Here is a 71,243-nt window from a genome sequence, read left to right as displayed (position 1 = left end):
CACATCACACGTGATCGAAAATAGAGTCAGGACAACCTTAGACTTCAGTTAACCAAATGATCAGGCAGGCTTTCGTAAATGCTATACGACAATAGACCATATTCACACCATCAATCAGGTGATAGAGAAATTCGCAGAATATAACCAACCACTACATAAAGCCTTCATAGATTACGAGAAAGCATTTGACTCAGTAGCAACCTCAGCATTCACGCAGGCATTACAGAATCGGGTTGTAGATGTGTCTTTAGTAAAAATACTGGAAGATGTCTATAGCAACTGCACAGCTACCACAGCCTCCATGAAGTCAGCAATAAAATTCCAATAAGGAAGGCGGTCAGGCAGGAAGACATGATCTCGCCAATGCTATTCACCGCCTCTTTACAGGAGGCATTCAGAGGCCTGGATTGGGAACAGTTGGGGATAAGAGTTAACTGGAGAATACCTTAGTAATCTGCGATTTGCTGATGACATTGCCTTCCTAAGTCACTAAGCAGATTAACTGTAAAACATGATCAATGAGTTAGACAGGCAGAATAGAACGGTGGGTCTACAAATTAACATGCAGAACACCAAAGCAGTATTCAACAGTCTCGCAAGGGAGCAGCAATTTGCAATTGGTAGCGAGGTGCTGGAAGTGGTAAAGGAATACGTCTGCTTAGGGCATGCAGTGACCGCAGATCCGGATCACGAGAGGGAAATAACTAGAACGATAAGAATGGGGTGGAGCGCATATGGCAGGTTCTTTCAGATCATGAATAGCAGGTTACCAATATCCCTCTTGAGAAAAGCATACAACAGCTGTATCTTGCCGGTACTCACCTACGGGGCAGAAACGTGGAGGCTAACGAAAAGCGGTCGACTTAAAATGAGGACAATACAGCAAGGTATGGAAAGGAAAATGATAGGTGTAACTTTAAGGAAGCGGGCAGAGTGGGTCAGAGAACAAATATGGGTTAATGACATCCTAGTCAAAATCAAGAGGAAGAAATGGGCTTGGGCAGGGCATGTAATGCGAAAGCAAGGTAACCGCTGGTCTTTAAGGGTAACGGAGTGGACTCCAAGAGAAAGTAAGCGTAGCAGGGGGCAGCAGAAGGTTAGGTGGGCGGATGAGATTAGGAAGTTTGCAGGCAAAGGGTGGATGACGCTGGCAAAAGACAGGGTTAATTAAATAATTATGGCACAGACCCTTTTCCTGCAGTGTACGTAGTCAGGCTGATGATGAAGATGATGAATTGTTGCATGATTGTGTTCTTTGAGCAACTCACGACTGAGGATACACATGCACGTGTTTTATGTGAAATAAAGCAGCTGTGAGCGATGCTCTGTCCCGTTGTCCTCCATTTTGGGATGAGTAGTTGCTTTGGTCCTTTAAATAGTTACAATGAACAGCTACCAACCCACTCTATAAGAAGCTCTTTTGAGATGTAAGGAGAACCACGTTTCTCTGCTCTTACATTTAGGAGCATGGAATCTACAAGCCCACACTACAAGAATTTTAAGAAATCGGCTGTACTTTGACTCATAATATTCAGCGTATCGGAACCCTGTCGGTGTGTCAGCCGGGAATGATGCCCTTATCTTGGGCACAGCACAGGCTGGCAAGATGAGGCGATGTTTTTTTCCCAGCTGATGCCAGAGCCACCGAACAAACTGCCGGTACGCTGTGTACCGGTAACTTCTGGGAATAAACAACAAAAACACTCAGTGAATCATGCATTGTGATGACAATACACACGTGCATGCATGTTAGATGACACCCAAGGATGAATAAAGTCGCATAGTTGTTAAAACTCAATATGCCACGATACTTATTCATACCCAATGCAGTGCACCGGAAATTAACCTGTTCGCAGTGCGTGTAGCATGAAACGTTTCCGCATAAAAATATAATTGCACTGCGATACATTGTAAAATCGGGGATGAACGCCGTGGAAACGGGAACAGAACCGCACTTGTGGATATCGTGGCTCATAGTTTCCCGCTGTGCGCGCATTTCGAAGTAAGCAACGCGGAGCACGGCGATGTTGAGGCACACAAGGCTGAATTGCGGGTGCTCCGTGATGCAGCCCTCCGGCTGACGACGCGGTCTGTCTCACGGCAGCACACACTCGAGTTCCTCAAAGCTCGACAGAACTTGGCACTGCCCACAACTGCACCTGAAACAACCGCTAAGTTATGGTGCGAAAGGAAAAAAAATGCTGACTGGATGCGCTTATCTGCCGTAGCAATGCAAATTTCACTCGTGAGCCTAGCGTTCAGCTGGTGAACGAATAAGTGGGTTTATTATCGCAGCTCCTCGAGACGGTAGGTGACATAGCTGCTGCCAGCTTTTAAACGTTACTTTCGTGCGCCTTGTAGTCATATGCTTCGGAGAAGGACGCGGAAAACGCCCATGACTAGCTAATGTTGCACGAGCCTCGATATTAGCAAGCGCACCGCTCGGAGTGTTCACTTAATAAACATACCAAGACGCTGGGCAGCACTTCGATCTACGAGAACTATTATTGCAGAATTCACATATGTCCGCAAGTACCAGTCTCAACTCATCAGTCGTGACGGTGGCTCGGCGATGACTACTCGCGCACTTGCTGCCGACAATGCCGGCTCTTCGGCGCTTGGAAATTCTATAGATATCCGGCCACTCCAGCCGCTTCGTCTCTCAAAAGCATCGCACGCTCTGTGGGGCTGAGGTAGCTGAAATGAAGGCCGGAGTTGCTTGCGAGAACTTCGTTGTCGGGTTTGGGAACGGGATCCATCGTAACGCTGGCAGGACGCCGGTGAAAACGTGAACGAAGCGACTGTAGCGACCCCCTATAGATGCCTTCAACGTGCGGCCGGCGGTAGCTTTCATTTCGGCTGGTGCTAGACCGCACCGCTAGCTGCCAGAAATCACGGAGTCTCCGTTTACGTCCTCTTTCACGTCACTTTGTCCTATATAGTCATCAGAGAGTCCCGAGTTTGATTCAGAGCGGCGGGAAAAACTTTTTCAACTTCGAATCCAAATCTCTTATAAATAAATGCATATTTCCCTGTGGGACAAGCGGCAACAAAGCCATGAGATGCCGAAGTATCAGATTTTGCTAACAAAAAAAAATTGATAGAGCTCTGCTCACTGTCTCTTTAAGTAGAAAGCTGGTTAACTAATTTCTGATACTTAACTTTTTAAATATCACAGTCAGGCAACTAATTGCAAATAGAGATTTGCAGGCGGTCGTTATAATAGCCATGCCAGTTTTTATAATTTCGAAACGAAATTATCCTCGGTGTTGTGGCTCGACAAAATTTGGCTACATCATGCCAAAATACATGCGCTTTCAAAAGCATGCAGACAAAGCAACCTTTCCAGTGCACGCAACTCGACAAAAAAGCCTCCTTTTGTCGACCGACAGCCCCAAGGGTAATTCTAAAAACTGATCTGGCTATTACTAACGACCGGCTACAAATCTCCAACTGCAACTAGATGCCTAACTTTAATAGCTAAAAAGTTAATTACTAAAAAGTTGTTAACGAGTTTACTTAAGACGATTCACCGGTTTTCTGGTGCCCGCCAGCACTAGTAATACTACGGTGAAAAAGTCATATATTTCCCTGAAAAAAAGCTGTTTTTGAGAATTACTTAACATCTTCCCTGAAACACCCCGCAATTAAATTAACTGTCTCCTGTGCCAGCAACGGTCACTTCACTAGAGCAAATTTTCAAATTTCATCAGTCTACGTGACTGTTCACGTTCCCTTAGGACTACTACATTGCCAAAACATACCACAGGTGATCTTCCCTTCGCATTACACGCCCGGCCCGTGGTCATTTGTTGCTCTTTACCTCAGCTAGGATATCACTATTTTGCGCTTCTTCCCAGGTCGCCTGGTATCGCATGATATGGCAATTGTAAGGCATGCGGAGTTTTAAAGCCTCAAATCTGTACGCGGGCTGTGATGAATGCTGCGGCGGAAGACTTCGGAATAGTTCCGGCCATCTGTGGCTCTTTAACGTGCTCTGACATTGCGCAGTGCACGGGCATGTTTGCAAGTCGCCTCCATGGCGCGGGGGAGTCCGATTTCGCGACCTTCACGTCAGGAGCCGAACGCCAAAGTCGCTGGGCCAGCGCGGCATGCCTCGACGATACAGACCACAGGAAAGGCGGAGCCGGAGACGAAAAAATAAATAGGATCCTGTACAGCGAAAGAAAACAAGTACGCTGAGTAAAAAATTAATAAAGCAAAAACAAAGGAAACGAAATGCCTGTAAGCAAGAGCAAAACAGAATAAACAAGAACGAAAAACAAACCGCGATACGACAGTCAATGTGGGAGAATAAAGCGTAGCTGTGAGCTAATGTCTCTCTGGGCATCTTAAAAAGTTTAGGAGTGCCCGGAGTCACTCGATATTTGCGGGATAAAGCGCTTCGTGTGCAAAAACTAAAAAAAAAAGCATTCACTTCGACACCTAATTACATTGTTCGTTGGCAATGCATCAAGAGCTGTTGATGCCTTTAACGGAAGTGAAGGCATTACCCTCCAGCCAATGGGCGAGATGTATGACCGACGACACATTTTTATTCCCGATGATGACTTTAAGGTCTTAGGCTGCCGCATTAAAAAGGAGAGAAATGAAACCACAGAGGGAGCAGTTTGGAAAACTTTTGACTTCTACTGGCTTTTAGCTTTGCAGATTCCACTGCTCTCAAAGTTCAAGCCATTATATGCTGGCTAAGTGGCACATTTGGCGCGGGTTCGCATCTGTGTTCACGGAACTTCTCAGCAAAGAGGGTGAGAAGACGAACACTTAACCGAGCGCCAGATTAATATTGCGTTGGGTAGATGGCGTGAGCCAGGGCCAAGGGGCTCGCATTGACTCCAAAGGTACCCAAAGCTGGCAGTTGACGAGATGTCCGCGATGAACGATGAGCGCGGTTCAGAACGACAATTAGGTCAACAGACCGGGTTTTGAGAGGGTAAGTACACTCAACCTCCCAAGAACCCTGTCGGTTGACGACTTTCATTCATTTACGGCAACAGCATTGTATGCGAGGGCTGCACTTTTTCTTCGAGACATGCACGGCCTTTACAAACATTTTTCCACTGAAATTTTCCGACTAAAGTGGAATCCAGATTTTGAAATTTTGAACAGAATTAGCACGGGCCTGATGTAACATTTAGGAACTTAACAGAATAATGGCGCAGATCAAGTGACAGGACAGCAGGAGAGTACAAACACACACAAGCGCCATAGGAACATAGCATTCTGAAAGTTTTGATGACTGCTAGGCTGGTAGGCAACTTTATTGGCGGACATCACGTGACTAGTGATTCTGAATACGAATCCTGGCGATGACGTGCGTGCACAGTGACGGAATGACGGCTTGGCCGACGGTTCGAAACGGCGCTGAACGCCTCCGCCGTCGGAGCGAGGCAGCTCTCGCCTCGCTGCTTTTCCGCTCGCTTCGCTGCCGTGGGCACTGCGGAAATCAGTGTGGCCCCTTGACTCGAAGAGAGACCGAGGCTGGCTTTGTATCGATGGAGTACCAGCTCCTGATCGCAAAAACACCAATCTTTCTGAAGACAAATCCCTTACTTCAGTAACATTTGTTGCTGGGCTAGTTGGATATGCATGTTACACTTCAAGAAATGTGGCGCCTGTATCGTTGTCCTGTGTCATCTCGTGTGTTTTGTAGGGCCTTATTTCTTAAAGGAAGCTCTTATAAGGTACAAGAACTAAATTACAGGTATTGCCCCCACAGGCCAATCTCGCGAGTGTAAGCGTGATGACGCAAAAGGAAAAAATACACACAGATCTCTGAGGCTGACAAGCATGCATAAAGGTTACGCGTTTGATCGATATTGAAGTATATAAGCTTTGTTTCGAAACCACCAGTGCACTTTTATCACACGAGGAAGACGGAAAAAAACACAACCTGAATGTTGAAAGTAAATGAAAACCTGCAATAGGGCCGCGCAACAGGGGGCCAGCTGAGTTTCGGTATGTTTTGGCATGCTTCGTGGCTATGCGTTCTGCGTGGCCGCATGGTTTCGTTATGCGCCTCGATTTACAAGGGCGGAGCAGCAGAGGACCTCCAAGTGCCTCTCTAAGTGCTTCTCGGCAGAAGTTCGTGCAATGGCACGCAATTGCGACGAGGAAAAAGAGCTGTGTATAGCCAATGTTCAACGCGCCTCCACGTTAACAAACTCACCGCTCGGCGTGTTCGCTTCGTCAACGTACCAAGACTCTGGGCTTTACAACCAGCCCTACGAGGGCTATTATTACAGAATTTAAATATGCCCGCACGAACAAGTCGCTACACATCAGTCGTGACTGCGGCAACAACGCTGCTGACTCCTCGGCGCTAGGACTTTCTTGCCAGACCTGCCGCCTCAGCCCTCGAAAGCATCGCGCGCTGTGTGGGGTTGAGTCCGCTGAATGCAGGCCGAAGTTCTCTGCGAGAAGCTCTTTGTCAGAATCGGGAGCGGGATCTATCATTACGTTGGTGCACACGTAAACGAAGCGACGACGGCTGATAGAGGCCTTCAACGTCCGGCCGGCAGTAGTTTTATTTTCGGCTGCTACCAGGAGGGACCGCGGTGCTCATAACCAGCAATCACGGAGTCCTCCTTTCCGTTCCCGCCGCTTTACGTCAGTCTTGTTCTATTTCGTCCCCAGATAGTCCCGAGTTTGGAAGTTTGAATTGTAGTGGCGGGAAAAAGTTTTTCAACTTCCAATTCAAATCTCTTAGCAATAAATGCAACTTTCGCTGCCGGACAAGCGGCAACAAAGCCACGAAATGCCGAACTATCGGATTTTACTAACAAAAAAAAAAATTGTTAGCGTTGTCCTCAGTGTCACTTTCAATGCCAATTTATAATACTGTTGGTCTACTGGAAACAATGTTAGGTCATTTATAGTAAGCGGCGACTAGCCGCAAGGCACATTCTGTTGCGGCTTTGATGCTAAGCACGCTAGGCCTAGCGACACCGAGCGAGGGGCGCGCTACCAGTATGCTGTCGCCCCGCACACCTCCGTGTGCCGCGTGGCCGCAGGGAAGCGTATCGCTAGCGTGGATGCACTGCACCCTGGCTTTTGCGCAAAAGGCGAACGTCGTAAAGACGTTTTTATCCATACTGGTGCTAACGCCTAGCAACAGAACACGAGTTCAGCAGCCCCGAGGCATTGCTGCATAGTGGCGAAGCCACCGTGGGGTAGCGGTTCTATAGGCGGAGCGGAGAACGACGCATCGTAGGCATGGGCGTACAACATGTCGGAAGCAGCTCTTGCAGTGCGATAGCTGCCTGCAGAACGTGACGCTTGTGGAAGATAGACACACGTGAAAAGAAACTGCACTTTGCCGATTTTACTTTTTTTTTAATTCTCGGCTGTGAAGGTGGGTGGAGCGGCCTTTACCTGAGTGTGTAGGGTATGTGCTGTGCTGTCAACGCACTGAAGGCATTCGTATTAGGGCTTGGCACTGCGCGTGTGGCTTTTAATGTTCGATTGCACTGGCCCCTCATCTTCACCTAACGCCAAGGAAGCCACACTGGTCTGCTGTTTTTGTTGTCGCACATTTTGCAGGAACGCTTGTGCCGCAGTGGAAGAAGTTCAGCTCGGTAGCATACAGTGACAAACACGGTGACGTGGGAAAGAGGGAAGGAAACCCGCAGAACAGGTACTGATGAAGTGAAGCAAAGCAAAGAAGTGGAAACAAGCGAACGGCAGCGAGCTCGTACGTTTTACAGCTTCTTATCGTCGGTAAATTTTTTTTCCCCCAAAACGAGTAACCTCGTTTAAGTTGGCCTTGGCACTTGCCGTTATGTGCTCTGGTGAACTCAGCACAAATATGATGTTCGATACGAGTGTCGGTCAAACATTTGCTGTAACTATAGTTGTCAAGTTCTCACTCTCTGAAGTTAGCGGTGTTCTTCAGCTGATGCTGACAACAATTTATAATGATGCGCTGCCCGGCATGCAACGCGGCGAGGCCCGTCCTGCTCGTTTCTCCGAAGAGGCTGGGGGTGCCACATCGTTCTTTGCAAGGCATTTTCTTACGGGGAAACCTGAAAATTTGGAGGGAGGCTTCCTAGCTTCTTTAAAAATTACGGAGGGCAATAAAGACTGCTTACTTGCGTTGAATACGAAAGCACTGTCTCATCGTGAACTCTGTTGCGAGGTTCATTAAAAACACCTTCCTTTCTAATGACACACTTACTTAACAGCATACAGTGCAAAGAAACCCATACACTAGGTACCACTTTATTCACCAAAAAAAGCAACGCGTTTTTGAGGATTATGGACTGCGTGCTCACCTCGCAATCTGAAGGTCCTTGGTTCAGTTCCCCGCACCTTCGGAAGACATTTGATTTTTTTCTTTTTTGCTGTAGACGTCATTATCTTTCGGTCCACTGCTGACGTCATGTGGGAGTATGGTGACGTCACTGAGGAATTTTGTGCCGTGGACGGCGACGGACGCAGGCTTTTGTGCTAATGGGAAGTGTAATGCTTTCGCATTAAAACAGCGTCATGACACTAGACTAGGCCCCATTTGGGGCTGTGGCGAGTTGATACTTCTCCTGGGTGATCTTTGTTCTTTCTGTCGTGTTTCTGTTTCTGACCTGTTCCTTCTGTCTTCCGTCTGGCTGCGCTGTTCCAGCCAATATGCACCTATATCAACTCCCAAAGTTTCATGCATCCTATCATGGAGCTGTGCCTCGAGTTTCCCTATACTGAATATGATTTTTTCTTTTCTGCATTTGTTTTCATTGTCCAGCTAAACAATACGCGTTGCTTACGCGAGACCGGCCTGCCCAAGTTGATACCGAGCCAGTACTGCAACCAACTTAAGAGGTTGGGGTTGCTAAGGTATTGCAGCTGCAGGCAGAAAAATGCCTTCAGTCCCGTCGGTACCTTAGCAACCTCAATCTCATAAGTAGGTTGCGATGCTGGTTTGGCACCATCTTGGGCAAGCCGGTCTTGCGTAACTAACGCGTATTGTTCAGTTGAACAACGAAAAAGAATGCAGAAAATAGAAAAACATACTCCGTATAGGGGAACTCAAAGGGCCACTTCGAAATCAGGATATTAGAGCACACGACGTGTCCACGGCGGCCGAAATAAAAAGAGCTTCTATATATTCTTCACCCTCCTTATAGGGACGAAGATGTGACAGAACAGTGAGAGCTGCATTTTTATACCTGTCATATCTGCCACTGCTATTGGACGCCTCGCGACGTGTGACGTGTTACTAATGGCTGCAAGGTTGGCACGGTTTGTGAGAAGCCGTAAAGCGCGCACAGATTGGCTGACGAAGCAGGAGTGGTCTCTGAAACGGCTTGCATAAGATGTGAATCCAAGAGTGGTGCTGAGCACTCTCAAATGGTGGTGTTGAAACTAAGGGCGTTGTGACATCCGCTAGTGCAATGCCGCTTAAGGAACAATCGGCAATGCATTTAAGAATGAATAAGTAAGGCACTAGAGATTGGTTGTGTTCATGATGCTCTGAAACGTTTCGCGTCCCGGCAAAGCCAGAATGCCAAGGCTCTGAATTCAACATGGCCGCTGGGTGAGATGAAAGCGATTTTTTAAAGCGACAGTGTTTAGACTGTCGTCTTGCAAAAACTTTCCAGTTTCTCCGTAGCACAATTCCCTGATTGGTCTAGAGGGTTTTGACGTGGGCTAGAACGTACGGGTACCTTCAATTAGGTTATCATATGGGTTTATACTAACCAGACCCGCCCTTACACTTTAATTCACCCACGAATACCAACTAATCAGCATTAATTACCCACTAATCCACACTTATCGCACCGCTAATCTACTGTAACCTGCCTACGAATGCCAATTGATTCATTTTAAGCAACCCAATAACCAACACTAATTCACCTTCATCCATTTTAACCTTCATCCAAAATATAGGGGTGGGCCCACTTCCCTATAAGAATGTGATTAAGAAACTCGGAAGTTTTTTGCCTGCTGTCGTCCGTAAATTTTTGCCAGTTCCCTCTTTCGAAGTCAATGGAAGAAGAGTATTTTGCCCGGAATACTGAGGCCGATATCCACCATCCGCTGTGCACTTTCCCGGCGCTGAAGCCGGCGAGGATCCGTCACCGGCGGCAGCTGGTCTCTCGCCCAACAATCCTTCGTTATGCGTATATCGCTTTGACATCATCGCTCACTCCTCGGCTTCTTTGGATTGGCCAACGTTTCTTCAATAATTTAACCATCCGTTTCTTTCGACCATCATTATTAACCCTTTTTATTCCCTGAGGCAATAAACATCGCTTTAAAAAAGAAAGAGTAATTTGCTTTGCATTCCTGGCTTAACGTGTCGCCGATATTTCGAAGCAGACAAACGTCGTGTTTGGTTACCTTGTTTACAAGCTTAGAGCACGGGTGTTTTAAACGACAGCTCGGTTAAAATTAGATCTCTTAGCTCTGCAAAGCCGGTGTTGTCTTCTGGTTGCTTTTATCTCATGCTTCGTTGATAGTTTGTTGGCGTAATTTTATTGTGCTTGTTTGATAAGTTTTACAACATATTTTTGGGGCATATTTTACCATCTACAAGGTTTGCCATCTACGAGGCGACACACACACACACACACACACACACACACACACACACACACACACACACACACACACACACACACACACACACACACACACACACACACACACACACACACACACACACACACACACACACACACACACACACACACACACACACACACACACACACACACGCACACGCACACGCACACGCACACACACGCGCGCGCGCGCACACACACACACACACACACACACACACACACACACACACACACACACACACACACACACACACACACACACACACACACACACACGCACACGCACACGCACACGCACACGCACACACACATGCACACGCACGAGAGAGAGAGAGAGAGAGAGAACATGTGGCCAGAGGTACACGAGGATCTGAGTATACCAATTAGCACTTCATTATATCAGAGATATCATCGAAAAAAATAGAAATACAATGCCACAACGGGGCACGACACCGGTCGCCGCACAATGCTCACCGCACTCCTGATGGTTCAGGTGCTGTCGCACTGGCCACCTGCTTGTACGTGGTGCCGCCTTGATCTCCCGCCCTCCGATGATCACACCGCAGCCGCCCGGAATTTTGGACCAAATGCCGCCCATTCCACGCTCGAGACACCATTCTCGACGATAATCGCCATCCTCATCTGGCAACCATCCCTACCGGTTACGTCATCAACCACGGGACTCAACGCTACCCTACTTAACCAGCAAAACCACCCGGTCCACTCGGAGTACGACACCGGTCGCCGCACAATGCTCACCGCACTCCTGATGGTTCAGGTTAGCTATCTTAACCATTGCAAACAATACCGCAGTAGCAACCGTTTTTTGGTGACGGTGTCGTGCCCCTACGACTCTAAGTGGCGCGATGTTTTTCGCATGCTCACTGATATTCTAGCTTTCAACTAGCTGTCACAAATCATGCTGTTACTATCTGGTGACGTCGAACTCAACCCTGGCCCTGGCACGCCTAAAGGACCATCACCTATTGAGGCCCGCATTCACCGACTAGAAGAAAGTTTTGCAGCACTCCGCTTAGAAATAGCTAACCTCGGTGTGACTCAAGTCTCGCACGAAAAACAAATAGCCGCTTTAAGCAACCGTCTAGCGAATCTTGAATCACCAGAACACTCACCGAATACCGACAAAACGCCTAAAGAGACAGACCACATACAACGCGAGATCGCAGTCTTAAAAGCTGCTTACATCGACACCAAAAACCGTATGCGCCGCAACAACTTGCTTTTCTTGGGCCTTGACGACACAAACACCGAATCATGGACCGAATCAGAAAACAAAATTGTTCAACTTTGCGCACATCACCTTGACGTTCAACTAGACCGGAGTAGCATCGAACGTGCCCACCGTGCATCGAACGTGCCCACTCCGACGGCAAAAAGCGCCCCATTATCGTAAAGTTTACACAGTTCAAAACAAAAGAGAACATTCTTTCCCATGGGCGGAAACTTAAAGGGACGAACTACGCCATAAGAGAAGACTGAATTTCCTACGCGCCAAGCACGTTCAAAGCTGCTTGAGTTCGTTAGACAAAAAAAAAAATGTGCCTTTAAGCTTGCATTTGACAAGCTTTACGTAGGCAGCAAATGCTAATTTTATAACGCTGACACTGATAGCGTTCTGGAAAGCCCAAACTCAGCAGCTACCGTCCGCAAAAACGCAAGACTACCCTCCGCAAACACCCAACTAAGCGATACATGACGCGCCAACCAAGTACTTTCACCCGTCATTACACAGCGTCCGTCACTATACCTCGACCTGAATATTGCGTTCACGAATATCCGGAGCGTTATCCCTAAACGAGACAGACTTGGAGGTTGCATTACTGATATTGAAGCGGAAGTTGTGCTACTCACTGAAACCTGGCTGAGCGACAATATTAGAGACAGTGAAATATTTTCCCCCAACCTTAACTACACAATATACCGGCATGACAGGAAAAACAAGAAAGGCGGAGGCGTTCTCATAGCCATCAAGAACACCTTGTCTTTGTCTCACATCTTTAGTGACGACACCCTTGAACTCACGTGGACATCCGTGAATGACAGGGCAAAAAAAGTCGTTTTTGGTATTTGCTATCGGGCACCTGATAGTGATTCATCCTTCTGTGCCGTGCTTTGAACGACATCAAAGATAAATTTCCAAATTCTCCCATCTATTTATTCGGCGACTTTAACTTCCCTAACATTAGCTGGCCCTTACTCTCAGTGCTTAATGGATCACCTTCCAACGAATCAAAACGCTTCCTTGATCTAACACTTGACTACAACTTACACCAAGTCATTACATGCCCCACAAGAGGAAGTAACATTCTTGACCGAATTCTGACCACCTCCCCCGATGACGTTAAAGGCATAACCATATTACCAGCCATTAGCGATCACAACCTATTCACATCCGCCTATCATTGCCCATCACAAAGCGGTCCCCAACGAGAAAGATAATAACCGACTACAAAAGGGCTAATTTCGATGCCATCAACCTCGCATTATCAGAGTTTTATAACTCTTTTGTTAAATCCTATTCTGCTCGCTCGGTCAATACCAACTGGGAACTTTTTAAAACTACAATTCTCACATTGAAAAATGCACACATTCCGTCCTTCCTTGTAAAATCCGATTATAACAACGAATGGTTCAATAGAGACCTGAAAAGGCTTCTTAATAGGAAAAAGCGTCTTTATCGTAAGGCTAACTTGCATAACCTGTCTGAAACTTGGGAGCGATACCATCAATGCGCTAAAGAATACAATGAAAAATTAGCCTCCGCCAAATTCGTTTTTTTTCTTCCGACTTACATTCTATCCTCCAAACAAACCCTAATAAATTCTGGCGGATTCTCTCCCCCAAACTGCGATCCTGTAGAATTGAGCTTCTTGACGCTGACCGTGAGCCCATAGACAGTAATATGTGCGCGGCAATTCTCAATAATTGCTTCTGTTCAGTGTTCTCCTCAGCAACTAGAAGCCCCAATTTTTTTGCCAGCCATCGCCGCAATACCCATGCCACAAGTCACAGTCACACCGGCAGGAATAGCGAACTTAATCAGTTCTCTCAAAACTTTATCATCAGCTGGCTGCGATAACATAAACAGTAAACTCCTGAAAAATACTAGTTCAATCTCAAGCCTAATCCTGCATCTAATTTTTACCCAATCACTGGAATCCCGAGAAGTCCCCGATGACTGGAAGATAGCTGAAATCTTTCCAATATTTAAGAAAGGTGACCGCGCAAATCCTTCCAACTATCGTCCCATTTCGTTAACCAGCATTCCTTCAAAATTACTTGAACATGGTATATCGCCAAACTTAATGAGCCATCTAGATTCAATTAACTTCTTTTACCCCCACCAACACGGTTTTCGAAAACACTATTCCTGTGAAACACAGTTGGCGGAATTCACTCATGACATCCTACACTTTATGGACAATAACCTTCAAATAGACGCTATTTTTTTAGACTTTTCCAAAGCCTTCGACCGTGTTCCTTATTCGCACCTGCTCGCAAAACTCTCCTCCCTAGGCATTCTCCATAACCTAATGACCTAGATTGATCATTTCTTAAATGGGCGCATGCAATTCACGTCATGCAATGGCTACCGCTCATCCCTTACCGATGTATCATCAGGTGTCCCACAGGGGGCTGGCTTATCCCCACTGCTATTCCTCATTTACATCAACGATCTTCCATTAAACACAAGCACCAAATTAAGACTATTCGCGGACGACTGTGTAATATACAGCCCCCTTCGTGATCCCACCGATAGTCACCTGCTACAAAAAGATATCGACACAATAGCCACATGGTGTGACACATGGCTGATGCCTTTAAACCTCGATAAATGCCAACTGTTGTCGTTCTCTCGAAAACGCGCAGTTATTCATCATTCATACAATATAAACTCAGTTCCGATTGTCCCAACAACGTCATATAAGTATCTTGTATTGCATCTGACATCTTCACTATCTTGGGTAAACCATGTCCAAAGAATATGTTCAGACGCCTCCCGTGTCTTAGGGTATCTACGACGTAACCTCAAGTCAGCATCTCCCGAAGTAAAAAAAAACTTGCTTACCTAAAATTTGTTCGTCCCAAACTTGAATATGCATTGTGATGACCCCCATAATGCGCAGGTCCACACGGGACGGAGAGGCAAAGAGACACCGTATGGCTCAGTTTAAACAAACAGGTATATTCAATAATTACACATGATTAAGGTTATACATCAGAGGCTGGGGCGTCCGAGCTTACGTGCCGATGACTTCATGGGGGCGATGGAGTGGCTCCGGAGTTGGGCTCGAGCGGTTGCTGGCAGAAGCTGCACGCCGACGGGCTTCGGCGCTGAAGGCCCTCTTGGCGAACGATGTCGTCCTGAGCGTGCTTGCAGTAGAATTTCAATAGTCGTCCGTTTCTTCGAGGATGGTTCACAAACCCTTCCTCTAGTGTCGTTCGGCTTGGAAGATGAACAGGAGGCGAGCTTGTAGATGATGACAGCAGAGCATAATTTTACAACAGAACAAACTTTGCTCTACTTTACTCATCGACCGGGCAGGTTAGTGCCTAAGTAGCATCACATTACATGCTAAGCATGGAGCCCCAGCTCAGACTGAACTGCATCCGTTTACATGCGCTTTTAAGCACTTGATTAACAAAGGACTAAGGGCGGTCATTTCCAGTGGCCCGCCCAAAGCATCAATTCTCCAATCCAAAATAACATGCGAGATGGGGACCACCCCTTGGGCTGGGCTTAGCCTCGACCCCAGAGTCTGTTAACAATACAAACTAAATAAACAACAAAAACGCCACCACTCTCTCTCAAGTGAGAGTATACACAGGCTCTCTCTTCGGAGCTAATTCACTAGCGCCTGTCTTTCCACATTCTTGGCGAGTACTGCCTGTCCGCCATGACAGGTGTCCGTCGCGGCCCTTCTGGGAAGCTGTGGGTGCCTTCCCGGCGATAGCCCACGACAAAGGGGGGGGAGGGAAAGAATGTCGTCTTCGCGGTTTCGCATAGCGTCGGCTGTGGTACGGCGCGCTCTGGCCCGCTGACAGCTCCCCTGTCCTGGAATGCAACCGGAAATTGGGGAGGACAAAGCCTGTTTCCCCGGGGCGGCGGCGGGACCGGTTTTTCCGGTCGTCACTCAAAGAGCATGGCTGGGCAATTGATGATGCCGCTGTCACGGTTCCCCGTCTACGCCGCGCCGTCGAACGTGGATCCTCGTATCACACACGGAATGTCACACTCGCTCACCCTCCAGAAGAATGTTCTCCGAACATTTGAGTCCACGCAGCTCCCCTTGTCTTTCTGAATCGCCTCGCACAGTGCGTCCGACAAAACACTTTTCGCTGCACTCAACACCACTGCACAACACCATATGCCTCCGCTGTCAATACTGGCGTCTCCAGGGGCAGCACTGATCTTCTTTTACAGATAAACATGAAACTCAGCACCCAAGCCTCTCCTTTCTAGTCCAAACTGGACGAAAATAAATTTACCACAGTTACAAAGGAGCTCCCACTTCTAGCACGATCACGGCACAGACAAAAATATAGATAACGAAAGGAAGTAGGGCAGGTTCTGCATGCGCTCCGCATGCTCTCCTGTGCAGGTGTTACTTAATGACAGAAAGGTTTAACTACCAACTCCGATAACTTAACACATAAGCACATAGCAATGTTATGAGCTGCGGCATTACACAATTCTAACCAGTTCACAACTCCGCTCTGTTTACGCCATTAGTCCGACTTAGCTTTCCGATTTCGCAGCGGATATCGGCCTTCATGAGTCATACTAAATAAGTCTGTGCCCCTTTGTCTGCTTTGGGACTTGCGAGGGCTCGTGGCAGGAGCCTCTCCTGGCGTTATCTGCGCGGCAACCTCGCGCGCTTCTTCTTCTAGCAATGCATGAAGTAAATCCGGTGGCATTCCGGCCGTCACCTCGGGCGCCTGCCGAACAAATGCAGGAGAGGGCGTTTCTTGCGAACTATCTGCGCGCTCCGCTTCACTTCTGTCCCCATCAAAATCCGCGCTTTCCCTTTCCTCATTTCGTGAATACTGAACCGGTGCCGACTTGAGGCGATTTGCGTGTATCCTTATCAAACGCCGGTTCACGTCTCGGACTCTGAAGTTTACCGGAGAAAGCTTCTCGACAACCTCGCACGGTCCTCTCCACTTCGTCTGGAACTTACGAGCTAGCCCAATCTGCCTTTGGCAGTTTTCAATGTACACGCTGTCCCCCACATCAAACGGCGCGTCTCTAGCACTGCGATCGTGCACCTCCTTCCTGCGCTTCGCCGCTTTCTTTAAGGACTCCTTTGCGATGTCCCTCGCCACTTGCAAGCGCGATTCTAGCTCAACCTTATAGTCGTCCAGTGAAGCGTATGGGACACGACGGGGGCCCTCTGGCACTTCACTAGGCTGGTCCGGGTCTCGGCCGTAGAGAAGAAAGAATGGCGATTCGCCCGTGCTCTCGTGTGCTGCGGAATTGTAGGCAAACATTGCATACGGGAGCCACAAGTCCCAGTCCCGCTGGTCGCGCGAAACAAAATGCGACAGGAACCCGGCCACGGTTTGGTTCAGTCGCTCCACCGCGCCGTTGCAAGCCGGATGGTACGGTGTTGTCTGCTTCTTAGCGATCTTAAGCAGCTCGCAAACTCTCCTCATTAGCTGCGACACGAAGTTCGTTCCCCGATCTGTCAAGAGTTGCCTCGGGGGTCCATGTCGGAGCACGATCTGTTCGACAAATGCTCTTGCAACCGTGTCTGCCTTCTGATCTGGGAGTGCTACCGCTTCCGCGTATTTTGAAAGGTGGTCGACAAATACTAAAATGTACTTGTTTCCGGAAGTGGTCGTGGGCAATGGGCCCATTATGTCCATACCTGTCCGCTCGAAGGGAGCCGAAACCTCAGGGAACGGCTGAATTGGAGCTGGTCTTCGTCCCTTGGGTGTTTTTCTTTCGAGACAGGAATGACACTTCGCACAGTAGTCTCTAACATCCTGTCGCATGCCACTCCAAAAGTACAAACGCTCCACACGCCTGCGTGTCTTCGCTACGCCAAAATGACCGGCGCATGGCGCATCGTGAAACTCGCGAAGAACCCTTTCTGTCCACGACCGAGGTATGACGACTCTCTCCCAAGCGGTTTTCTCTGGTCTCCCTTTCCTGGTTGGCCTCGTGCGCCGACACAGGGTGCCGTCTTTGTCAATGAAATAACCTAGCTGTTCGGGGTGAGACGGTGCGCCCTCTAAGCTTTCGATTATTCGCTTCAGGTCAGGATCTTTGCACTGCTCTGTGCGTAATTCGGCGGGGTCGACTACGGGGACAAACTCATCTATAGCTGCCACGGCAGCTGTGCGGCTGAGTGCATCAGCATTCAGATGTGTCTTTCCTGACTTGTGCTCAACTTCAAAGCAGTACTCCTGCAGGTGTAGATTCCATCTAGCGAGTCGCGAGCTAGGGTCCCTGACACTCATCACCCATTTCAGAGGATGGCAGTCTGTGACTAGCTTGAATTTGCGGCCGTAAAGGTAGCATCTGAAGTGCTTTACTGCCCAGACAACGGCGAGGCACTCCCTTTCCGTAGCTCCGTACTTTTGTTCTGTGGGGCTCAGCTGTCGGCTAGCAAAAGCAACGGGATGTTCTTTGCCCTCGATAACCTGAGATAGCACGGCACCAACTGCGAACTTTGACGCATCTGTGGCCATAACGAAGGGCAAACTAAAATCCGGGTGGCGCAACAGCGGTGCACTCATTAGCTTCCTTTTCAGGGCCCCAAAAGCATTCTCCGCGTTTTCGTCCCAGCGAAAGGCGACATTTTTGGCTGTTAAGGCGGTGAGCGGCTTAGCGAGCTTGGCGAACTCCTCTATGTGCCTTCGGTAGTAACCGATCAGGCCGAGAAACTGCCGGACCTGGCGGACGCTAGTCGGGGATGGAAAATCCGAGACACACCTTAGTTTCTCAGGGTCCGGTCGCACGCCGTCAGCTGAAACAACGTGCCCGAGGTATTTCACCTCGTTTTTGAGGAATTGGCACTTAGAGGGCTTCAGCTTGAGACCCGCTGCTCTTAGTCGCACCAAAACCTGCTCAATATCGCGCAAATGGTTATCAAAACTGTCACTGTATATGATAATGTCATCCATATACACGAAGCACAGCCTCCCCAGAAGACCTGCCAAGATAACATCAGCGGTTCTCTGCCAGACAGCAGGGCTGTTGGCCAGACCCATCGGCATTCTTTTCCATTCATAGTGCCCTGAGGGCGTGTTGAATGCCGTTTTCTCGGCATCTGCCGGATCCATTGCTATCTGCCAGAATCCCGCCGCCATGTCCACTACCGTGAAGTACCTGGCAGAGCCCAGCTGAGAAAGCGTCTCCTGTATATTGGGGATGGGGTATGGATCGATGCGAGTTACGGCATTTAGTTTGCGGTAGTCCACTACCAATCGATACGAGCCATCTGGCTTTTCCACTAATAATGCTGGTGCTCCCCAGGGTGACTTTGAGTGTTCGACAATGCCGCGATCAATCAGGTCCTGCACCTGCCGCTCCATCTCCTCACGTTGGGAGTAAGGAATCCTGTACGCACGCTGGTAAACGGGCGATGAAGTGCCGGTTTCTATCCTGTGCTTTATAACGCCACAGCAGCCCAAATCCAAGTTAGACGCGGCGAATACCTCCGAGTAGTCGTTCAGCAAACCAGCCAGAGCCTCCCTCTCCCTGGATTTTACGTGAGAAAGATCGAACGACACCTTTGGAGCAGCCGAAGGACTAGCATGCTCTACAGTTGCGAGTACCGTATCGGTGGGCTCACGTTGCTCTATCGCAGAGGTGAAGAAAGCCAATGTTTTGTTCTTGGGAAGGCTCAGTGGCTGCTGGCTACAGTTAACCACCCGTAGGGGCACTCTGTGGGCGTCATTAACTGTCACGAGGCACGCGGCTGCCTTCAGGCCATTGCTGAGAGAGTCGACCGGCTCAAGCACTCCCACGGCGCCGCTCTCTACATCTGAAGGCACAAACGCGTACAAAATGTGCTCCGACCAAGGAAGGACGACCGCCTCCTCGACCAGCCGGACGGCAACCCGCGAATATACCTTCTCCAATGATCCCACTGTTTGACGGGTGTCAATATCGGTAATGCGAATCTCAGCCCCTCTCCTGTTCAAAAACGGAACTTTTGAGCCGCCCGCATTAACCTCTTCCTCAGAGAATGAGACTACTACCTTCCCTTTTCTCAAAAAATCCTGCCCTAATATACCTGACACTCCGTTTGGCAGAGACACCGTGTCCGGGCATACGTAGCAGGGGTGCTCCAATGCAATTCCGCCGAGGGAGAAGTGTAACCGGTAGAGTCCACTTATGCCAAGAGGATCCCCCGTTATGCCTACAAATTTGGTTGCCATACCACCAGACGCTTCCAACACCTCGCGGTCCCCCTTCCTTCGAAGCGTGTTAAAACTGCTCTCCTTAAGCAATGTCACCTTTGACCCCGTATCTATCAACAATTCCATGCAACAACCATTTAACTTGCAACGCACAACAGGGCATGCCTCGTCGGCCACACAAACTACCACCACCTCATCATCTACTGCTCCCTCCCCACGCTCCTCAGGCTGGGGAGGACTAACTAGTTTTTTGTCTCGGTATCTGGAGCCCCGCTGTCGGCTTGCTTAGGGCGTGTCTCGCCTGCTTCTCTTTGTGGCTCCCCACGGCGCACGTTTTGGCAGAACCTGGCGATGTGTCCGCGACCCTGGCAAGCGAAGCATACGATTTCTTCAAAATCTCGCATACCGCGCCTGTATCTTTGTGGCGGTCTCCGGTTTCCAGCGAATGGGCGCTGTTGAGCGCGCGCTTCAACCTGGCGTTCTACCTGCTGAGTTAGCAGCTGTTCCAAGCGATCTAACCGCTCTGTCAAGAGAGCGACCTCAGGGTTGAGCACCGCTCTCTCTATGACGCGTACTCTCGCTGCGGCTGTCGTTAACGCCTCATTTCGTTCCTCATCCAATGCGGCCTCCACGGCTTGGTCGAAATTGCTCGGCTTGCGCGAGAGCACGAACCGGCGCACGGGGTCTTGCAGACCAGCCACGAACAAAGCGGTCATTTCCTCTTTAAGTATATCCTCCGCGTATTTCTTCCTTAACTGGTCTCCTTCCTCCTCCCTGCTTAACGTATCGCGTGCTAGGCGCTGAAGCCGCGACGCAAATGTTCGCACGTCCTCCCCTACCATCTGTCCGGCTTCACGGAACCTCTGTACCCGCACGTGACGTGGTGTCCGTCGCGGCCCTTCTGGGAAGCTGTGGGTGCCTTCCCGGCGATAGCCCACGACAAAGGGGGGGGAGGGAAAGAATGTCGTCTTCGCGGTTTCGCATAGCGTCGGCTGTGGTACGGCGCGCTCTGGCCCGCTGACAGCTCCCCTGTCCTGGAATGCAACCGGAAATTGGGGAGGACAAAGCCTGTTTCCCCGGGGCGGCGGCGGGACCGGTTTTTCCGGTCGTCACTCAAAGAGCATGGCTGGGCAATTGATGATGCCGCTGTCACGGTTCCCCGTCTACGCCGCGCCGTCGAACGTGGATCCTCGTATCACACACGGAATGTCACAGCATCATCCATCTGGCATCCCTCTCAAGCCTACCTCACCGCCGAACTTGAGGCCATCCAAAACCGCGCGACCCGTTTGATCACCTCTGAATACACAAAAGAAATTAGCATCACTGCACTCAAACGTTCTATCTCCCTCCCCACACTTGAGTCACGCCGCATTATTTCACGCCTTTGCCTACTACACAGCTTTTTCTACCATCCGACGTCAAAGCACCTCCTGCTGAAACCACCGATCCGAACTTCCAGTCGCCTCAGCCACAGCCACCCCATAGCCAGCATCAAGAGCCGTACTTTAGCAATGAGCAGTTCTTTTTTTCCTGACGCAATAACCCATTGGAATGCCCTGTCAAACGACATAGTTTCATGCAACGATCGCAAAACATTTCGCGCGAAACTCGCTAGTCATTTTCAGAACACGTGGACTTGTAATTGCCCTGTACTTTTTCCCTGTATTTTTGTGCTTTTTCTTTTATTTTTTTATTTTTTGCTTACCATTTTGTAACCGCTTGATCCTCCTTTTTTAGTGTTTTTTTAGTGTTTACAGTGTCAGTGTTAAGTTCATTGTGCCTATGTTTTCATCATGAGTGCATTTACCCAAACCCATTTGTAAGCCCCTCCTTATGTAATGCCTTCAGGCCTTTAAGGATGAAATAAATGAAATGAAATAAAATGTGCTAAGAAAACGAAGCCAAGAAGCTAGTTCCGCTATGCAGAGTGAATGCAAACTGTGCGTTTTTATTGCAGCAGGTTTTCTGAAAAAGTTTTTTATCTTTGTCCTGCAGGCAGAAAAAAAGGTGCTCCATCGTTTTATAAACACATGTGCTGCTTGATCGCCAGAACTTTGTTCGATATCCGAGCATCGCCCCACGTCCTCCCGAGCAGTTCCTTCGTCCTCTGGTTTCCTCAAGAAACGCTGCAAGCCCGAAGGCTTGTGCGTACAGAGAAGCTTCTTTGCAGTGTTGAGGGCGACTTGAGTGGCCGCTCTCGATATTTGTAAGAGGTAGTGAAGTGCGTTGTTGCACAAGAAGCTTAAATCACAGCTGAGTGTCTTAAATGTTTGCCTCCATGAGCTTCATAACTAAGCTCTTGTTCGCTGGAGTTCAGCTTCCTTCCCAGAAAACCGGCGTATTAGGCCAGATCTGGGAACGTTTTAAGGTCATGAACTGGTTCTCGAATGTTTACATTTCCTATCCTGCTGGACCGACGCTGAACAAGAGCAAAGCGAATACACTTCGAGCCACAGTCGGAGCAGTAGTCGTATATTTTCTGTTTTGCGCGTTTATCTTGCGGCTTTTCGCAACTATTTAACTCGAATCTGCTAGTTTGGCAGCCTCGAGCTGTTTTTGCAGCACAACTATCGTCTCGCTGCTGCCGTCTTCGGCGCTAACTTCGCGCGCACTTGCAACACCGAAAATAGCCCACAAAAGCCTCTTCGCACTTCGAGCATAAACACCGCGCTAAAGCTGCACAATGAGAAAGCTTCCGTATTGGCAACCCGGCCGCCCTTCGCATCCTGTCTTCGTCCAGCGTAAAGTTTCTTGCTGCTATACAGTGAAATAAAAAATATTATTTTGGGAAAACGGGCCCCGAGCACAGCGTTCGCCTCCGTGACCGCGAGCGCTTGAAAGAGCGCGCTCTGCGCCACCGGGCGATGACGGACAGCTTGCAGGATCAAAGGGGGACGGCACGAAGAGAGCCCGAGCCAAGGCTGAAATGGGGCGCCACCAAGCCGCAATAGGATAAACACGCCGGGCATTGGCGACGGGACGACGTCACCGCAGGCGCTGGGGGCACCCAGGGACCGCTCCGCGAACCCGCGGTTGCGCGCGAAAGTTGTCAGAGCTGCTCCCCCCCACGAATGAAACACTTGTTTCTTCACCCAACGAAAGCCAGAGCGCCACGTGTCCGTGGAGCCTGCCTCAGTTTCCCAGTTGAGGCACCGTTAGGCAATTCGAAACGCTTATACGAACAGATAACCAAGAGGAGATGGTCATCACCCAGCTTCTTTTTGAAGGTCACCGTGGCCCTGTGATAACGCGACAAGTGAGAGCCATACCGTGACTTGTTCGTGCGGCCTTCCTCAGATGCGCACGTGAAGCCCTGTTAGTAGTCATTTTCAAACAGATAAGTAAGCTGAATTGACGAATGAACCAACTGAACCTCCAGGCTGCTTTTTTTAAAGGTCACCGGTGCCTGGAACTCAACCTGAATAGTAAATCGAGAATGATTTTTATCCTTGGTGAATAGTGCACCCCTAAGAACTTCTGTAAAGTCAAGAAGTGAACAGATAAGGCACGCGCTAACTACGGACTCTCGTTTATTACGAAATGTGTTCCGAAAAGGATTGATATGCACAGCATTTTAACCTCAAAACTTTTGGTAGATCCCAGGAGAGCCTCTCGCAGTTACTTTTTCTTTGCCAGTACACGGTGGACTTCCACTAGATTCGCCTCTGCATGCGAGTGTTACGTACTTGCGCGGAACGGCTGTCAAAACAAGAATTTCAAGACTGCTGTATAACACTTAGAATAAAGGTGCCGGGAAGCAAAGTAAACGTTAAAGTTTTCAATACTTACTTAAAAAAAACTGATGAATGCCCAGCGTCCGTTTGTCTCAAGTGTAGAATTTGTCTGCAAGCTATGATACCATGACTATTTCTCCACTTGCTGTAATCTAACTGAGGATACGAGTTCCTAGCAAAAAGTCAGCTGTAAAAGCAGCTCTCCTCCTGCTCACGAAACTAATATGGGCTTGAGCAGCAAACTATAGTCGAATAAAACTCAAGAACGAAGGGGCAAATGCCCCTCAAAGAGGCCCTCCGTCCACTGGCGTCGAACGATTCTCATTACGTCGTTAATGCCCTTTAATCCCCTTAGACCTGCTAGCGTGACATCGCGGGAGATGGAAGATGAACGAGGATTAACCGCGCCTTAGTCGATTAACCATGGCGTCATGAAAATCGGTCGGCGCCATTGGCTGGAGGGCGCCGCCCCCTTTGAGGGGCACCTTTCGCTTTGTTCTTCAGTTGTATCCGACTATAGTAGCGAAAGTGGAGCATAAATGTACTTTGCTTCAAAGCACTGAATCGCATGAAAGCGTTTTTTAAACCCATTGCTTCCTACTGACCGCTTTGACACGCTGTATAGATCAAACTGGGAGAACCAGGTTATATTTCAAAAGCTTCCTAAATTCCTGTGGCTTGTGCACAAAGTTGGGCGAGCGTCGATTGAGTTACGCAGGGGCCTCAAGTGGCGGCACCTAGTGGCAGTGGCGAGAAGATGTCCAGGGCTGATAAGAACATGTAGTCTGCGCGAGACGTGCCACATCGATAGACTGCAGTGAGCCATCTGAAGGTCTAATATTGACAACCTGTCAGGCTGTGGCAGGGAGTTATGCCACAGGTTCTAGTGCGCACTCATAACAAAGCGGCGGCCTGTGCTTCGCAGCCTGCACGGACGGCATTTGCACTACTTCCATAACAGCGTTTCGGGCGGATTCATGAAAGGGGAGGGCTTGCGTACAGAAGGGCGACAGAGCTAGCCTCGCTGTCGTGGAATAAACAGCACAAGCAAAGTGAGGTTGACGATAGTGATCAGCTGTTGCAGCTGTTTTAATAAAAAAGAAATATCTAATTTTTACAGGCTGCAACGGCCAAATGTTTGAAGAGGAATAAATAGCGATTAGCCATGTTTGTGAAACGTTTTACTCTACCACTTCGGCCTCACAAAGAAGTGACTACCCTGCCCTCACCAGAAAAACAAAACAAAAAAGAAAACAAAAACCATGTCGAAACAGCGGAACTGGCTGACCGTTATCATTTGACATTGCGCATGTGCGCTGCTTTAGTGTAGTATAAATTGACATGCGTACTTCCAATAAAACTCACTTGCAAGTTCAGCGCAGTTCTGCGTGTCCCTTCTCTTACTCTGTCCTGCTTGCTTGCGCTGTTAAGCCATCATGAAATGCTATCAATCGCCCAATCTGCAGTTTTTGCGCCTTCATTCCCTGGGGTTTCTGCGGGCTAAGCAAACTGTTTCCTTTAAAAAAAAAATATTGTGTTGGCGCTACAAAACTCTTCCTGTCGTCCTGTACATTAAAGAAATTCTAAAAATCTTTATTGGTCTTATAATGTTGCTCTTATGGACATAATATTGCACACTTCGTTGGCTTACTGCTGCCTCGCGGTCTGGAGCATCGTCTTCATTCGAGTCCTGCTCGCTCGCGGCTGCACTAGTGTTTGATCTATCGTATGAGACATTTCTGCTGAAAGAGACGCTGGAAGACTATGGCAGAAAAAAAAGTGCTTTATTTATGCTCCCTTACGCGTGACATGACGTCATCGCATCTAAGGGATAAATGTATCTCACGTGTCGAAGCAGTGTACGACCTGCGATTATCGAAAACTGCAATCCTTTATTTCAACGGTGATTCGGAATCGTTTAATTCCGGACATTATGCGAAATGTGAGTGACCTTACAAGTTCAAGGAAACGAGTTTTGTCGAAGCTATATAGAAACATGAGTAATTACGAAATGCAGTTACAAGGTAGGTTCCTACCTCTTGAACCGTAACCTGGTCCTATTTGGTATCGTGGAAGAAGGCTGCTCGTTACATGCGTTTTGTGTAGAGGCGAAAACGTACTATCTGCATCGTATGTTACATTAGTGGTGCGTGGGCATTTTATACGTCTATCCTGGTTGTTTAAACCTCTTGGTATTACTCTCTTGTTGTTGAGTGACGGTATCTTTCCTCGGGTATGTATTATACAACGATATTACTTCCATCGGGAGTGTCTGCCTTTGCGCTGCACAGCTTTCGTTGAAAGTAAGGAGCCCTTGCTTCTAAGCCATGTAGTGGGATTTTCGTAGCATCCGTGGCAGTTCGAACTTTCCAAGGGGTGAGGATGAGAGATCCTCAGCCCTTGAATAGATTTTAAAAGCTGGCGATGCACAACGAGACACACCTCATGAATCAGAATCAAATTTTTTAGTCCCTAAACATCTGACAAAGGCCCTGTCTAATTGTGTTAGTACCCATGCTTTTTAAGTGCATGTGTTGTTTTTTTGTGTGCGTATGCGAAGTTCCATTTTGCAATGAAAGTTTCCGACTTGTTGCTATGTGAGGCGTGCCTGGGGCTTTGTCAGGGGAACTCTTACGTCGCCTTTTTCTTTCCCTAACAAGTCGATTGTTATTGTCTGAATGTTAAATATGGGAATTCAAATTAAATACTCATAAAGAAGACAGATTAAATAACATTAAAATATTACATACATGAAATGGCTTCCAGCCATTTCATGGACCACGTTGGCAGTGCGATAGGAACTGAGCGCTTTTTTTTTCTTTCTCAGGCTGGAGGTGTCCGAGGCTTCCTTTCATCAATGTCGCCGTTCCTCTGTCCACGAAGCATTCGTCCTCCTGTGGGCGCGGTCATCGCACTGGAAGTTGCTGGGGCAGCCCGGCATGCGACTCTCCCGACGCCGGCTGTCGGCGATGCACTCTTGCCTCGTGCAACACAAGCGTCTCACTGCCCGCGGCGCATCGAACCTCGTCCTGTAATCCGACGACCGGCGGCGAGGAACCAAAAGGGAAGACAAGTGGCCTGTCGAGGTTCCCCTTTAATTTCGGTCTTGTCCGCAGTGGCCATCGCGCGGGCTCCAAAAGGGACGAGTTAGAGGAGACTCCGAGGACGACATCAGCGGCACATTTCGGCCCGTTAAGACCGCCACCGGCGAAAAAAACAAGCGCGCGATCGTGTACACACATTGGAGTCAGTTGTCTCTGCAGTGGAGTCGCGATACAGCGTTTGGTGTAAGTATACACGCGGTAAAAGCCGATGGCGGCAGGGCCGGCTCATCAGTCATGAAGGTTAGCGTGCAGAAAGGTGTATTTTTGTGTCACAGTGTGGCGCGCGGATCTCCGTCGGCCGCAGATGCGAACACTTCCCCACTGGCGGCGAGCAGTGATCGATGAGCCGGGCCGGCTGCGTGGCATTATACGAACACGCGCGGCGCCGCCGCTCAAGAGCCTATGCGCGACATTAGCGGCCGACGCCTGTGTATACAAAGCTCTCCCGCTATCTTGTTTCCCTGCTCGTTCGGACGGAGCCACCAGTGTTTCGTCGGATGGCTCTGCACGGACGATTATGCGTTGCCGCGCTGCGCTTCTCGGAATCGTCGGGCGAACTCACGTGGACGAGCGCCGCCGTGGCAGCCGAGGTCGAGGGCCTCGTTGTTGTTCGCGGAATTTGCGCGCACAGAGCGCGCAGCGCGTGGCATCTCAGCTGCTTACGGTTTCCAACGTTTATCCTGGTACCGGCCTTACGTGTACCTCGGGGGTTTTGCAGATAACAGGAGCTCGCATTGCTAGCGATCACCTGGATGCAGCCGCGCGACTACGGAGGAAAGCTGCGCCGCCTTCTGGGAAACCTAGCAGTTGAAGAGGACTTCTTCCTTGTTCGAGGCTCGAAACCGGGACCACCGCCTGTCGGGGGCAGTCGCTCTACTAACCAAGCTAATGAGGACGGCTGGCGGATGGTGAGGCGAGGCAGGATTGATTAAAGATTCGAAACGGGGACAGTTTTACTTCAGTGTATTTAGGGGAAACGCGAAGGTTAATTGCTGCGCAAAAGGGACGAAATACAGGCAGGAAGTAGACAAGAATGAATCCCCTAGGTGAGCTATATGTAGAGAAGATGACCTATAGAACTTTATACAGGATGCGTGTCTACTTCCCTCGAGTATTTCGTCTCTTTGGATCTGTATTTATTCCTCAAGAAAAATGCCAACGAAGTAGCTGGCCTTTGCATAATCACTCGCTAACGTACACCTGAACGCAGCCATACGGCTACAAGGGACCACCGGAGAGCGCGGCGCTAGCGTGGGACTCGCGCCGGATGCAGGATCATGTGACTCCCCTTTACTGTGGCCAGCACTGGGTGCTCGACAGAATTTCTGCATTTTGAAAGGCACAGGCGCAGCTACTCTCTTTATTTTTCCCTCTTACCTGGTGACTTCAGTGCACACTTCGATCGCCGCACACTTCGAGGCCGCATATGCCCAACACATTCCGGAGCCGCACTCTCTCCCTAGCTGAGACACTGGCGGGACTCGTACGCCGAAAGCACGGAGTGTATGCCCCAAGAATGCATCTCATCATTAAAAGCAAAATGACGCTCTAGCAGCCACGTCCAGGTGGCGTAGGCTGCCCACAAACGCCGAAGGTATTTCCTATCAACGCTCCAAAGCGGTTAACATCGCCCTCATTGCGCGAAGCGAACTAGCGAGCACACGTAACGTTTGGCTTCGTTCGGGTCTACGCACCGCACCACGCAGACAGCTATGCTGCCTGCACGCTTAGTGAGGCGCTGAAAGCTAAACACCGAAACTAAGCAGCCGTTTTGATTAAGGAACGCGCCGCGAAATTTCACTGACGACTTCCACGCTGCCGCATTGTTTTGAGCAAGCGCACACCAACCGCAGAGTCCCGGTGTTGCGCCGGACCCTGCTCGAGCTAATGCACGGCACATTTACGAAGGGGAGTTCTTCGGCCTATAAGGAGGAGAAACATCCGAGGAGGTCAGCTGAAAGGAATGAGCGACGTCATTTAGCCGGTGCAATGTTAGTCAAGAGCGATAAATTATCTGTCAGAAATTTCAGGCACAGAGGTTCTCTGGGATTGGTTAAAGGGGAATACGATCATCATCATCATCAATATTTATTGATCCCTTAAGGACTCTTCACAGGGTATTACATAAGGAGGGGGCGACGTACGTAGGACAATACAAGAACAAAGCCAGAGGTTGAAAAAAAGAGAACAAATCTAGTAACACACACACACACACACACACGCACGCACGCGCACGCGCACGCGCACGCACACACACACACACACACACGCACGCACGCGCACACACACACACACACACACACACACACACACACACACACACACACACACACACACACACACACACACACACACACACACACACACACACACACACACACACACACACACACACACACACACACACACACACACACACACACACACACACACACACACACACACACACACGCACACACACACAAGTTCATCAGTGAAGACAATGTGAAAACAAAGTTTTTCTTTTCCTGATTAATTTGATTACAGTCTTGCAACACTTTCACGCGCACGAAATGGGCCTGTTTCGTAATTTAGTGCACGAGGCACAAGGAAAACAAATTAAAAGCGCATGTATTGCATCCTTGGGCATAGAACAGCGAATGTGCAGTTTCAGTACTGAAGCACACCGCGGTATAAGTGAGAAGGAAACCGACATCCAAAAAGTCTACTTTAATGGTTATTTTTTTTGCTCACGGCTCTCACTCACGAGCTTTAGGCGCACCAAGAAGGCAGTGGAGCGAGGGTGATTCGTATTCACATCCCGATGGTGCTCTGACTGCAAGGGGGCGAGCGCAGACGTAACGATAAGCAAGAAAAAAAAAGGTGCCGTCACATGATACAACGACGACGCTGTCCCATGCGTCTGGAACCGAGGCTGCCGATGCCACAGCGGGTCATTTTTCGCCGCAGGTTGGCGCCATCCGGTCCCAGGACGGCGCCACGTCGTCGGCGGTGTGTGAAGCCGCGCTGCTCTGCGTGCGCCCTGTATCGGCTAACTGGGACTCTGACAAAGACATCGGGATGCCGACTAGTCGGCTGTGGCCTCGGGCGCTCCGGGCATCATCTCACGGTTCCTTTTCGTTTTTTTTCTGTTAACGCGCCCAGTGGACAGCGGTACTTGACCGATGCGTGAGAGCCAGAGGTTGAAAAAAAGAGAACAAATCTAGTAACACACACACACACACACACACACGCACGCACGCGCACGCGCACGCGCGCGCACACACACACACACACACACACACACACACACACACACACACACACACACACACACACACACACACACACACACACACACACACACACACACACACACACACACACACACACACACACACACACACACACACACACACACACACACACACACACACACACACACACACACACACACACACACACACACACACACACACACACACACACACACACACACACACACACACACACACACACACACACACACACACACACACACACACACACACACACACACACACACACACACACACACACACACACACACACACACACACACACACACACACACACACACACACACACACACACACACACACACACACACACACACACACACACACACACACACACACACACACACACACACACACACACACACACACACACACACACACACACACACACACACACACACACACACACACACACACACACACACACACACACACAGCGTTGTTCCGTAGTCAAAACGGCGAACGACGAATGCCCTATGCTGGTTATTAGAAATTAGGAGGTCGTTTTTAAGCTTCACCTTAAGAGTAGAAGCGAGAGCGCCTTTTCCTACTTTTTATTTTTAATAACTCTAACATCAGTATACATCCCCAACTCCCTTTACTGTCATACACACCACAACGCGGTAACTTGGTGTCCCTGTAACACGCTTGAACCAACGACTCCTTGTGGCATATGCGTTGCGTTCCCGCCTGGCCCGCAGACGGCCTAGGTTCGAACCCCATTGCCGGCAAATTGCATTCGTCGTTCGAAACTTCTGGGAATCTTTCGGCCACGTTTCTGAGGCTTTCCTGTCAATCCTAGGCCACGGCTTTTCGACCGAACGAGCTCTATACGCTGTCGCTCACTTAAAAGTCCCAGGGCGCCAATATGGTTCCACTGCCTGCGGGCATGCGGAGAAAGCTCCTCGCGTTGTGGGATCACCGATCGAACTGAGCTAAACTCTGTAACGCAAGCACTATAGTCGAATGCAGCTTTAGTCTTCAGCGAAGCTCCGCCAATATTCGTGTCCGCCACACACTGTTTTTTTCAGGACAGATACTTGGGCGAGTTAGTATTCTATCGTGGGATTAACCTTGTGGTGACCCCTTCGCCGCCGGTGAGTACGCGCTGAGTGTTCATCACCGAACACCCCACACTGTTCCTCAGCGACAAGGAGAGCAGTGAGTTGTTAAAGTTTTTCTTGATACCTGAGCCAAAAAATAAAGACAACACGAAATTATTAGCGAAATAATTTTACCGCCTTTAACTTGTTTAATAGCGCGAAACGTTACCGTCTTCACTTCGCTGACTGTACTGTGACTGGTTAGAGGGGTATAACAACACCCCGCGAGCCATTGTCGGTTGCTGCCGAGTGCTGCGCTTCTGAAATATGCTTTACAAGCGCCACAGTATCAGAACCCCGAAGCAGTTTTAAACCAGCACAGACAGCCGATGCTCGGATTCTTCAAAACGGAAACGCACCAGTGGTTTTCAGCCGTCCATAGCGTGTCGCGTGAACACAGCACTTCATATGCCGCGAAGGAAATTAACCGTACGAACTGTTCTTTCCTGACGCTGGCAGCAGCAGTCAGCAAAATTTCTGAACTATACTTAGGTAATAATGCGCGTGACGACAAAGCATGCCAATTTTTGGAACAATCTTACGCCTGAGCAGTAACGTGTCATCGACATGGTACAGTGAACTTAAAGAGCAAAGCAAGTTGTTCAAGCAAAAAGCGGGCTACACGAGCCAAGAAACAATTCAGGGGGGGGGGGGGGGGGGCACTTTGTTTACCTAAAGTGAGGACAGGCGAAAAACCTTTAGCGCGGTGTTGCTGCTTGTGTCACTGATGTGTGGTTAAGATGTTGATTAAGTACAGAATTGTTTGGGAATCTTAAATGCTGCAGACACTGGAGGGCATTTGAGAGGCATCTGTCTGATTCGACGCCTTTCCACAAACACTCTCCAGCGTCTATAGACAAGGAGAACTACATGTGCGTTGGGAGGAAGTAGCGTATTGGGTACCACGCTCGGCTGCGGAGCGGAAGGATGGTGGTTCGAATCGAATCGTGCGCAAAGATTTTTTCTTATCGAGTTGAAGAGCGTAACGGATGGACGGTATGACGTCACTTTCGTTGTCGTGACTTCCGGTTGGCGATGTAACGGACGGACAGGATCTCGACCGGGAGTATGATCCATTAAAGGCCTTCGCCTTAAAAAAAACACAAAAAACAGGCCTGTACTGCACTGACGGCTAATGATGCAGAGATGCTGTGTGAAGGCATTTCGCGCGAGGTTGTTCGACGTGTTGTGGAAAGGTGGGCTTCGCGTGAACTTTAAGACAATTTGCGCTAGTCTGGCTCGCTGCGCCTAACGGCTTGAGATATTATGCATGGTTTTGCATGCTGAAGACGAACTTTTCGGAAGACACCGCCTGTGAAGCAGCATAAGCTGCGAAGGGTGATTGTGCTGGGTGCAATTTGTTTTTTGATTTCATTTACTTCTCCAATGGTGTCACGCCTTCCAGGTGAGGTCGGCCAGGCGGACGCTATCGCATCGGCACAAGCGTATTTATAGACATCTTCTGCATGCGACTGGCCGAACACACGCAAAAACTATCACACACGAAGTCAACGAACGCTGACCCGAGAAGCACTTGCGAGTGCAGACCGTGTGAGGTGGGCAACGAACGCGTGCTCGAACGCAAAAGAGAACGCATCACAAAGACACTTGGCGAGTTCCAAAAAGATAAAAAGCTGCAACGTATTCAAGTAGTCTTACTTTCGTCATGTCGGGAGGATATTGTGCATTCACTGGCGGATAAAATTCATCGCTCGAAAGGTGTCTTTTATAGAAATATTGGCTCTTCTCCATGTGCTTCGCCGCGTACTAAATTAGCGTCAGTTTTTAGCAACGCTGTTGTTGTTAGTGCCGCACTAATTGCAAGCAATTTACTACGCGAGCAAGGGCCATTTGCTTCAGTTTCGAAGGCTAGGTTGCAGGTAAGTGCTTGCGGCACCTTGCTGCAGCAGCCGGTGTCATCGCTTCGGCGGACGTGGTATACTGCGACGCGCCTATTCTTTCCACTTTTTATTTCGCATCTATTTCTATCAGCTCCCTTATGCCTGCAAGCTGCAGTGATAGTGAACCCCGTTAGAGTCAGTCGACAGGTCTGTGCATTCTCCTTCTCTCTTTTCCTTCGATCTCAGCACCAGCAGCCAGGTCGTGGGTTCGAATCCCACTCAAACCGGGTGAAGAACCGGGGATAAGGGAAGTGGTTGCCGGTATTAGTTGCAAGCGCACCCAGGAAGGGCAAGGAAGAATGAAGGAGGCGGGAGAAAACAGCGTGAATTGAAGAATAACGAGCGGATGGGGAGGCCGCATATGCCCAACACATTCCGGAGCCGCACTCTCTCCCTAGCTGAGACACTGGCGGGACTCGTACGCCGAAAGCACGGAGTGTATGCCCCAAGAATGCATCTCATCATTAAAAGCAAAATGACGCTCTAGCAGCCACGTCCAGGTGGCGTAGGCTGCCCACAAACGCCGAAGGTATTTCCTATCAACGCTCCAAAGCGGTTAACATCGCCCTCATTGCGCGAAGCGAACTAGCGAGCACACGTAACGTTTGGCTTCGTTCGGGTCTACGCACCGCACCACGCAGACAGCTATGCTGCCTGCACGCTTAGTGAGGCGCTGAAAGCTAAACACCGAAACTAAGCAGCCGTTTTGATTAAGGAACGCGCCGCGAAATTTCACTGACGACTTCCACGCTGCCGCATTGTTTTGAGCAAGCGCACACCAACCGCAGAGTCCCGGTGTTGCGCCGGACCCTGCTCGAGCTAATGCACGGCACATTTACGAAGGGGAGTTCTTCGGCCTATAAGGAGGAGAAACATCCGAGGAGGTCAGCTGAAAGGAATGAGCGACGTCATTTAGCCGGTGCAATGTTAGTCAAGAGCGATAAATTATCTGTCAGAAATTTCAGGCACAGAGGTTCTCTGGGATTGGTTAAAGGGGAATACGATCATCATCATCATCAATATTTATTGATCCCTTAAGGACTCTTCACAGGGTATTACATAAGGAGGGGGCGACGTACGTAGGACAATACAAGAACAAAGCCAGAGGTTGAAAAAAAGAACAAATCTAGTAACACACGCACGCACACACACACACACACACACACACACACACACGCGCACGCACACGCACACACACACACACACACACACACACACACACACACACACACACACACACACACACACACACACACACACACACACACACACACACACACACACACACATATATATATATATATATATATATATATATATATATATATATATATATATATATATATATATATATATATATATAAACATACAATGAGGGCAATGAGGACAACGAATACAATCAGTAACATCAAATGAGAACACAATTAAAACAGTTACAGAAAAAAATTAATCGAGTATAGAAGGGGATTTACAAACGAGTTGCTCAAGCACATCAAACTAAGGGCGAGAAAAGAAGTATAGACAGATTTAATGTTCAAAGACAGACAGTAACCGGTCTTGGAATTTGACAGGGTCCCTTTCCATGACAGTAGAATCTGGCAATTCATTCCATTCCTGTATTGCAATTGGTAGAAATGACTTATTAAAAGCAGATGTTGATCCATGCAGGCGCTGTATACTTAAGCTATTCAATAAGCGTCGAGATGAACGTGCTGGTGGATGAAGAAAAGATTGGCGCAGATGCGTCAAATGATAGAATATCTTGTGAAAGAGGCATAGTCGTGATATCTTGCGGCGAAAAACCAATGAGGGGAGATCCGGTGATGATTTTATACTGCTGATACTGATTTTGTAGTCGCATTTTGAAGATATAAAGCGAGCGGCGCGGTTCTGCACAGATTCTAAAGAGTTGATGAGATAAGTCTGATGTGGACACCAGATTGCGCATGCGTATTCGAGTTTGGATCGTACGAAGGTTTCATATGCCAGTTTACGGACGGCCGGGGGCGACGATGATAATTTTCTTCGAATAATGCCCAGTGTTTTGGAGCACTCAGCGACCAGTTTAATTATATGCTTGGACCAATTTAGATTGCTTGAGAGTAGGACACAGAGGTAACGATACGTTAGTACTTGTGAAATATTGACTGAGTTTAAAGAGATGATGATGATGGGTTTTATGGGCACAAGGGCTGCTTTGGCCGAAGAGTGCCATGACAGGAGGAGTTTTTCGTCTGTAGACGCAGAGTGGGGTCTAAGACCCATTTTCAAGCAGTCATGTTCCATTCTAGCAATTTTCCCTTTTCGGGAAATTTGGGGAGTAAAATTTTGCGAAAAGTAAATTTGTATGCAGTTTTGAGGAAATTTTAGGGAACGAAACTGTCTCACTGTTTCCAAACCCTCATAGTTTTTAACGTGCGCCAGAGAAAAAGGGCTTGAAATAGGAAATTTTTAGTCTAATCTTGGAAAAATTCGGTTGCGAAAGGAAACGTCACTGGCCGTATATGTCAAGTACCCGTGGCAAATCATCACGCACTTTTCCGCACTGCAGTTGACAACGACTTTGAGACCAGCAATTCCTCTGTCTGCACCCTGCAAATTTTCCCGAGAGATAACATTCAGTGTGTGTGATAAAGCGAGTCACTTTGTGTCTTGGGGCATTCTTTATAGAATGATCTCTCCTGTCTGGTAAGTCCTCCTAGTCTTGTCAAGGCCAGCCCAGTAAACACCTGATAGCTTCAAAGAGCATATCACGCAAATGATAGTATTGACGTTGATGTGCGCCTGCGTTTTGTTTCATGGACTCTTGCACACGCCGTCGCTTGTGCTCATAAAAGCCTATGTCTCTCAATAAAAATTGAGTTGGCAGTGAGCGCTTGTTAATTCCAAATTGTGGTGTTTGACGTCCGGAAGCGACGCTATAAGGGACGCTGTATAGTGTAGGGCTCCATCGGATAAATTTAGATCGCCTGGAGTTCTTTAGCGTGCGCTGACATCGCACAGCACACGGGCGTTTTTGCGTTTCCGCTCCACCGAAGCGCGGCTCGGGTCGAACCCGCGTCCATGGAATCAGCAGCTGAATGCCAAAGACAACCACCTCGGCGGGTGTACAGCCGTCCCTTGCTAGGCTCTTTTCGTTCGGTTCAGAATTACGTATAGCACGGCTATAGGCTGCCCTCACTATATAAAAGGCTCTTGGGTTAAAAATTTCACCAGGCTCAGTTTCCAGTGGTGGACTGTGAGTATCCACTGATTTTAAGCGCCCTCTGCTGCGTCGCCGGTCTGACCTCTACCTTGGTCAGTGACGTCGCAGTCACAGGGCTGGGCGTTCATTGACAGACTGATAATGGATGTGGTTGCCAAGTGCACTATGATGACCAAGTCCTGTTTTCATCGGAGAAGCGCGTTCTCGATATATACTGAGTGAGATTGTCTAATGTGGTTATATATACCTTGAGGAAAACCTTTAAGATCCTAAGAGTAGTTTCGCCGGATCAGACTGCCCTCAAGCTCTACTTTTTTTTTTTTCAATTCCATCGATGTTAACTTTTTTCAAATCGGTGTGTAATTACGCCGGTGCTAGGATTCGATCCAAGTGCCTCCGGCACAGCATGCGGATGCTGCACCTTTACGCCATAGGCATATTCGGTGCATGCCAGACCGTGCATAAATATCAGACTCGGCACTGGACGTTCAGCGGTTTATGCTTAATGGGGTTTAACGTCCCAAAGCGACTCAGGCAATGAGAGACGCCGTAGTGAAGGTGTCTGGAAATTTCGACCACCTGGGGTTCTTTAACGTGCATTGCCATCGCACGTTCAGCTTGTTTTGAGACATACTAATCGCTAGGAGTTTCAGAGGCCTGTTTTGAACAAACTGTAAGCGGTACGTGTTGTGCACTGCATGCACTGAATTCAAACCCCGAAGATGGTTTTAGAATGAATCGCAACCCTGTTTCAGGAGCAATGCTCTATACACATAGCTTGTCTTTTAACACCACAGAAAAGCACTCTTGAAGCAAAGAAATGCAGTTAGCATGCGCCGTCTTCTCTGCTTGTGTAGTATGGTAAAACCTTTGCACGCGTGCATACTTTCAAACTGAGCGTTTAATACAACAGCAGTGCTCCTTAAAAGTTTTTCTGACTCCTTCAAGAAAAAGTCGCGCTCTGCCGCTCGTTTTCGAGTCTTGTTTACTCCAGGATACTGTACTTTGAAAGCAGTGCGCAGTAAATCCACACTACGTCGTACAGTATGAAAGAGTACCAGCGTGCGCTACTGGTCCCTGCGTTCCGTAGTCACCCACAGTTGTCGACCGGATTTGATTAGAAAATTTTGAAAACTGCACACTTGGAAGTTGTACAAGAGAAAGGGGTGCGAAGCAAACGCAAGTGCTCTCTGTAGCAGGCGACGTGAAAGACAAGGCAACGAAAGCAGATTTCAGTCTTTGTTAAGCCTCACCGACGCGGCAGCATCTTTTGTTCGTCTTCCTGAGCCTACAGAGCTGGCATGCTGGCAAGTATTTATGCAAGGTCGGGGTTCAGGTGGGACACCGTATAGTAGAGCAAGTTGCTCCGGTGTGGACAATACCCGCCGTTTTTTAATGGGCCTAAAAATTAAGCGACACGAGCGTTCATTTCTCTCTTTTCTTCTCCATTTACATTACCTTTTTTTGCATTGGTAATGTCCCTGAAAATAAGATATCAGTTTCGAAAAGGTGGGTATGCTGTCTTGCGCTAAGCAGATAAGCACCTCAGACGCAAAAACACCGCGTTAGGTTTACTTTGCGGCCGTATGCTGACTGATTGGCAGACTGTCTGCACGTGGTGTGGTGTGCAGATTATTCATTATGTATAGGAAGCATTAAAGTTTAGAAATGGCAGCGGTGGCGACACTGTCACATCCTGGCCGGACCTTGCGTGTCAGGTTCCCCGCCGTGTGCGACCGCAGGTGTTCTGTCTTCCGTAGAGTGGTATCTTCCTTGACAGCTATTTGCGAGCTGAGCTTTTCAGAATTTTTTTTTATGAACTGAAACCAAGAAGCAGCATAACACTACCACTGTGCAAGAGAAAACTCGGTTTGTAAAGTAACGCAGCTTATTGCAGAGATACCATTAATAAGGAAGTTTATGGGCTGTGTTAAATCTAATCATCCGCACTAGGGCCACTGATGTCCGTTTCGAAACAACAAGGCAACGACCGTACGTGCTCAACTGGGACCTCTAGCAGAGCAGTGTAAACGACCCTTTGTGCTAAACCAAAAGGACGCTTACAGCGTTAGTTATCTCCTTTCGGGACATATTCCATATTAGTTATCTCCTCTCGGGACGTATTCCATATCTCGACTTTTCTTTTCATACATATATAGTACCGATCACAGCTACGTATACATTTCATGCCTTCGAAAGCACTTTACGCGCGTTTCCGCGGAACCCTTCCTAACAATCTTTGTCCCATGTTGTAATACAGAGTAAGGGATAAACGAAGAACGTAATGCAGTTTGTACGCTTCAATGTGTCAACGGCCAGCCTCGAAGCATTATCTTTGGACGAAAAGACAGCCCTCTGGAATGTTGAGTAGATGACTCCGCGGCAAAAAATTGGAGGACGCTTAAAGGCGCGCTCACACTGGCGGGAAGCTTCCCGCGCCGGCACAGCGTCAACGTCGACGCTGCCTCGCAGCTCCGCGGAATGACGCTCACACTGCGCGCGTTTTCTCGCTGCGGTTGTCTTGGAATGTGGAGAGGGGAGGCGCTGAGGGAGGACCCTAACGAGCAGAAAGAGAAGGGGATAGTCACGTGACACCAGATAAGACTGGAAAGCGCGCCCTTTTCCCTCGTCGTCGTCTTGATCGTCTGCTAGCTCCCCTCCCGTCGCCCTTTTTGTCTCGAGGATGGCTGGTTCGAACGATGAGGTGTTGGCTACGGTAAACGTAGTTATACTTGCTTGTTCGCTGCTTCTGCACCGTCGCCGTGCACGGAATGCGCGAAAGCGCCGATTTTGGGTGCGACCCATGTTTCGCCGTCGAGAGCAAGAAGGACAGGCGCGTCTATTGCTGCCACGGCTGCGGGCGGAAGACGAGGCATACTTCCGCGAGTAAGTACCGTTTCTTATGATGCATTCGTAAAGTGTGCTCGTCGTACGGGATATAACTGACATATTGCCGGTCGCCTTTTAGCTACCTTCGGATGCCTCCCAGCACCTTCGACACTTTGCTGGGCTTCGTCGAGCACAGCCTCAGCCGTCAGGTGACTCCATTCAGAGATCCGATTTCGGCCCACGATCGTCTGGCAATAACACTACGGTGAGTGTCCATGGCTAATCATATCCAATTAATTAAAATGGTTAAGAGCTTACCGCAGATTTATTTGCTGAAGGTGCTTCATGTAGTGTGGTGTGCTGTTATGGATAGTGCTTATTAAATAAGCATCTGGAGATTAATTACACTGCGCACAGCATAAGGAAATTAATATTTTTGGCTACGTCTCGCGTGACTGGAATTTCAACCTATCATCCAGAGCTGATGGAGCAAAAGGCTTCCGGTTTTGAGGCGCCGCCGCGAGCGAGTATTTTTCGAATAATTATTTGCAATTAACCCATCGTGTGGTCCACGTTTTTGTCTGATGCAACCATTCTATTAGAGCCAATTTCTGAAATGTGAAGTAAAACAAGTATAAGGTTCTGAAACTGCAAGTTACTGCTTATTAGGTGCATGGTGTGTTTTCACTGGAAGAATGCAGAAAGCACAATAATAATGGTCTTAATGTTCAGTATAAAAAATTTGCTGTTCCGCCGTTGGCAGCGCATGGAACACCAAGGTGAAGCAGTCTTTTCTTTCATGAAAGTGGAGGAGGAAATATTGTACGTGGCCCACCACAATTTTCAAATTTGTAGAGCAAAATGTAATATTTTTGATCTTTTAATGCAGTACAACTAGACACCTTGTTGTTTTAATTTTTAATTAGTTTTGGTTTCTTACAAAATATGCCGGTCAGATATATTGCTGCTCAATCTCTATTACATATGTGATTGTTTTCCAGGTTTCTTGCAAATGGGGACACATTCCGCAGCTTGTCATACAACTTTTTAATTGGCCGATCTACAGCTTCAGTTCTCATAAGAGAAACCACAGCTGCAATATGGAAGAATTTGTGGCATACATACGTTCCTTTTCCTCAGACTGAGATAGAATGGAGAAAGGTGAGAGAAATTAGTTTCCTGAAAAAACAGCACTTGCATAGGAGTGTGAGAACATAAAATGGAGACCACAGATGATGTGTTGTGACATCCATATGAACCTTGCCACCCCATTCCTGGGAATGTAAAGCTGTTCAGTGCTAGCTCACTGCATGGACGACTATAATTTTTCACGTTACCCTTTGTTCCACCCTGCGGTGACAACTCAGCATAACACTTTATCTGAAATTAAGAAGGAACAAATTTTGGGAAGCAAATCTCTCTTTTCTCCAACGAACCACACAACTTACGAAAGCATAATACATGTTGCCGTGACATGTAGTGCAAGTGTAATGGAATGGTCAGTACTACACTGAGTGCCTCCTTTACTCCAGTCATCCTGTGGCTTTTGTACTGTGATTATGCAGTGAAATCCCACATCTTCAGAGGTCTTTTAATTAATTTTTCTCTGAATTATTTTGTTTTGCAAGACCTATGTGTAAATGTTTGAAACTCTTTAAATTATTCATGCTTCTGAAAGAAACTGATTTCAGCTGAACAAACAGGAAGCAGAGATGAGAATTTTTATGCCTGCATAACTTTCGTTGTTCATTATATACACTGTTCCTGCTCCCCACTTCCATGAAATTGTTTCCTAAGCCAGTTAATGGCTTCAAAATTTGTGTCTTTTTCAGATTGCATTCGACATGGAACAGTATTGGAATTTTCCTAATTGCATTGGGAGCCTTGACGGCAAACATGTAAACATTGAATGCCCAAATAACTCTGGGTCAAGGAATCTTAACTACAAAAAAACTTTCAGTGTCGTTCTTTTGGCCTGCTGTGATGCACATTACAGGTAAAGTTATTATCTGCACCTGGTTTCAACTTATTTCTAGCCATGTACACCTCAGTGGTTTGCTCTTTTGGTTGCACCAATACTAAGCATTAATGGCAAAGCTAACTGAATGCTGTAAGAAATGCAGCAACAGACCATGAGCATCTGTAGAGAAAGTTTTTGCGACAGACCGCCATGGAGCAAAAACGAGAGGAAGACGGAAGACAGGATGGGCGCAGCGCCCGTTCTGTCTGTCCCAGAAACAATGAACCAACTAGCCCTGACCAAGATCCTCATTGGAAGTTGAGGAAGTGTTTGCTAACGTGTTTGTTCTGAAGGGTATGGGAAAAAATGGAAGGGATAAAAAGACAAAATTGGTCACAGTTGAAGTTACTGCAGCTTCATTATTCCTTGCATTAAACATAGCATGCGTGAACAGGCTGCCAGAAAATATTGGTTTTCAAAAACTGTTACTCTATATTGCTTGTTTTTTTTCTCAGTGCTGCACCGATGCCAGTTTGGGTAGTCACCAAATTACTGTAAATGTAAATATGCTTTAGATAGGCACCCTCACTGTCGAAAAAAAAAATCATTGTTGCTTTTGGTTTTTTGCATTGTTTTAGTGGTTGTCAAAGAAACATTTCTTGACTGCAGCCGCAAGTCGGTGGTTTTCCAGTTTGCATCTTTTTGGTCTTCATACTTAGCTGCTCATACTTATTGGCAATATAATTAATGATGCCAGGCTTCTGAGGCCTAAGATTGTCAGAACGTATAGTTATAATTCCCATGTGGCAATGGGCACTTGTCATGTTTCTTCTGAGACTGTAAGGTAAGGAATAAGGTCAATTATGTAAAATATATAAAGTGCTAAAAGTGCTTATTAGCTGCATAACGTACTGATAACATGCACTTATTATTTTTATCAACACCTGCGTGAAATATTGTCCCATAGTGACGTCATTTATTTTGCAGAGGTTTAACGTGGCCTTTCTCATCGAGCTATTATAGTACTCATTATTAGCTCACTGCTTTCCTTCTCATATGCCTCTTTGTTTCAGATTCACATATGTCGATCTTTGCCACTATGGTGGTGAAGGGGATTCTGGTATATTTTTGCGGTCAGATTTGCTCAAAACCCTCAGCGAAGACTTGTGTGGTGTTCCATCCCCCACCACTGTTGGGTCGGCAGGTGTCATTCCCTATGTGATTGTAGGCGATGAAGCCTTCCCTTTGAAAACATTCCTCATGCGTCCCTATGCCCGTCGTGGTGAGCCTGTTTATGAATATCATTATGCATTTTGCAGCCAGTAATTGCATGATGCTCATTGAAGTTGATGTTGTTGCCCAGAAAGTATTTCTGTTATTTGTTTTCCATTTTAGAGCAAATATCTCGGTGAAGTACCCTAGTCAAATAGGACCAAACCGCATTATGCACATTTAAAGAGACGGTTCTGCTTGTGATCCTTGAAGTCCACATTAAAATCTCTTTTTTTGTTATAGTAACCGGCAACATATTTTTACTCAAAAGCAGTAGTACTTATTGCAACCATGCTCACTTTATTTTGAAATCAAGTATACGATACAAGCCATTCGGGGTGGCACAATGCATTTTGTAATGCACCATCATAACAGAAAGCCTTTTGTCAAACACAGCCATTATTCACTTTATTTTTCATTGTTCCTTTACCCTATTGTTAAAATTTAAAATGATTTGGAGTGGCAGGATTCTTTCAAATAATATGCCTCATGTTGTCCTTACTAGACTTGCAGAAGCACAGATTAAGACCATCTGGACGCGAGGAGTACCAGCAAAGAGCAACTTTCAACTACCGTTTAAGCCGGGCTCGCCGGGTCATTGAAAATTCATTTGGCATAATGGCTGCAAGATGGCGAATATTAAGGAGGCCTTTTAGAGCATCAGAGGAAACAACGGAAAATATTTGCAAGGCATGTGTTGTGCTACATAACTTTATGATGTCAGAGAGCGCACTGGCAAGATCTGCCTACAGCCCACCTGGCTATGCCGACAGTGAGGACTGGCAAGGAAACGAAACTCCTGGCTTATGGAGGACAGACGGCAATGACCTTCCAGCAATGAGAGGGATAAGTAGACAAGGATGCCACTCTGCAAGGTAAATATGGAAAGCCTGCGTCAACCAACATTTTTATGCAGTATATGTTGAGCTGCTCCGATGTTGTATTGCAGGTCTGCTATGGATGTGCGCGACAGACTGGCACAATATTTTGTCACGGATGGCAAAGTTCCATGGCAAGAAGCGATTGTCAACCGTGCAGGACGGAAGGTAAAACAAGCAGGATAATGCTGCATGTGCTCTAAAAGATGTTCTTTAAAATGAATGCAGGCATCATACTCTTGAGTTCAAACAATTGAAAGCTTTATTCCCCTCAAAATCAAGGCAAATTACTCTAGAGTTTCTTGCTCAGCTTCGTATAAAATTTTGGAGATCTGAAATATAGCTTGTGATCGCTGCCTTGGTGGCAGAGCACGAAGCTTCACGGTGACTAGGCGGCCCGTGGCATCACTTTCGTCCTCACATTGCACTTCAGTCCTTTGATTACTTGTAATATTAGCAAGGCTCCCAGCACATTTATCAAGGGTCGCCTTGACACAATCTTCAAAGCTGTCGTCCGTCTTCTTCCTCCTTCTGCAAAATGATGAAAACTGCATTGTTTCACACCATTTTTTTTATCTCTTATGTTAGGAAGCATGAAACTTGCAAGTACATACCGTGAAGGTGGCCCTCCTGAGTATGTGCCTTTGGACAGCCTTGAGAAGAAAAAGCACAAAAACAAGTCAAGAAATGATTACATGAAAGTTTGCTTGTATGTCTACCTGACTGGCGCTGCGTATCGCCCAAGTACCTCCATCTCATCTGGTGAAGGGCTACCAGGCCCTGCACACCTAGCTTGAGCAGGTGCTGGGCTGCGTGACAAACAGTGCACTTCCGAACTTTCTGATATAAATCACGCAAATGTCAGTAAAAAGGATGGTAGATGCTTACCTGCAGTCATCTTCATCTGGATTGACAACTGTGTCGTCGTACCTGGATTGTATAAAATGTGAGTTCACTGAACTTGCAGCATGATATAGACTTACGCATGGATGTGTCTACTTACAATCCGAGAAGTTGTGTTTCTGCGGGGCTCGCGGTGTTTATATCAGCACTGCATCAAATAAATGTATTGAAACATGACATTCTTTGTACTCTCCTTGTACCAACACTGCTTGAAAACATACTGAGAAGCACAAATGTATTGTTTATCATTCTAAGCTACAAAAATGTCCAAATCTGTAGTGTGCATAGTGTGCAATGTTTAACACAGTACACACCTGCTTATTCAGTGTGTACTTACATTTCGAGAAGCTCCATGCCTGGAGAGCTCTGGCTTGTGTAAGTGCTGCATGAAACAATGAAATGCCCTTTAACCTTGCCTCAATGCTGCTCAAGATACAATCAGAAGCTTGACATAATTGCATACATTTGCCAGCAAAACATACAGACAATAATGCCTACCTTTCTGGGGTAGCAAACCCACTGCCACTTCGCTGACTCGGCCCTGGTGATTGCCTGCATAACAGATGCCAGGCTAGAACATTTGGTGCTCAAGCATGCATGCAAATCACAGCTGAAGTTCATAACCATACATACCAGGTTTTCTTTGGCACGTTTGTCGTGATCCTGAGTGGCAAAAATATAAGCATAAGTGTCTACAGCACTGTCCGTGAGGCAGCATGCTTAAGGCTTCTAACTATCCCTCACGTAAACTTTCAGATTAGGCGAACTGAGAACATGGAATTTGCAATATTCGGCTGGAGATATCAAAGAACGTTTCAAAATCACACCTCGCATTATGTTCTGAACCATGGCATATGCATATATACCGCCGTACGCGTATCGAAGCAAAGTGCCGCAAGCACAAAGGAACCCAGAGGCGGTGCCCAATCGCGCCCAATTCTAGCTAGCCTTTCAATGATATTGGGGTTGCGAAAGTGCAGTTCTCCTTCCCACTGCGAAAAGGGTAGCGGAGGCACTTTTGGGGAACTGTGGCTGTGCACCAAGTCAGAAAAAGATTCACACTGAAAGGGTAAAACATGCCGGCAAAGGTGTGATTATACTAACCTACTAGCGTAGTGCGGCGTGCTTCGCAGCATGCCGTCCATCAGGGGGAAGAGCGCCCACTTTTTCGTGGCGTTGCCGCCGTTGCCGGGTGCCCCACTCCGACATGTGGCGTCAGTGCCGCTGACAATCTTAAGCCAACGGTCCCTGGCATTCTTAAATTTTGCTGATGCCTCGGTAGCTGCAAAAAATATTTTTCTCATGCTGACAGACACCTGGATCGACACCGGATACTAGACACTACACAACGAAATAAACTTACCAGTAAGGCCGAACTCCAGTCCGATTAATTGCCATCGGTTGTTCTTGGCATCTGTGTCCTTATAATCGCAATGCGTTTTGTCATATAGAAAAGGGTAGGGCCGAATGCACTCCAGGAACCGCTCAAAATCCTCAACTCGCATGCTCATGGTGGCAAAAGCAACAGCCGAGTGACCGGCCGGCCGGACGCGCGCAGCCTCCGCCTCCGCCGACGGGGTCACTGGACTGGGAACGACGTCTTGGAATCCCCAAATGGCCTATTCATGCTGGCACAGCAGCCGCCGAGTGCCCGGCCGGCCGGGGCCGGCCGGCCGGACGCGCGCAGCCTCCGCCGCCGCCGAAGGGGGGACCGACGTCACGGTTCACGGTCGGCGCCCATTGGCTGTCCTTAATCACCGGCACGGGAAAAATAGGTACCGAACCCATCGCTCCGCGGGACGGGAGAGCAGGCTGTCCGCGGGAGAAAAACCGGCTTGGGCGGGAAGCGGCACGCGGGAAACGCCCGGCGTTGCGCGTTTTCCCGCTAATGTGAGCGCCCCTTAAGGTACGAACACACTGGCGGCAAGACGCGCGCGGCACGCCGCCGGCGGCGCGCCGCGTGCCGCGAAACCTGCCGCGGAGGCGGTTTGGTCTGCCGCGCAGAGGATGGGTCGAGGAGCCATTTTCGGCGGCTTGCCGCGTGCCGCGAACCAATGAGAAACGTCCAGGCTTTCTCCTAGCGCCACCTCTTGGCTACTGCCAAAGTTAACTTCCAGCGGCGGCGGCAGAACCACGATCGACGACCGAGCGCTCCGAGCCAACCGCGACAAACAGCGCTAGTGCTTTCTTCTCGTGTACATCCACGTGACAAAATGAATTTCAACCGGGAGAACATGATGGAACAATTTCTGGAGACTGTTCGCGTGTTCCCCTTTTTGTACGACAAAACTCACCCGGAGTACAAAGATAAGGACGCCAAAATGAACCGGTGGGCGATCATCGGCAGAACATTCGATCTGACTGGTGAGCTGTTTTCATTCTTTATCTGAGTTTCCGCTGAATGTTCACGTCGGCAGGAATGTGCGGGGGTGAGCACACTTGTTTAGAGTGCTCTAGCGGTGTGCTGCGGAGCAAATGATGTGGAATCTCGGTTTCCTACGGGCATGGTGATTTTGCCTGAGCGGTTCGCATGTCGTATCAGGCTGCGCGCTTCGTACAGCGCCGCTTGAGCACTCAAACAAGTTGCTCATCTTTTCATTTTTCGACCTTTCTTGGTGATAAACAGTGGCATTTCTGTAGGACCGCAAGCAGCCGCAAAATTTAAAAACGTGAAGGATCGTTGGCTGAAAATTGTGTCGGCATCGGAGGGGAGCCGGAAAAGTGGCGCCGGAGGAGAGGCCGGAAAGGTCCACACGAAGTGGACACTTTTTGACATCGTGGATGGCATGCTGAGGAGCACACCACATTATGCCGAAAGGTAAAAAAAAAGGCAACTTAGTTGCGTAGCCATCTGCGCCAACTCAAGCCTGGCATTGATAACTTCACTACTGTCACCTGTCCTACCATTCTTTTTAAGCTGCTTTCTTCGTGTTTAATATCTCTTTACGTAATTTGACTGCCCAAGCGTCTGTGTTTTTAACAATTTATTTTCTCTTCAGCTGCGCTGATAGCTTCGCTATTGGTATTTTCACATTACCTTTTTCCTGGCAAGAAATCTGCAGGCTTTGCATCAAAACACCTCAAATTTTACATTTCAGGTCTTCATCAAATGTGCCCCCAGAAGAGGACATGTACGTTAAGTCTTGTTTTCATAAGTATAACTTCAGTTTATAAAGCTTCAAGTGATTTATCTTGTTATGCATCTGTGCTTTTGTGCAGCTCCATTCTGACATCTCCACTGTCATCCAACAGCCCTTCCAGTCCTAGACTGGTGGCCAGGTGTGCACCTCGTAGTTTGCTTACCGTAACGGTTACTGCAGCGAAACAGTTTATGTACAACATTGTCATTTCATTCACCTGTGCAGCTGTATATCAAGCCCGGCTGCTGCGCTTTTTCAAGAAATGTAAGCTGTACTAATTGTGGTGTCATTATCCACCAATAGTAACAACATCCTATGTCTTTATATAATGCAGGTACTCTGACAGCCCCAATGACTTTACCGATGAGGACGATTTGAGGTGAGTGGTGATTTTCAGTTTTCCTAGCTGTGGTGCACCCCAGGTTCCATGTCAATACACCCTTTTCACCAGCCTTTCACGTTTAAGAGTGTGTCCACTCTATTATGCGCTGTTATGCTGCACTCCCATACAAATGGATTAGTTTTATGTACATACAGATCTTGGCTTAGTTGCTGTCATGACTCGTCGCTGGTCTGCAGTTTCAAGTGAATCACACACTCAACACTGCAATGCACGGGGAAAAACTTGTGTTCTATTTAATGACTGCACGTCTAAAAACTGCAACAAGGTGTGAAACCAAGCTTTCGGGTACTAGATGAGTGTGATATGTCTTGCTCCTTTTCATAGCATTGCAAGTAGACAACATGTTTTTTGCACGACATAAATGGCAGCATTTTTATTTTTTCTATAGGCTCCCCAGCACATCAGAAGGTGCGGCATCTGCTGCTGGCTCTTCAGGGTAAGTTGGTGTTCACTTTCTTGTGTCGGAATATGACACCATAACAAACATTTTTTTGAGGCAGGTTGTCAACTTCACAAGCAGGAGCCGCTGCCCCAGATCCAGGGTAAGAAAGCTGTGCGCACTTTCTTTTATTGGAAGCAGACATACTTTTCCAGTGCATTTCTCTTGAGTCTAATGATGTGGCCTGTCCTGCAGGTCTGCCAAAAGGCGAGCATCCGATGTACCTTCCTCTCGGTACTGGCATGGTTCACATTTCCTGCGGTATTTGAATGATAATCAGTGATTGCAAAAAAACATTGTGCGGATATATTTATATGCAGGACCAAAAGAAGGCAGTCTGACAGCTTCGACGATGCGGTGAAAGATGTCTTGAGGAGCTGCTCAGCTACGCTGTTAGAACTAAAAAAGAAAAATGAAATGCCTGCACCGAAAGATGACAGTCAAGAGGCAGCACACTGGATAGCTGCTAAACTGAGGATGCTACCACACAAAAAAAGATGTGAGGTAACATTCCAAATCCACAAGCTGCTGTATGAAGCTGAAATGGAGCAGTATGAATAAATGAAATGTAAAGTGCAAGCAATCGATAAAATTTTTCTATGAAAGCAAGCAATTTCAGCTTTCTTTTGACATGATAGTGTTTGTGCATGCTGACAAGTAGTTGCCTGTTATTGGAAATTACCTGCCGTCCTGCACGGGTCACGACACTTTCCTGCCATGGCACCTGGCCGTCGCTCATGAAGTAGGATGCCAGCCTATCCCTTATCTCCAATGCAGCCCTGTAACACAGAAATGCACGAGATGTTCAACCTTTTCCTTCAGCTTATTCTGCCTGTCTGTCTGAGGTCACAGTTCTAATGGGCGTGTTTTACTCCTCGTCGTTAGCTGTACCCACTGACATTGTTGAAAACATGAAATACGCATGTATTTTTGCACTGCTACAATTCTTAACGCAAACTCTAATGAACAAGATCTTATGTCGTGTTAAATGATCAAGTTAAATCAAATGTTTTGAATGTTTCGCTATTTGTTATCGATGAGCTTCAATTGCTTTAATGTAAATAAAGCAGGAAATGCAAATTATTATTGATTTCATGCCGTCATGGAAATAATAGTTACCAAGCAGAGTGGTACCCCTGGTCTGTCCATCCAGGAAGGGCACTACTGTCGTTCCTCCATGCCCCATTTGTGACATTTCCCTCCCAGTCTTCATGGTCAACAAATCCAGGAGGGTTGTACGTTGTTCTTGAAAACATCGAATCTTTCATTAGAAAATTGTGGAGCGCCACACATGCCTTTACAATGTTCTCGGTGGTTTCTTCTGACGCTCGAAAGGGTCTCTTCAGTATTCGCCACCTACTAGCCAGGATACCAAAACTGTTTTCTATGAGCCTCCTTGCACGACTCAGCCGGTAATTAAACACTGCCCTCTTCAAGTACTCGCTGTACTGGCTGACCCTGTAGGCATGAAGAGCTAGAAAAAACAAAAGGTCAGGGCAATAAAATTGCAGCAAACATGTACATACTTAGATGAAGAAGGCAATGGCACTAATTTCAAATCATTGAAATAATTGGCAGCTCTGCGCACCCACTGAATACAACTTGAAAAGAAAAAAACTGTTCCTACATCTTATGTCCTCTGGGTGCCTGTTTCTGGTGCGGACAATTTGAAATGATACATAAACTGATATTATAAGGGTTTTTATTCATTTTTTGCATGCTTAAGCTAAGCTAAAGAAATGCTACATAGGGCCCCCTTTGGCTGCATTGCACAACTTGAGATTTTCGTATATTATCCAGTCAGTAAAACAGGTTAAATAGTGCTCATGCATTTGCTTGCAATCATTCAACTAAACCATATATGTCAACATTACATTTTATTACTGCATCATGTTATTGCTTTCACATAAAATGCAACATAACGTAAATTATCAGTAATAAAACTATTTTAATACACTCATATTGCACTGCATACACGAAATTTAGTCCTCTGAACCATTTTTTTTCCATGCAGAAACTAAACCTTTCCTTGTAAGACTTGCTATATACATGCATGCAGGCTTGACTGGATTTGTAAATTTTTTGTAGAAATTGTTTGACCATTTTTGCCGTATGTATGCATTGCACGAAACTGTATCTGCTATGGCAAACAGCGGCAGCAGTAACACAGTACAGCTGCATTGATATTTCATCTCGGCAATCAGAGGAAGATGTCAGCATTAAAAGTAATTGAAGTAACTTGCCACGTCGAGGATAAGGCCGCATGAGGTAAGGCTTCAATGGAAAGGCCTCATCGCCCACCATCAAGTATGGTATCAGTCCCGCTGAGCCCACTGTTGCTGCTGGGGGGATCCCAAATCTGCGCTCGCCCAATATATGCATCAGCTTCGTTCTTAACAAAACTCCTCCATCGCTTTCTCCCCCGTTGTGGCCAACGACCACATACACAAATCTGAAATAAAGCAAGAAGTTTCAGTGTAGCCCATTTAGCATCTGATGCAGCACATGACTTTCTCCTTGCTCCTTCTGAAGTCACTACTGCGTTCAAGTCTTGTAAAGTCATTTCTGTGCTGCATTATAGTTTGACTAAATATACATGCCACACACAATCACAATTCAGAGATTGCCATTTTAACATCTGCTGCTATTTGTGCAGAATCAAATATGTTTACTGTCAACCTACATGAGCAAACCATTGCAATCATACACCTGTCTACGCTATGCTCCTTAATTCGTCATGTAACTTACACCACTGAACTGTCCTCTTTTCTTTCAGTGCATACAATAGCACTCTCTTTCAATGAATATAATACACTGTTTTCATGATTCACAAGAAAAATGCACCATACCTATAATGTGCATCGCATGTTGCCATGAGGACTGTGCTGAATGACTTTTTGTAATTAAAGTTTCGTGACCCTGAATTTGCAGGACATTCAATGCTCACATGCTTGCCATCAATACATCCAATGCAGTTGGGAAAATTCCACTCGACAAGCATGTCTGTGGCAATCTGAAAGAGTGATCGGGAGGCAATATAATATGAGACTGTGACAAACCAATAGCGTAGTAATGCATAAGGCAACCTTTAGTTGTCTTATGCATTATGAGATGCAGGAGTTCAACACATTTGAAAAGTCGGTACGCAGGCGGCATTGGGAAAGTCAGTAGCATAACAAATGAGGTAAAGAAAGGCAAGCTGGACGCTTGTCAACACTATAAACCCTCTCCGCAGTAACAAAACGGACTGCAGTGCACTTACTTTTTTCCATTCTTCTGCTGTTTGTGGAAATCTTACATAGGTTGGCTGAAGCATTTCCCATAATGCAGCACAAGTTTCTCTTACGATCATTCCAGCCGTTGATCGTCCTGTCAGGAAGTTGAACGACAAACTTCTCATTGTGTCGCCGTTTGCGAGAAATCTGAAAAGCGTATTCTCATCACATACGTCTCAAAGGATAAATGAGGAGGGGGGGATGAGTTGCATCACAGTGCTCATGCGGTATGTTTTACACAATATTTTCCGAGGGACCGCTGATCAGGCACTGTGACGGGACAGTACCGGGTCACGGACTTTCGGACTTACCTTACTGTCATGGCAAGTCGATCGTGTGCGGATATCGACCGCCTGAACGGAGTGTCCTGCCGCTCAATCACAGGCCGAACTAGGTGGAGCAATGTGTCGAACGAGCTCGGCGGCATCCGAAGGAAGCTATAATCAAGAATCAAAGACATCGCTATCACGTCACACACACGGTACACTACGCGTTTGAAAAGGTTGTAATCACTCACTCTCGGAAGAAGCCTTCATCTCGGGCGCGCAGCCGGGGAAGCAAAGCATTCGCTTGCCCTTCAACGTCTCGGTAGCGCCAGCAGGGGTGCACCCAAAACCTTCGTCTGCGTGCCTTTTGCGCGCGCCGCCGTCGCAACAGCAGGGAACACACAATGACCAAAACGCTCATCGTCGTCAGAACATCGTCGTCTGCACCTGCCATTGCAGAAGTCAACGCGATCAGCGCGGTTGATGAGGGCATGTGGTCTGTTTACCGAGCATGGAAAAAGCGCGCGAGAACCGCGAAATCGCGCCTATGCTCGCGCAGTTCGAGACAAGGTGAGATCAGCGCTGTCACGTGACTCCGTGGCGGCCGCCGCGCGCACAACCAATGTGGCCTCTCTGCCGCGCGGCGTTCTTGCCACCGGCGGCGTGCCGCGCGCGTCTTGCCGCCAGTGTGTGCGTACCATTAAGCTTCGTCTTTAAGAGAAGACGCGACCGCGTGTCGCAGCGTTCCCGAGGAGTGCACGGAACGCCATCGCCCGTTGGGCGCGACGCGTGGCCCGTTGGACAATTTAAGGAAAAGGACGCCCTGTCTCACATACCTCGGCGGACACCCGAACCGGGCCGTAAGGGAAGGAAAATGACGCCTGTCTCACATTTCTTGCTGGACACCCGGATCGCACCGTAAGGGAAGGAAAAATCAATCAATCAATCAATCAATCAATCAATCAATCAATCAATCAATCAATCAATCTATCAATCAATCAATCTTTCCTTAACGCTGTCGCGTTAAAATCCGTTCCCTTACGGCGCGGTTCAGGTGTCCACCGAGATGCACCATTTTTCGCTCACGGCCAAAGACGCCGACGACACCGGCTTTTCTGCGACACGAGCTCCTTAACGCTGTCTCGTTAAAATAGCGATGTGTTCCAGGCGACATCGAGACAGCAACAGTCGCAGAGCAGCGGGGCGGTGCATGCGCATTCGCGTTGCGCGTGCACCTAGTCGTACGTATACTCTCGCCGATTAGAGGAACCCCCGCGTCGTCATTGGAAATTGTGCGGAGAGAGAGAGAGAATAAACTTTACTTTGCTCTAGTTTTGTTCGTCTGCGGTGTCAGATGACTTGGGTCATCTTCTCTTGCACAGGGTCGTCTGCCCCTATTCCAGGGCTCCGCTGGATGCCGCCGCCAGCTTGGCCCGCCGGATTCGACCAATTTGGTCGCACCGGCGGTCGCTGGAGAGCAATCCATCCCACTGCTCCGCACTCGGGTTTGGTATGGCTGGGACCACGGGTATTCTTGGGCATTCCCACGAAATAAGATATAGCGTGGGCGTTTCGTTACACCATGGACATGCATCTCTATATTGCGTGGGGTGAATTTTGCTTAGTATATGCAGGTTATGGTAGGTACCCGTTTGCAGCTGTCTCCAAGCTACAGCCTCTTCCCTGCTAAGTGATTGTGTGGTGGTGGGTAGCGTCTTCTGACCCCCTTAAAATAATATAAAATCGCCGTATATCCCTGAGGGATAGGTACGAAAACCTCGGGGCTGCCTACGCGGGAAGCTCGGCTTTTCGTATGCTCTCGAGCTACCCTGTGCGGAGAGCAGAACCGCTACACTAAGGGGTGACGCGTTCAAAATCGTAAGCTGTTTTCCGGGACCAGCGCATACCGATCTCAGTCATAATCACACTAAGACTAAAACAGTAGGGCTCTAACACCAACCGCGGCTTCATTTACAGTGCAGAGTACTTTTGCAAACGATTCATATTTTCGGATATTAACGAGCATAGAAAGTCCACCGTACACAATGTCGAGTTACACTGTGTACACAGTGTCGAACTAGCCCGGCTTACTCCTTTGTTGGAGCTTTGATCGCTGGCCGACGTTTGACTGGCTGCAGCTGCTGTTGCTGGGAGCCCTGAAAAAGAAAAAAAAAAAGATCGCATGCCTGTTGGTAGGGCATTTACTGTGCATCTTTGAAGCGCGAGCATAACTGCAGGCCACTTGTGACGTTGAACAAAGAGAGACAGTCGACGGGTCAGTATGCACGCCGATATGTGGACCGCTGTTGTCAGCCGCACTGATTGTGTTGCCAACGCGCTGCCGATGCTACGCCCTGCATGCTGGATGTGTTCTGCTCGTTTTCATTGTTGTACAAATGCTTTCATGATAGCGGTAACAGAAGCAATAAGCAAGGTCGGAAGATGTTTTGCTCGAAACTGCTACGCGGCACCGTGGGCAGGTAAAAGGGTGAGCATTTCGAGGGTCTTGCGATGACCGCGACGATCATGGAAGTTACACTGAAGTCACAGCAGATGCCGTAGTGCCCTCTGGCTAAACATGACATGAACGAAAACGTATCAACGGCCAAAATGACTGCGTGGCTGTTTTTGTAAAAAAATGTTTCTCTTATTTTTTTGAGACGTGAACGCAACACATCGGTGAACTCACCAATGAACTGAGAGCTGCTTTTCAGGACGAAGCTGGGCACGTGCAATAAAATTAGCCGCATTGCCGCCCGTCGGTAACGTTTCCGTTGCCTTGGCGCAGTAATAAGGCAGTATGAGAAAAGTGGAAAAAAAAATGCTGTTGGAAATACTGAACTAGCCTCGTCCAATGCTTTTTCTTTTTTCATCAGGGATGTGAGAAGGCGACCAACCGCGGCATCAGTGTTTTTTCTTGGTCAGCGGTCGCTGTATTCGTGGGTGGAAGACCTGCATGAAACATTTCGACGACGAAAAAAAAAGTTCATATTTGAATTGGAAAGAACTGCGTTTAAGGGGCGTCTTCATTCTTGAAAGGAAGCAAAGCAGCCTAGCCGGACGTGCTGGTGTGATATTACTGGAAGGTTTTGTGGCGCGTAAAAAAAAACAAAAAAACACCGACACATGAACGCTGCGCTGTTTGTATGTTGGTCAGTTAGTGCTTTTCTTGCCTTACCAAATCGGCTTCACGGACGATTATACTGCAAGCTGTTATGAGCCCTTAGTGCAGATGTTTCTGAGCCGCAATAAGAGCCAATCGCTATAGTAGGAAGCAATTTAAAAAAAAAACAGCAATTGATAACACTGGGTTATGATCCGCGGTGTACTGTATTACTCCGCTGGCCAATCACAACCGCAAACGAGATCAGTTTTTTATTGTCTTACTATATTAAACAAGCCAGGAATCAAAATTCAGGACTTCATAATTTTTTATTGTGATTAGAGTCTTGTTTAGGTAACAAGGAAAGTTTTAACTATGGACTACTTAACAATAGACTACTTTTTTTTGTCGTGGAGAACTTCTTTGCGGCGGTCCTGAAAGTGGGCGGAGCTTCACTGCAGACTTAAATTGTATCCGTCTATAGATGCTGAAAGTAATGCCCGAGAATAGCAATCTCCATTGCAGGTTGTACGGGATGACGTTAGCCAGGTGTAAGAAAAAAAAAGTTGGTACAGGTCACGCATTAGGAATTGAAGCAGCGTTATAGACGGTCTCTTAGAGAAGACAGGTGCAGTTGTATTTACACTTTGCAAATTAATCAATTAAGAAAATGTAATAGTTTTTAAGGCACTGCAGACATGCTAAAGTTAAAACAAGAAAACTGTACAAAAACAACTTTCACGTTATTTTATTCTTCTCTCACTAGAATTTACACCCTGCCATCTCTGACGCTCCGAGGCTTCCAAGTTCCTGGGCGTCAGTCTGGACAAGCACTTTCGTTCGGCATTTACATCATAATGAAAACACGCGCGCATTTTCAACCACACATTACTCGGTCTCTTTATTATTCTTGCATGCATAGTCAGCTTACATACCGTTTTTCTTTCTGGGGTAATACATCTTCCACACACATCGACTGACCGCAGTGCCTTCAGAATCAAGCCATCAAACTCAAGTCATTCGGATCACACTCGACCCCTCTATCGCACCTTAAACATACATCTACTGCAACAATTATTCAGTCTCAAATAATCTATTATTTTGTACAAGCTAATTAATCATGATGCTCATAATGATGATGTTGCTAATTAGCTTATCAATACTGATCTCAGCACGTTTAAAGAACGTAACAATCATCTTTTACCGAAAGTCAGGACTAATTCAGGTAAATTTAGAACCATATCTGCGGGCATATCTTTTTGGAGTGCTTTACCTTGCAAAATTATACTATTCTTCACTATTCACTCATTTCATCATCCGACTAAAATGCATTCAATAAAGTTGTTGTGTGGTAAACATGCTGAAACCAAAATATTCCGTAAGTTTTTAATTTTTTATTTTCCGCTTGTTACATGTCATCTGCACTGTGCACTTTTTTCTGTATTACTGACAGTATGTCATCATTGCTTTTCTTACGTATAATTCTTGCAATGTTTAGGTTTCATGGGGTTTAGCGTCCCAAAGCGACTCAGGCTATGAGGGACGCCGTACTGGAGCGCTCCGGATAATTTAGACCACCTGGGGTTCTTTAACGTGCACTGACATTGCAAAGTACACGGGCCTCTAGCCTTTCGCCTCCATCGAAATTCGACCACCGCGGCCGGGATCGAACCCACGTCTTTCTTGTCAGCAGCCGAGCGCCATAGCCACTGAGCCTCCGCGGTGGCTCTCTTGCAATTTCTGTTTCTCTACTAACGACTTGATACACTGCTCGGATCGTTTGTAATTTTACATCACCTGTTTTGTTGTGGGAGTTCCCTATGAAATTCCTCTACTTTGGGTCCTCCTCCTGCAATATTTTTTCCTGTATTTAGCTTTAATGTAAGCATTAAAGAATAAACTTGAACTTGATCTATTCGTAGTCGACGCAGCGTTCGTCCCAGTCCGGTGGTAGACGTGAGACCATTGCCTTATTGGGGCGGTCGCTGTGCCAGCTATAAATACGCTAATTAGATCAACCAGCAGATTGGAAAGCGAGGCCGAATTCATCAACGCCTTAAAGCCTTAACAAGGTTGCGCAATATATTTTAGCGCAGTCCCTTCAATTGAAGCGTAATACAATGCCATTTAATTGCAATAAACATTAATCTGAGTGACTACGACCAAGTTGAGCTGGGATGATTGAATGGCTTGGTTGCGGTTCCAGTTCCGCTCTAAATCATTCAGTCCTTCGTCACTGGCCCAGCCGGCGCAGCGCTTCAACTCATCGAGGGAAGCCGCCGAGCAGAACATAAAGAGTCGTACTGCAGCCGCACATATCGCGCAGCGTCCATATTACTGCTATCGAAAGAAACTCGACGTCATGCGTGCAAGCACCGTCGCAGGCCAAATATTCGTGAAGGCGATTCGTGAGGATTCCTTTTGTCGCTCGTGGTTGGGGCAGATTCCTCCGAGCCTGGTGAACGGTGCCTCCGAAGGCTAGCCGGGTTGAAGAAATGCGAAGAATTGCAAAAATGACGGCGCTTACTCCAATGGCATGGTGTGTGACCAGAGCTAGCTGATTTAATCATGATGATGACTTTTTATGGTGCAAGAGCAGCATTGACCAAAAGAGCGCCATAGAACAAGGCTAACTAGGTAAGAACTAGCTGGTTTGGGAAGTGATTGACGAAATGATAGCGCAGTGTATAACGAGCTTTGCCATGGTTGTCGTAGATGATGGTGGGTTCGTGGTTAATTAAGTACGAAGAGAATGCGTATCACTGCGTCTCGCCGCAGTATTTATTGGCTCTGTGCCGCTTCAATTTCTTGCGTCCTGATCATGCTTGCTTTGTGCTCAGGGAAATGACCGCGTATCTGCGTGATGGCATTTGCACTGCACCGCCCGCTGGACTCCTGGTTAATGCATGAGCTTCCTTACACTGTCGGCTGCACTGCACTGGTTTCGAGAGTCAAGTCTCCTAACGCAACCGTTGACGACGAATTGCTTGTTGTTCACGACCTTGACGTTGAACTCGCAACCGAGGTCAAGTGGCCAAGTGCGAACAAACCGGCTGGATTTAAAAATGGCGTCAAGGCATTTGACGTCATCTTGACGCGACCGCTCGCCTCGCCCCGTAATGGCGAAGGTGTAGCACGAGGCGCGAGACGCACGCTGCGTGGCAGGGGTGGCGACGTGATCATGCGGCGACGATGACTACGCTACACTCGCGTAAAGGAGCCGAGTCATGTAGCGCTGTGAAACGGGCCTAATAACTTCGCCAGAGATTCTTTCATTGCTCACTTATATATGCCATGTGGCAGGCGTGCATTCTGATCAGAGAGGGCGCGTAAATAGGGCCAATCGAGACGGGCAATTTTTTAAAATTTTGCTCGCGTTTTCTTCACACCGGGGGCTGAAAGGCTGCGACACACACGTTTACTGTCGCAATCTGCTTTCTTCGCACGCTGTCCATCGCTTGTCAGCAAGATGCACCACTTGTTGACAAGGGCTCGAACGGGTTAGCCTGTGAAGAGGCGGTAGCGGCAATATTTTGCATTTACATCGCAATCTGGGCCGACACAACCCAGGGAGGTATGCGAGAGAGAGAGAGAGAGAAGAAAAGAATAAAGGAAGCCTGCGCGGTGCTGTCACGCGTCATATTCAGCATCTCTAGTTACCCATGAAAACAACCGGGATCACTCGGGAGCGGGGTGGCGACGCGAGTAAAAAGAAAAACTAAAGAGTCTGTCGCGACGGCGCTGGTGTTAGGTGTTCCCGGGGCGCCGGAGGGACGCGATGCACCGATAGCCCGCGTCGCTTCTGGCCGCGGGAACGTGTCGAACGAGCGCCGCGGCGAGGCGACACCGAGCCGTCCTCCCCGGCGCACCTGTGGTGGCGATGGTCGCGCGGCCGACAACAAAGGACGTGTTGACGCGAAGCAAGCGCGTGGGAGTCGGCGGGGACGGCCGGCGCGCTCTTGTATCAGGCGCCAAAAATGCGCGCTCGCGTAAATGGCGGCCCCGCTTTCCCAGGGGTTTCACCATACGCGGGGCTCGCGGGTTTTTCGTGACGTCACGCGGGGACGGAGGCGCTGGGAAGCGTGGGCTCGGAACGCGGGCTGGTTGTGCACGAGCCCGGTTGGCCCTCGCGCGTCGGACGCCCACGCATCTGCGGCGGGCATTGCGCGGAGCTGCCCTCAACTGTTTGTCAATATACGAGGCCGGCCTGCACCGGAGCGCTACGTCATAAATGGGCGCGGCATTCTTGACTAAGCCAAGTCTCCGGGGCCGGCCTAGCGTTAGGCACGGCCGCTCACCAGGGTATTCGCTACTATGCAGGGTGTTTCAGGGAAGCCCGCCAGTAGTTTTGAATAATCGGCCTCTTTTTTTAAATTTACTTACATCGACATGTAAGAAGAGGTTGGTGTTTGACAGTGGTGCCAATCATATATGAAGCAATGCGCAATCGTAATAACAGTAAATAGTATATGATTAAAACATTAAGTAAACAATATGCAATGATATAACGAACTAACATTAAGGTCATAACCACACGCGCATAAATCCCCATAAATTGTAAATAATAAAAGAAAACAGTAAGTAAACAATAAGCAAGGATATAAGGACGTAGCAATAAGGACATAACCACACAGGCATGAAACTTATGCGTAAAACTGAAGGTAATATGTAAACAATGAAGATATTTATACACAAGGATGAAACACTAATGTCGTAGTCACAGACAAAACACAGCAAAGCAAAGACCGTAGAGACAGCGCAGACACCAACGAAACACAAGTGCAGACAGCCAGTGAATTTTCTAGGAATTCAAGAAATGTCTCACATTTCCCACGGATGCGGCTATCCTTAAGGAAACGTTTAAGCGCTACGATAGCTCGTTTCTGTATAGCGCACGCATGCATTGCACGCACAGACCTAATAAGACTGAAAGACCTTTTCTCAATAGAGTCCTGAAATTGCCATGCTCAGGGTGTTCCAATAAAAGGCGAGTTATATCTTCATCCTCATTACCGCACACTGTGGTCTGCCTGAGCGTAGAATGTGCTACGTGTGGGGTGTTGCCTATCGCAAACGGTGGAGAACTTTCCAAACTACTGTTTAGAAATTGTGGAATTATAAACCGTGACAGTGCATGGCTGCCACATAGTCCAGAACTTTTGTAATTTGTCTTGAACCGCACCTTTTCACTCGTACTGATACGCAAGGACTTTAAAAGGCGACGCGTTTCAGATCCCAATAATGTAAGGTCAGAACTGGTACTATTGGCACGAGCTAGCCTCTGCCTCGGTGTTTAAAGGGGCAAGGCATTGTCCGGGCATATACTGGAACACCACAGGATGCTTTGGAAGCTATGGAAAGTTTTTTATTGTTTCGTAAACCAACCTAATGTTGTATGACATTGAACTACCGCTGTCGAGGGATATTAATGCGGCCTGTCACTGAAGATAACCCACCCATGCGGATCTCTACCTAATGATATGATTGAAGTGCCAGGCAAGCCGTGTAAATCTCAGAAGTCGTGTCTGTAGCGTGAGTCAGTTTAAATGCTCGTCGTTCATTCAGCTCTTGAATCACAAATTTCGAAGCGGAAAACAAAATCGTCCGTGGGGCGTGACGGTATGCCTCATGAGTTTTTGCGTCGTTATTCCGAGCGATTAGTCCACATTTTAATTCGCCTCTTAAAACTATCCCTAAATGTTCTGCGTTCTCCCCGATTACTGGCGCCTAACGCGTGCATAGTTCCGGTATATAAGAAAGTTGATCGTCTGATCTTAACAACAACCGTCTCATCTCCCTGACTACCTGTATTTGCGAGCTTATGGAGCATGTAATATCTAAATTTATTATGTCGTTTCTCGAAAAAAAGTTCCCTTTTCCTTTAAACATGGCCTGGGGAAAAGTGTATCTATTTTTACCTAGCTCGCCACCATTCCTTACTTCGCTTTGACAATTGACAATGCTAGACAGGTTGACGTCATTTTTTAAAGATTTTAGCAAGGCTTTTGAGCGCGTCACATACAATTCGCCATCTTTAAAGTTCCGGATATTGGTCTTCCGATAGCACTTGTCAAATGGATTCATACTTATCTTTTGAACAGAAAAGAGTTCCTTGCTGTAAAGAAATCTCGTTCTGGTATCTTAGCGCTTACTTCTGGGGTGCCTCTGGTCAGCGTACTTGGACCTAACTTACTCCTTTTTTATACCAATGATTTGGTTGCCTCCGTAAATACGTCCGAAATCAATATTAGACTATTTGCGGATGGCTGCATTATTTCCAAAAACATCAGTAACGCTACAGATCAAGAATGCTTGCAATCACACTTGACTGCTGTACTAGATCGGTGCAACCTCTGCTTTGTGGAAATAATGACGAATCTATTCTCCTTTAAGTTACAAATAAAAAGTGTCATAGAGTTTTTAATAGCCGTCCACTGGTGCAGGGGAGCGAATATAAATATCCTGGCGTCCTCACACTAATCGTCTTTCATGGTCGAATCCCATAATAATATTTGCTCGTATTCTTCGAGAAGTCTTGATCTCCTAACACACAAATTAAAACAAGCTCTGTCTGAACTTAAATGCTTGATTTCATCTCCTTAATTCTCCCGAAACAAGAGCTGCTTGTGTTGCATGATAACAGTTGCTAAAAAGGGATATAAAAAAAAAACTCGAAATGGTCCAGAGAGAAGCTCTCTGCCTTTTCTTTAACTCTTAGCGTACGCTCCCTACCCAAGTGCTCGATCTACACGACAGGCTGGCTATAGCCACCGCCATAACCTTTTCTCATACTTTCATGTATGAAGAAAAATGAACGCCGACCGAAAGGTTGTTGTTTTTTTAAAATGAAGACGTTTCGGCTTCCATACGGAAGCCTTGATCACTGGGCGGAAAGCCCAAAGCACAAAGCTTAAGTGCGTCGCAGTAATCGCCCCAAGCATCTTGCGTACGTAGGCGGGAGATTGCCTGCGTTGTGGTTAAGGGTTTTGTGTGTTGTTTGGATTATCAGGGATTCCAGATATCGACGTGACAGCCAATTCTTTTCTCTTGCGGTGACTGATGCTTCTTCCCAAGCTATATTGTGCGTCGCGGCTTCCACGTGTTCCGCAAGTGCATTAGATGCAATCTTTTTGTTCCTGACGTCGTTCTTGTGGTCCCTCAATCACCTTTCGAAATTCCCGCTCTCACCGATATAGCATAGTCGTAGTCTGCGCAGGGAATCTTATAGATGACGCCAGGAAACTTCTCTTTCTTCAACTTGTCTTTGGCGGCCACCAGCTCATGCCTCAGCTTGCACGCAGGAACGTGAGCGACGTGCACACCGTAAGTGCGCAGAACGCGAGCCAAAGACTCGCTCACGCCCCGCACATATGGGGTAGCGGCTCGGGCTCGGCAAGGAGGACGAACTGGTTCTGATGGGCGTGAAGACCGTTGAAGAACAGAATCCACGAAGTTCTTGGGGTAGCCGCATTCACTCAATTCTCGGCGCACTTGGCGTAGGTCAGCAGCCCGATCTTCTGGCCTTGGGCAGATGTTTTTGGCACGTCGGACGAGGGAAGCCACGACGGAGCGTTTGTGGCAAACCGGGTGGACAGAATTAAAATGAAGATACCGGCCTGTGTGGGTTTCTTTTCTATAAACTTTGAAAGAAAGGCGGTTTCCACGGCGTTGCACCAAAACGTCCAGAAAAGGACGTTTTGGTGGAACGCGTGCACCAACACATTCAAATACTAATTCTTTCCGCGAACAATCACAGCGTGGAATGCACTGCCTGCAGATGTCTCTTCGGTCCGTGAGATTCTTCTTGCTTTTAAAACAGTGTATTTTATCCGATGTGTGAAGTTAGTGTCAGCCCAAAGCATCGCCGAGTGGTGCTGCTGCTTCTGATGTGCAGCGCCACCTCTGCAAGACAAGTAAAAACTTCGACGCTGACTGCTGCGCTCGCTCTAAAAGAGCCCCTACCGGCTCCCTCACAGGGGCCCAACTCAGGCTCCTGAGGGAGCCGGAAAAGAACACGCAAGGCAAGCTTGCTGACTGGGTGGGAGATGTCGCCCTTTGTTAGGGGGTCACTAATCCCACCCCATTGATCTTTTCGATCAATAAATTTTTTCCATCAAAGTCCGCTGCTTTCGCCCCAATTTTCTTGCACGTTTTCGTGCACGTGTACGCGTCGGCGCGTCGCAGTGTGTCGCCTACACTGCGGCTTCAAGAATATCGGCAAGATTGATGTGCACTTACTCAAAGCGAACATAATTAAACGGGAGAAACTAATTGGTCACGTAAACTCTGTCGACGACTGACTACAACGAGGCATATTTGACCACGAAGTGCGTTTCTCAAGTGAGCACTCACATCGTGCACGACGTGTACCTCCAGGTAAATTCACGATTTTATTATACGCCTAAAATATGCAGACTACTATCAGCGCCTTAGTAACATGCAGAAAAGCAAATTAATATTCAACAGTCTCGCAAGGGAACAGCAATTCAGAATTGGTAGCAAAGCACTGGAAGTGGTAAAATAATTCGTCTACTTAGGGCAGGTATAGTGGCCGCTAATCGGGATCATGAGAGAGAAATAACTAGAAGGATAAGAATGGGGTGAAGAGCTTATGGCAGGTTCTCTCAGATCATGAAAGGCAGTTTACCAATATCCCCCAAGAGAAAAGTAACACAACAGCTGTATCTCACCTATGGGGCTAACCAAAAGGGTTCAGCTTAAATTAAGGACAACGCAGTGAGCCATGGAAAGAAAAATGATAGGTGCAATGTTAACAGACCGGAAGCGGGCAGAGTGGGTGAGGGAACAAACGCGGGTTAATGACATCTTAGTCAAAATCAAGAGGAAGAAATGGGCTTGGGCAGGATGCATGTAATGCCCTGTCCAAGCGCATTGGAGTCCAAGAGAAGGCAAGCGTAGCAGGGGGCGGCAGAAGGTAAGGTGGGTGGATGAGATTAAGAAGTTTGCGGGGATACGGTGGCCCACAGCTGGCAAAGGACAGGGTTAATTAGAGAGGCATGGGAGGGGCATTTGCCCTGCAGTGGGCGTAGTAAGACTGATGATGATGATGATGATGATTATATGCGCTTTGAAATTAAGCGCCCTACTCGTCTATCGTAGTTCTTAGTTGTCGCATGCACCGTATATACGCTTCGTTTTTTTTTTTCATATTACGACCTTACTAAAGGAAATTGCGTGCATTCGGGGGAGTACGCGGAGTTGAAAAAAAATTGCACGGCCAAGCATGCTAGTCGATTGAAAAGCTTGGTAAAGTATGGAACATGAGGGCTCCCTGCACGAGGACATAACCCACTCGCTGGGTCGTGAGGCAGATGAGCTTTAATCCCTGCGAAACCAGGCGTACAGTCGCGAGTAAAAAAGATTAGCACTAGTGACGTGCCACCGGAGCGGTAGATAGCAATGCTCGGCAATCTGGTTACGAACACGCCGATAACAAAAGTGCAAGGTGTGCTCGGAAAGTATGACGCCGTGCTAGCCGCGCGGTGCGATTTTCACGACTCAGGTGACGACATTGGGCAAATATCTTTCACTGGCGACTGCAATACTCCTCTAATTTTTATCGGTTGCTAAGCGATGCTTGCACATCGTATCTGTGTGGATATTTTGCGCTTATGTGGCGCGAAAATGGTGTTCCGAGTGAGTGCTGCTGAACCACAGGTGCGCTGTTGTATCGCGCATGCGACATCTGAAGGCAGCAACTCTGAAAGATACGAGTAACTTGTGAGCGCGATTTAACGGTTGATACCGAAAAAACAAAACTGAGCAAAAATGACATACTTTGTTGACATTGTTGACGCGATTAAACAGCGTTCCCGACACGCAAAATACATGGGCGCGAATCTTTGACAATGCACTCATTAATCACAGCGCATGTATTAAACCTCGTATTGAAGGGACAACACAGCTCGAATGGGGACAGTCGACGAAGAACGAATGGTACGCACTGCAAGCGCTGTACACCTCGTCCACTGTCCCCTTTCACACTGTGTTGTCCTTTCAAAACGAGCGTCAAACAACTAGAACTTTCCATCCTTGGCACATGTTTTTTGGGGAGAGATGAGAGAAATGTAGTAGCGACGGCTCCGTCGGATAAAATATGGGGTATTCTCACGCAGTCGTAACTCGACTTTTACAATACTCCTGCAGGTATACAAGGCAGCGAACGCGAGCTTAGCACAGTCGTCGCGTGCATATGCTCCGTTACTTACTATTGTTGAGTTGGTAGAAACGAAAGAAGGAAAAAAAAACTGCAACAGTCAGGGCAGAGAGCACATAAAACCGCCGGGAAAAATACTTGATTCTCTTTACTGCGGTGACCCACGCTTGTTGCCGTTCTTGCGCGTAGCACTGTGCATCTCGTTCCTCAGAGTTCCGTGTACTGCTGTGGCAGCCCGCGACACAGCAGTACTGAGTATATCTACGCTTTGCTTCGCCGGGACCGCCTCGGTCGTCGCGAAAATACCGCCTCGCTCGACTTGCTTCGCACATGCACGCGAAGCTAGCAGAGCGGCTGCTACGGCGGCGCCCCGACACTTCACGATTCGTGGCCTGCATGGGAGAAGTGCTTCGCTTCCGTCGCGCAGCTTGGGCTTCCTACTCAACGGGGCCTTTAACGCTCTCGCGTTAATATTGGTGCTTAGATACCGTTCAAGACTATTGTCAAGGCAAACTTATTATTGTTGCTTAGAAGTTATACGCCGTCATAAGAACGCGCACAGGGGGAGAGGGTTGCGCCCACAACACCCCAATCGTCTAAGGGGGTGCCATGTCTGCCCCATATCTTAAAGAGAATATGCAATGAATAGAAATTCGCTAGTAAATGTTTTCAATGCTTAGAAATGGTGCTAAGAAGCATTCACACCAAGTATCAGTCTACGGAACTGAGCCGGAAATTTATTATCAATTTTTAAAAACCGTGTTTTTTAAAATTCCCGGGCCGATCGGTGTGCTCGTAGTGACCGATTTTGAAACTAAAATCGTGAAAAAAGACGTCACTCTACCCATGACGCCGCCAGGCTACCACACGCTGTCATTCGCTGGAGACACGGCAGCCACGACGTCACGGGCACACTTCCGGTAGCCGTGAAAATCGTCTGCTCGTGCTGCCGCGCGACCCTCTCGGGAAAGCGCGAGCCAGGGCATTGCCTTCGCGCATATGGGCTGCGTTCCAATAGTCCCAAGTAGACGGCTACTTAGACGTCTAGCCGGACAGCCGCCATCTTGGGACGCGTTCCATTCCTCGGCGAAGCAGTCTTCCATCCTCGGCGAAGCAGTCTCATAAGACTGCTTCGCCGAAGTCCACATCGATGCAGGCTAACTTGCTGTCTAAATATGGCGGAGCTGATGTACGCGGATGAGCGAGTCGTGCTCTTGCGGGCGTCGGACTGTACACGGAGTATAGGAAAGGAAAAATGTGAGTCATTCCATTATGTTATTTGGTGTGTAAACTAGCGGCTAATTAATCATCGTGGACGTGCGATTCCTAGCAGTGAATCACGCAGGAGAAAATCGTGCAGTTGACAGCTTTGCTACAGCAGCGGACGCTGTAGGTCTGTTTACGTGATCCGGCATCTGACGATGCCAGATCTTAATTAGCCCCTTGATTTTAGATAATACTCGTCGCTGTCGTTGGTTTCCTCGACGGGCGTTAAGACGGCTGACATGACGGTTAACAAATGTGTTCTTCTGTTGCTGTATTAGTTGCATCAACTCTTTCGCGTGCATTCCTTTTTATCTCTACACTCTCAGAACAAATACACCGGCATGTTGCGAATTGATTTTAGTCTTTGCAGGATTAAAGATCGCTGCTGTATTTAGGTCTCTCGCTGTCTCCGAGTGCCACGTACGGCAGACAGCAGGTTTAATGTCACGTATGTGTTTTCCTGTTGCAGTGTATATTAGCCGTATCGCATTTCGCGCATATTGATTACAGTCTTTCGTATTCTTTCCTATGTTTACAGGACCGTCTGGACGAGCACGTTCGAGGATCATGTACAGTTTAGCATCAATAATAAAAGAATAATCGCATATCTCTTTAGCGTCGTCTTCGGAGAGCGGCCCCGTCTGCTACAAGTAGACTGACCGATAGGCACATCCACCAGTCCGGTTTACGCGCAAAGTCATTGCAGAAGGAATGTGTAAGCTTGTTTAACACGTTTTTAATTATCGTTATTGCTCAGTTTGTGAAAAATAGTAGTACAACTGTTCATAAGCTTTAGTTACATTATTATGCCGCGAGGTGGCGTGAGCAGTAGACAAGTTCCAATACATGGACATGTAGACTGCTTCCTAGACGTCACACTAGACGTCTTGTTAGACGTCTAGAGTATTGGAACGCAGCCATGGTTTCAATTTTCCTCTGCCGCCTCCTTCTGTCGGGAGTTCCGGAGCCGCTCGCAGTGGCTCGCCGAGTCGCTACTGTCGTCGCTGGCGTTACGGCGTGAACGCATAGGGCTCGATGCCCATCGCGGCCGTAAGAGCGAGCAGTCGCGCCTCGGGGTCCGGGTCCATTACTGCTAACTACCACAGACGACAAGCAAAGAAACCCGACGCGCGCCGCAATCACGCCTCCGACGCTGCTGCTGGGGTGCTAGGAGGGAAAACCGGAAGTTGCAAAAGGAACGTCAGCGGATGACGTATTCCTGGGTGGGGCCCAGTCCCAGAGCTGTTTTCTTTATTTTTGTCTGGTGCCCCACGTGTACGAGTTGAGGGGGAAGAGGAGGAGCGTACTTTTTAATCGTCTATATCTTGGTTGTTATTGATGCTAGCTTAAAAATTCATGCGTTGGGGTGACGAGTGATGAAATGCCTATCTCTCGTCTGCTTTACGTAATCTCAATTAATTTATTGCATAGTCCCTTTAACTCTGTCGGACTTGTTCCGTGATTGTTTATAGTTCAGAGTTATGTCCATGCAGGTTTTTTTTTTACGATACTGGCGGCTGAAGACCTAAGATATGGCATTCCAAGAACAGTTTACTAGCCAGGTGACTTTGAGGCAGTCTTGTCATGTTCTTTTTTTGGCAGTTAATAAAAGACATATGTGTCATATTTTCTTTGTTTTAGAGAGAATGGAAATTCCTTCAGGAGCGCGTTGATACACTGATGCCTCAGCGGCGTAGGGACTGCTTTCTTCTGCCAAACTCACAAGGTGATCAAGAGAGGGGAAAGCCTCAGGCTGCTTGCCAACGTTTCAGCAAGACATGTCTTCGCCTCAGGTTGCTTACCAACGTTTCAGCAAGACATGTCTTCGCCTAAGGGTGCTTGCCAACGTTTCAGCAAGAAATTTCTTCGCCTCAGGGTGCTTGCCTCAGGGTGATTGCCAACGTTTCAGCAAGACATGTCTTCGCCTCAGGGTGCTTGCCAACGTTTCAGCAAGACGTGTCTTCGCCTCAGGCTGCTTGCCAACGTTTCAGCAAGACATGTCTTCGCCTCAGGTTGCTTACCAACGTTTCAGCAAGACATGTCTTCGCCTAAGGGTGCTTGCCAACGTTTCAGCAAGACATTTCTTCGCCTCAGGGTGCTTGCCTCAGGGTGATTGCCAACGTTTCAGCAAGACATGTCTTCGCCTCAGGGTGCTTGCCAACGTTTCAGCAAGACGTGTCTTCGCCTCAGGCTGCTTGCCAACGTTTCAGCAAGACATGTCTTCGCCTCAGGGTGCTTGCCGACGTTTCAACAAGACATGTCTTCGCCTCAGGGTGCTTGCCAACGTTTCAGCAAGACGTGTCTTCGCCTCAGGCTGCTTGCCAACTTTTCAGCAAGACATGTCTTCGCCTCAGGGTGCTTGCCGACGTTTCAACAAGACATGTCTTCGCCTCAGGGTGCTTGCCAACGTTTCAGCAAGACGTGTCTTCGCCTCAGGCTGCTTGCCAACGTTTCAGCAAGACATGTCTTCGCCTCAGGGTGCTTGCCAACGTTTCAATAAGACAGGTCTTCGCCCAGACAAAGACAAGTCTTTTTGAAAAGTTGGCAAGCACCCTGAGGCTTTCCCCTCCCTTGTTCACTTCGTGAGTGTCAAGAAACCACCCGCTTACCCTCTCTTTACCATATATTCCTCTGCCGACGTTACACATAAAAGTGAAAACTGATACTCAGTAATATTTTGTATATTTTGAAATTCCATCACATTGAAATATATGTATTATAATCATTCCTCAAATTCGTGCTCCATTTGGACCGTAGGGGCCTAGGTGAAAAAAGGTTGGGGGGCGGGGGGGCGCTGCGCTGAAACTTGGCTCCTCATGGGGAACCCTGCGCACGCCTATAGGCGCCGTTCAAAAACGCGCTAAAAGTATCTTAGCTGACGTTAAACAGGCACTCATCGTCTCAGCAGCAAGCGCGGGAGCACATGTGCGTAACATTGCTTCTGGACATGGGATATGCGTGATAATTGACCACTTCCTTCGAGCATCGAAACTGTGAAAATTGGCAAAAGAGCCGGAAAGACCCCTGGGCGGCTCGCCACCACATCTGTGCGACTCAGGCTATATGCCAGGGGAGCCACGAGCGCAGTCGATCGGGGTAGTAAATCTCTCATCCGCTACGTTGTCACAAACAAGGAAACAATAAGTGAACGTGGGTGTGAGTGTGAATGAGTGGACATGAGCGTCAGTGAATGGTTGTGAGTGTGAGTGAGTGATTGTGAGGGCGAATGGTCATGAGTGTAAGTCGTTGTGAGTGTGAGTGGACGTGAGTGTGAGTGAGTGATTGTGAGTAGGCATGACTGTGAGTCAGTGTTTGTGAGTGTGAGCGGACGTGAGTGCGAGTGTGAGTTTGTGACTGGTTTGGCTCGGTTTATGGGGGTTTAACGTCCCAAAGCGACTCAGGCTATGAGGGAAGCCATATTGAAAGGCTCCGGAAATTTCGACCACCTGGGGTTTTTAACTTTATTTTAATGTGTTTATTCGGCAATTGCACTCGCGCACATTTAGTGGCTAATCAGTGCGGGCGGAAATGTAACTTGGCTGATTTACGTATTCCTCTTTTGGAACGTCAGTTTTATCATTAGGCACATTATCAAATAAAGAGTCTAAAATATTTCGCTGCCTTCAGGTAAAGGCCACCCTAACTTGTCGCGCAAACCCGAAGAGGTTATACTTTTTTACCGTTTTGTAGGCAACTAGCAGCCCATTAATAGCAAGTTTAACAGCAAGTTTACACACTGAGACTACTACTTGACGTTCACCTGTTCGGTTTATATGATTCATTCTGGTGGTGAAAATGACAATTTCCAACTGCGGAGTTTATCTCCACGGTTGGTCCTCGCTTGTTTGCCTTTTTTTGTGCACGCGAGCACCTTGCTGATATTAACAGTGTTGTCTCTAAACTTTCGGGAATTGTTTTGCGAATGCAGAACAAGAGTCAAAGCTGCGGCGCTGTTTGTTCAAGGACTAGCTACGCAATGCCTCTGCGCAGAATCAACTTGTTTGCAAACAATACAGAAAGCAATCCTGGAAAAGCTTCGCGGAAAACAAGTTTATCCCCGCTAAAAATTAAAAAAAAGCAGTGTCGGTTAATCGATGATGATTTAATTTTTTTTTATTTAAAGACAACTTGGACTAACGTATTTTGGTTTGCACCAGGTGGAATCAAAGGCCCGTTTTTGTAAGCATTTCACCTAAGAGAAGCCGAGAACAATGGCAGCGGAAATATTGTGCCATTTGAAAAACCAGTGGACACCTGGCGACACTTTGGGTCGAGAACCGCGATTCCTGCATACCAGGTGAATGCTTATGCTACCGTCGCTATAGTTCAACATTATGCTATCCTTCGAAGAATGGGCGCTGGCAACTCTGGTGTGACCTTCTCGTGGACTCCTTGTGGGCTCCCAGGAGCGGATTTATGGTCAATGCTAAGTAGAGGAGGTTTTATGCCTACAAAAAAGGTGTTTTCGTTTAAAAGGCTCTTGTTGGTGAGCGGGCCATTTAGTACAGCTCAAACGGGTTCACATTTATGCCCAGGGCGAATTTGTGACATTGAAAAAATAAAGAAAAGAGTGGGTCCAAGTGCACAACATTAACTGTGCACTTTCATATGCTCTTGTTTTGTTGCGTAATGAAAGGCAGCGATAGGGGGCCAGCGATGATTTCGCTAGCTTGTCATGTTCCCTGAACAGAGCAGGTCGACATGTAATATAAACGCAACATGTATACGCGATATATAGAAAGAAGCCAACAGCTACCGAAATCAAGGTAAGCGAGATGACTGTTTTTTTTTTTGTAGCGAGAGCTTCACTGGGCTACCAGTCGAGCATTTTGCGGTGGCCGGGAGAGACAAGTTGTGCGCATGCGCCGTTACCATGGCAACCGGAGAAGAGCAGCAGGTGCGGCGTGCGCTTCGCCGTCGCCGCGCTACCGCTCCACCGTCGGAGGCGCGCGTGACGTCACGCGGATGAGCAGTTGTGCGCATGCGCCG

The 71,243-nt window shown here is 47.8% G+C and overlaps 4 protein-coding genes across 4 annotated transcripts; 2 read left to right on the top strand and 2 right to left on the bottom strand.

Annotated features, from left to right (window-relative positions):
* The first annotated feature begins 38,914 nt into the window (after positions 1-38,914).
* LOC144115669 (uncharacterized) lies at positions 38,915-42,294 on the top strand. The gene is made up of 4 exons (XM_077650125.1): positions 38,915-39,229; positions 39,312-39,437; positions 40,174-40,333; positions 42,206-42,294. The coding sequence occupies exons 1-4, from the start codon at positions 39,027-39,029 to the stop codon at positions 42,239-42,241; spliced, it is 525 nt and encodes a 174-aa protein (XP_077506251.1). The 5' UTR covers positions 38,915-39,026; the 3' UTR covers positions 42,242-42,294.
* A 1,275-nt stretch (positions 42,295-43,569) lies between these two features.
* On the bottom strand, positions 43,570-46,084 carry LOC144122192 (uncharacterized). Its single transcript, XM_077655775.1, has 9 exons — positions 45,290-46,084; positions 44,819-44,848; positions 44,684-44,737; positions 44,523-44,567; positions 44,286-44,333; positions 44,171-44,212; positions 44,002-44,091; positions 43,897-43,935; positions 43,570-43,813 (listed from the first exon to the last, which is right to left on the bottom strand). Exons 1-9 carry the CDS (start codon positions 45,487-45,489, stop codon positions 43,570-43,572), a joined length of 792 nt encoding a protein of 263 aa, XP_077511901.1. The 5' UTR covers positions 45,490-46,084.
* An 809-nt stretch (positions 46,085-46,893) lies between these two features.
* On the top strand, positions 46,894-48,743 carry LOC144115667 (uncharacterized). The gene is made up of 9 exons (XM_077650124.1): positions 46,894-47,003; positions 47,284-47,316; positions 47,405-47,464; positions 47,551-47,589; positions 47,660-47,704; positions 48,117-48,164; positions 48,229-48,270; positions 48,363-48,401; positions 48,488-48,743. Exons 1-9 carry the CDS (start codon positions 46,972-46,974, stop codon positions 48,726-48,728), a joined length of 579 nt encoding a protein of 192 aa, XP_077506250.1. The 5' UTR covers positions 46,894-46,971; the 3' UTR covers positions 48,729-48,743.
* Positions 48,744-48,929: 186 nt separating this feature from the next.
* Positions 48,930-52,190, bottom strand: LOC144122188 (uncharacterized). The gene is made up of 4 exons (XM_077655766.1): positions 51,960-52,190; positions 51,754-51,879; positions 51,514-51,536; positions 48,930-48,946 (listed from the first exon to the last, which is right to left on the bottom strand). The coding sequence occupies exons 1-4, from the start codon at positions 52,160-52,162 to the stop codon at positions 48,930-48,932; spliced, it is 369 nt and encodes a 122-aa protein (XP_077511892.1). The 5' UTR covers positions 52,163-52,190.
* Positions 52,191-71,243: the final 19,053 nt, after the last annotated feature.

The sequence above is a fragment of the Amblyomma americanum genome, chromosome 1, assembly GCF_052857255.1.
Source record: "Amblyomma americanum isolate KBUSLIRL-KWMA chromosome 1, ASM5285725v1, whole genome shotgun sequence".
Taxonomy (NCBI): Eukaryota; Metazoa; Arthropoda; class Arachnida; order Ixodida; family Ixodidae; genus Amblyomma; species Amblyomma americanum.
This window is presented reverse-complemented; position numbering and strand designations above follow the sequence as displayed.

Coding starts and splice junctions, on each gene's coding strand:
- LOC144115669 (XM_077650125.1), top strand. CDS start 39,027: ATGGCTGGTTCGAACGATGAGGTGTTGGCTACGGTAAACGTAGTTATA. Junction 39,230..39,311: donor GACGAGGCATACTTCCGCGA/GTAAGTACCGTT, acceptor GTCGCCTTTTAG/CTACCTTCGGATGCCTCCCA. Junction 39,438..40,173: donor CGTCTGGCAATAACACTACG/GTGAGTGTCCAT, acceptor ATTGTTTTCCAG/GTTTCTTGCAAATGGGGACA.
- LOC144122192 (XM_077655775.1), bottom strand. CDS start 45,489: ATGAGAAAAATATTTTTTGCAGCTACCGAGGCATCAGCAAAATTTAAG. Junction 44,849..45,289: donor ACGCCGCACTACGCTAGTAG/GTTAGTATAATC, acceptor TTTGCCACTCAG/GATCACGACAAACGTGCCAA. Junction 43,814..43,896: donor TCAGGAGGGCCACCTTCACG/GTATGTACTTGC, acceptor ATCATTTTGCAG/AAGGAGGAAGAAGACGGACG.
- LOC144115667 (XM_077650124.1), top strand. CDS start 46,972: ATGCTGAGGAGCACACCACATTATGCCGAAAG. Junction 47,004..47,283: donor ACACCACATTATGCCGAAAG/GTAAAAAAAAAG, acceptor TTTACATTTCAG/GTCTTCATCAAATGTGCCCC. Junction 48,402..48,487: donor TCCGATGTACCTTCCTCTCG/GTACTGGCATGG, acceptor ATTTATATGCAG/GACCAAAAGAAGGCAGTCTG.
- LOC144122188 (XM_077655766.1), bottom strand. CDS start 52,162: ATGGCAGGTGCAGACGACGATGTTCTGACGACGATGAGCGTTTTGGTC. Junction 51,880..51,959: donor GATGAAGGCTTCTTCCGAGA/GTGAGTGATTAC, acceptor TCTTGATTATAG/CTTCCTTCGGATGCCGCCGA. Junction 51,537..51,753: donor CGACTTGCCATGACAGTAAG/GTAAGTCCGAAA, acceptor ACTTCCTGACAG/GACGATCAACGGCTGGAATG.